Source organism: Erpetoichthys calabaricus, chromosome 11 (assembly GCF_900747795.2).
Source record: "Erpetoichthys calabaricus chromosome 11, fErpCal1.3, whole genome shotgun sequence".
Classification (NCBI taxonomy): domain Eukaryota; kingdom Metazoa; phylum Chordata; class Cladistia; order Polypteriformes; family Polypteridae; genus Erpetoichthys; species Erpetoichthys calabaricus.
Genome location: NC_041404.2, coordinates 85641777 through 85711494, shown reverse-complemented (window position 1 = coordinate 85711494; position 69718 = coordinate 85641777). Strand labels below are relative to the sequence as shown.

General features: G+C 39.0%; 2 protein-coding genes across 4 annotated transcripts; one reads left to right on the top strand and one right to left on the bottom strand.

The window, feature by feature from the left end:
* The first annotated feature begins 10387 nt into the window (after positions 1–10387).
* On the top strand, positions 10388–25691 carry rcn3 (reticulocalbin 3, EF-hand calcium binding domain). Of its 3 annotated transcripts, XM_028813506.2 has the most exons (9): positions 10388–10521; positions 12311–12537; positions 13289–13482; positions 13622–13794; positions 13877–13937; positions 14480–14571; positions 18340–18447; positions 21954–22014; positions 25538–25691. In XM_028813506.2, the coding sequence occupies exons 1-9, from the start codon at positions 10519–10521 to the stop codon at positions 25558–25560; spliced, it is 942 nt and encodes a 313-aa protein (XP_028669339.1). In that variant the 5' UTR covers positions 10388–10518; the 3' UTR covers positions 25561–25691. The 3 variants fall into 3 exon arrangements, with proteins under 3 accessions (XP_028669339.1, XP_028669338.1, XP_028669337.1); XM_028813505.2 differs by lacking the exon at positions 21954–22014; XM_028813504.2 differs by lacking the exons at positions 21954–22014; positions 25538–25691 and adding an exon at positions 18553–19971.
* A 1753-nt stretch (positions 25692–27444) lies between these two features.
* Positions 27445–56207, bottom strand: nosip (nitric oxide synthase interacting protein). The gene is made up of 9 exons (XM_028813508.2): positions 56138–56207; positions 48843–48918; positions 46108–46213; positions 39169–39250; positions 38961–39093; positions 35014–35138; positions 34609–34796; positions 28640–28748; positions 27445–27948 (listed from the first exon to the last, which is right to left on the bottom strand). Exons 2-9 carry the CDS (start codon positions 48910–48912, stop codon positions 27877–27879), a joined length of 885 nt encoding a protein of 294 aa, XP_028669341.1. The 5' UTR covers positions 48913–48918; positions 56138–56207; the 3' UTR covers positions 27445–27876.
* Between the last annotated feature and the right edge of the window lie 13511 nt (positions 56208–69718).

Here is a 69718-nt window from a genome sequence, read left to right as displayed (position 1 = left end):
GACTGAACCAGCAAATGAATGGTGAAATTTCTAATTACTTGACCACTATGCCACAGTGCTAAGATAAAGAGCTAAACAGTAAAAAATGGCAGAAGAGAAAAGGCACAGAAATGCAGACAGACAGGCTTAAAAGTCACAAAGACAGGGATGAGTAGAAAGGTAGCTGGAATGAATGCACACGATAGCCAAACTAACTTGATGGTAGGGAAATGTACATAGGAGTGACAGGCAATAAGACAGAAAGTCATATCAACATCTGACCAGATGTTATAATGGAAACAAAGAGTGAGACGCAGCTATTTTAAAATGCGGAAAGACTAGTAGATGCTGAAAGGCACTAGGATGGAGAGGGCTTAGTGGTATAGAGGCAAATCATTTGGAAGAGAGACAAAAGACACGTGAACCAGACTCCTACAAACACACAGAAAGCTTCTTAGACAGATGAAGGAGCTAATAGTGTACTCCATGATAATCTCTCCATATGTGAGTGTGCAAAAGTGTAAAGAAAGGAGTATACTAGAAAGTAGGGGAATATTGAAGGGGAGTTAACAAAAATCATGGAAAGATAAAGGAGTGAATGAACAGAGGACTGTAAGGGGGAAAGTGAGTGTCCATGAGGACTGGGAATTGATGGAGGTGTCAAGACTGGTTTCTTCCAGCTGGGAAGTTCACAGAGTCGCTCTCTAGCTATGCTGTCATTTCCTTAACAGGAACGCTTGAAATAACAAGTGTGCCAGTTTGTGACAGGGAGCAGGGTGAGCAGGGAGCGTGTGTGTATGTGCATGGGTGGGGGGGCAGTTTGCAAACTAACTCTTATCCTGTGGGGCACTTGTTTTTTCCTAATATTTCTGTTTGATGCTGCACAAAGTCAAGGTGTAGAGAGAAGATGGAAGAGAAGAGAAAATATATGTGAGTGACATGGCAGAAAGTAAGAAGCAAGAGATGAGAGGATGATGAGATGGGAGCTTTGGTAAAATGGAGGGAATGAAGGAGAAAGGGGGGGGGGGGGGTAGGCAATGCAGGACTGGCTATCTCTCAGCCTCCAGGCACTGATTTTCTCAGACTCTTTCTCCGGTCAGATTGTCATGCTCTCTCTGTTTTCTCAGTGCTGTAAGGGATCGAGGTGACACTGCGGGGGGGTTGCAGCTGGCATCTCCATGGCAACGCTGCCGAGACACATTTTTGTCACCGAGTTCAAGTTCGGTAAAAAATAGAACCAAGACAAAAGCAGAGACTGCAGTGGTGCTCTGACCGCAGGGCATAATCCTTGGATATGCTGGAGGAGAGGGAGAAGGATAGTTGGAAGTTTCAGAGATGGACACATACAGTGCATCCGGAAAGTATTCACAACGCATCACTTTTTCCACATTTTGTTATCTTACAGCCTTATTCCAAAATTGGATTAAATTAATTTTTTTCCTCAGAATTCTACACACAACACCCCATAATGACAACGTGAAAAAAGTTTACGTGAGATTTTTGCAAATTTATTAAAAATAAAAAAACTGAGAAATCACATGTACATAAGTATTCACAGCCTTTGCCATGAAGCTCAAAATTGAGCTCAGGTGCATCCTGTTTCCCCTGATCATCCTTGAGATGTTTCTGCAGCTTAATTGGAGTCCACCTGTGGTAAATTCAGTTGATTGGACATGATTTGGAAAGGCACACACCGGTCTATATAAGGTCCCACAGTTGACAGTTCATGTCAGAGCACAAACCAAGCATGAAGTCAAAGGAATTGTCTGTAGACCTCCAAGACAGGATTGTCTCGAGGCACAAATCTGGGGAAGGTTACAGAAAAATTTCTGCTGCTTTGAAGGTCCCAATGAGCACAGTGGCCTCCATCATCCATAAGTGGAAGAAGTTCGAAACCACCAGGACTCTTCCTAGAGCTGGCCGGCCATCTAAACTGAGCGATCGGGGGAGAAGGGCCTTAGTCAGGGAGGTGACCAAGAACCCGATGGTCACTCTGTCAGAGCTCCAGAGGTCCTCTGTGGAGAGAGGAGAACCTTCCAGAAGGACAACCATCTCTGCAGCAATCCACCAATCAGGCCTGTATGGTAGAGTGGCCAGACGGAAGCCACTCCTTAGTAAAAGGCACATGGCAGCATGCCTGGAGTTTGCCAAAAGGCACCTGAAAGACTCTCAGACCATGAGAAAGAAAATTCTCTGGTCTGATGAGACAAAGATTGAACTCTTTGGTGTGAATGCCAGGCGTCACGTTTGGAGGAAACCAGGCACCGCTCATCACCAGGCCAATACCATCCCTACAGTGAAGCATGGTGGTGGCAGCATCATGCTGTGGGGATGTTTTTCAGCGGCAGGGACTGGGAGACTAGTCAGGATAAAGGGAAAGATGACTGCAGCAATGTGCAGAGACATCCTGGATGAAAACCTGCTCCAGAGCGCTCTTGACCTCAGACTGGGGCGACGGTTCATCTTTCAGCAGGACAACGATCCTAAGCACACAGCCAAGATATCAAAGGAGTGGCTTCAGAACAACTCTGTGAATGTCCTTGAGTGGCCCAGCCAGAGCCCAACTTGAATCCAATTAAACATCTCTGGAGAGATCTTAAAATGGCTGTGCACCGACGCTTCCCATCCAACCTGATGGAGCTTGAGAGGTGCTGCAAAGAGGAATGGGCAAAACTGGCCAAAGATAGGTGTGCCAAGCTTGAGGCATCATATTCAAAAAGACTTGAGGCTGGAATTGCTGCCAAAGGTGCATCGACAAAGTATTGAGCAAAGGCTGTGAATACTTATGTACATGTGATTTCTCAGTTTTTTTATTTTTAATAAATTTGCAGAAATCTCACATAAACTTTTTCATATTGTCATTATGGGGTGTTGTGTGTAGAATTCTGAGGAAAAAAATGAATTTAATCCATTTTGGAATAAGGCTGTAACATAACAAAATGTGGAAATAGTGATGCGATGTGAATACTTTCCGGACGCACTGTAGCCATGGTGACTAGTGCATTTGCCTCTACAGAAAATGTGCAGTTAGGTGCATATAAATGATACATCTCTATAAACTACCTCTCAGACTCACACTTTCCAAATAATGTTTTTAATGCCCCCCATCCATTTTCTAACATCATATATTTTTGTCCTTGGAACTTTTACCCATCCATCCATTTTGAGGTTTTTGGTTTGGGACTTATCCTGTCAGCACTAAGTTCAGAGAAAAAATGAATGCTACAGTACATGGGAAGCAAGTTCATCATTGGGCAGGCACACACATACACACACGCAATCACATAGCAACCCTTACCTATACTGGAACAATTTGAAATGTCAGCATTCAACATGTGTTTGGGATGTGAGGTGGAGCCAGATTACTTGTAGAAAAGTGAACACTTTTCATAGAAACTGACCAGCCCAGGAATCAAACACATGACCCTGGAGTTGACGGCAGCAGTGCTAACCACTATGCCACACTGCTTGAAATGTTACCCTTGCTTTTTCCTGCTGTCCTTTCCATTCTCCCTCTGCTACTGTTTCACAGGCCCTTCTCTGTCATTCATGCGTGCTGCTCACAGAAGCTCCCAGACATATCCTGAGGGCACAAATGCTGAATAAATTATACATTCCCAATGAGAGGATACAAGGAGAGACAGTCGAGCAGTACAAGAGAAGAGGAGGTACAGTTGGCTATGTTACACAGCATCCATACAGCTGTTTTACAGCTGCCCTGATTCTGTGGGATTTTCAGTACTGCCCTTTGCCATAGCAATGGCGGCAGCATTTCAGAAGTGCCTGTGCGATGTAAAAAGAAAATATTTTATTTAGCCAGAAGACAGGAATGTTAAAGACCCCAAACTATAAAAGACAGAGATTTTAGAGGATGTCTTTGACTACAGAAGAATCTGTCTTAGGCCCTTTGTCTCTTTAAAATAGATATATCCTGCCAGGATTCTCATTCAATGTAAGCTATGTCAGGGCAGAGACCTGCCACCTGGTGAGGTGTGGAACGGCCATCACTCAGTAAGGCACTGCGGTACTGTTTCATTGGTGTAAAGGAAGACAACTAAAAGGTGTTACCTAATTTGATGTATCTCATGACTGTTAAAGTTGCAAAGCTGCTGCCATTGTCATATGTTTTTGAAGGCAAAGAAGCTGGATCTGGAACAATCTGAAGACACAAAGAAAAAGGTTCAGATTTCACTAGAACCTGTCTATGTGATTCTGAACTTCACCTGTAAAATCCGTGTACCATTGCACTGTACAAGTGATGGGTTTTTGGAGGAATTCATGGAAATTAATTATTAGGAACAGGGCAAGAATCGGCCCTGGAATGGTTGGAAGTCCATAACAAAGCTAGTTTAGAATAACCAGTTTTATGGGATGAGAAAAAAAGCAGAGCCCTTGGAGGGAACCCGCATGTACAATGGGAGCACATGCACACTCAACAGAGATACGCTGGGTACTAAACCCAGAACCCTGGTAGGCAGTGTCACTAACCAATGCTCAATGGTACAACCAACTAGGGGAGATCCATCCACTCTCCAAAATAATTTAACTATTACAAAGTCCCAGGTGGCCAAAGTCTACTCTGGAAGCATTGGGTGCAAGACAGAAACAAGCCCTAGACTGGACAGCAATCCATCACAAGGGGCGATCCACATCCACCTTTGCTCACACTAGGCCAAATTAGAATCACTAATTTAATTTAATTTAATTAATTTAATTTAATTAATTTAATTTAAGTACATGTACTTCTCTGCACAATGGAGTAAACTTACGCAGAGCACATTAGCGCGTTTAGTGAATGGCCCAGGTATTGAACACGCGTATCTGTAAGCCAACCTGAGTGTAACTCATCATTAAGGAGGCTACATAACATTTTTCCTCCCAGCATACAGAATTTGCAACAATTTTGTGCAATGATTTTATGTCACGTTTTTTGTCATGCTTTAAATCAGGCTTATTTTAAAACCTTCATATATACAGTATGTTCAGTATCATTCATTTCAGAATTTATCGAACTTTAATGTGATGTTGTTAGATTTTTAGATTCTTATTCCGTTTTTAAATTATAAAGTAAAAAATATCAAGAACTCACATCCCGTGAGACGAGACTTTGTGCCAAGAGATTTCACCATGCCCGGGCCAGAAATAAAAGAGTAGGACAGCTGCTGTACAGGCTTTTAAATGTTTGAAGTGCTGCGCGAAATGCAGATCATGTGGCATGGCAGCAGCAGCAGCAAGCTAGCAGCTGATCGAGCAAAAAGGATGGAGCGACTGCATCTCCTTGGGTCCTTGGGATGTGTTCAGGCCCCCTCTTCACAACAAGAACGGCAGAGACGCGAAGTGGCTGGTGCGTAGCGCAGGCCAGGGGGTTGGCCAGCGAAGCGAGCAGGGGGTGACCCCCTAGTATATATATATATATGATAACAGTATCTGCCAAATAACCACAAGTGTTACCTGTTAGGTAACCACCAAAATGATCAGATTGCAACTCAGACCTAAAAATGTAATACTCTGAACTTCACCCTGTCAAATAAGTGAACTAGCTGCCATGGCACAACGTCAGAGGCTTCATCTCAGGTGCTGACGTCCAAGGGATGCAAAAGTGTGTACAACTGATGAACTCCAATAAAGGTGAAACACGTGTCGTGTGCTCTTTGGCAAATGCTGTATCACATATCTATGATCGGTTTGTCGCAATTGAGAGGACTGGCCAACCAACCAATCACAAGTATTACCACCCAAATAATCAGATTGCTACTCAGATCTAAGAAATATATATATAGATAGATAGATAGATAGATAGATAGATAGATAGATAGATAGATAGATAGATAGATAGATAGATAGATAGATAGATAGATAGATACTTTATTAATCCCGAGGGGAAATTCACATATTCCAGCAACAGCATACTGATAAACAACAATATTAAATTAAAGAGTGATAAAAATGCAGGTAAAAACAGACAATAACTTTGTATAATGTTAATGTTTACCCCCCCCCCCCCCCCCCGGGGTGGAATTGAAGAGTCACATAGTGTGGGGAAGGAACGATTTTCTCAGTCTGTCAGTGGAGCAGGACATTGACAGCAGTCTGTCGCTAAAGCTGCTCCTCTGTCTGGACATGACACTGTTAAGTAGATGCAGTGGATTCTCCATGATTGACAGGAGTCTGCTCAGTGCCCGTCGCTCTGCCACAGATGTCAAGCTGTCTAGCTCCATGCCTACAATAGAGCCTGCCTTCCTCACCAGTTTGTCCAGGCGTGAGGCGTCCTTCTTCTTTATGCTGCCTCCTCAGCACACCACTGCATAGAAAAGGCCACTCGCCACAACCGTCTTATAGAACATCTGCAGCATCTTACTGCAGATGTTGAAGGACGCCAGCCTTCTAAGGAAATATAGTTGGCTCTGTCCTCTTTTGCACAGAGCATCAGTATTGGCAGTCCAGTCCAATTTATCATCCAGCTGCACTCCCAGGTATTTATAGGTCTGCACCCTCTGCACATAATCACCTCTGATGATCACAGGGTCCATGAGGGGCCTGGGTCTCCTAAAATCCACCACCAGCTCCTTGGTTTTGCTGGTGTTCTGGTGTAGGTAGTTTGAATCACACCATTTGACAAAGTCCTTGATTAGGTCCCTATACTCCTCCTCCTGCCCACTCCTGATGCAGTCCATGATAGCAGTGTCGTCAGCGAACTTTTGCATGTGGCAGGACTCCGAGTTATATTGGAAGTCTGATGTATATAGGCTGAACAAGACCGGAGAAAGTACAGTCCCCTGCGGCGCTCCTGTGTTGCTGACCACAATGTCAGATGTGCAGTTCCCGAGATGCACATACTGAGGTCTGTCTGTAAGATAGTCCACGATCCATGCCACCAGGTATGAATCTATTCCCATCTCTGTCACCTTGTCCCTAAGGAGCAGAGGTTGGATGGTGTTGAAGGCACTAGAGAAGTCCAGAAACACAATTCTTACTGCACCACTGCCTCTGTCCAAGTGGGAGAGGGATCGGTGTAGCATGTAGATGATGGCATCTTCCGCTCCCACCTTCTCCTGGTATGCGAACTACAGAAGGTCGAGGGCGTGGCGGACCTGTGGCCTCAGGTTGTGAAGCAGCAGCCGCTCCATGGTTCTTATCACATGTGACGTCAGAGCGACAGGCCGGAAGTCATTCAGCTCACTAGGACGTGATACCTTTGGGACTGGGGTGATGCAAGATGTTTTCCAAAGCCTCGGGACTCTACCCTGTTCCAGGCTCAGGTTGAAGATGCGCTGTAGAGGACTCCTCAGCTCCAACGTACAGGCCTTCAGCAGTCGTGGCGATACTCCATCTGGACCCACTACTTTGCTGGCACGAAGTCTCCTCAGCTCTCTGCTTACCTGGGCTGCTGTAATTATAGATGGGGGGAAAACTCTCTCCTATGCTGGTATCAGCAGAAGGATGGATGGAGGGTGCAGTACTCTGAGGTGAGAGTGGGTTAGGGTGGTCAAACCTGTTAAAGAGGCAGAAGTGTTCAATTTTGACTTGATGGTACTTCCCAGATCCAAAAAACAACAAGCCAAACATCTAACCATACAACTCATTGTTGTTTTCTTGGTAGGTACAAGGCAAGAGCCAGCCCTGAATGTGGTGCTGGCCCATTAAGAGATTCTCAGTCATATTGGACAAGTACAATGTTAAACATTACCCTGAGACACACATCTTTGGGATGCGAGGGGAGAACACATGCAGACTCATGAGAACATACTGTATGCACATAGTGACTTAGAGAAAACTCTAATCCAGGTCTCTGGATGTGTGAGATGGCCGTACTAACCAATTGTGGCACTCGAAACTGAAATTAACTGTGAAATAATAAAATCTATATTTTTGGTCAAGTCAGTACTCAGGAGCAAGAAAAATGCTCAGGCAATTATCATGATTGCTACTACAGTTTTCAGAATAACTTCTTCCATCCATCCATTTTCCAACCCGCTGAATCTGAACACAGGGTCACGGGGGTCTGCTGGAGCCAATCCCAGCCAACATAGGGCATAAGGCAGGAACCAATCCCGGGCAGGGTGCCAACCCACCACAGGACACACACAAACACCCACACACCAAGCATACACCAGGGCCAATTTAGAATCGCCAATCCAGAATAACTTCTTGCTATGACCAAATATAGGAACAGAATTGATTTTTTTTTCATTGCCTTACATCATATTGCTTCCAGTTTATCTCATCCATTTTAATTATGTCAGCAGGTGACTAGCACACCTTTCAGCCTGTCTGAGCTTAATCATTTTGAGTATCCCTAGGTCAAAGAATCCAGCATCCTTCAGCAGACAGAATGGAGGGGAATGCATTCTAGCTGTACTTGCCTCAGATCGGACACCTACAGCAATCCAACTTGTGCTTTGCAAACAGCACGGTGAGGTCCAGGGTCCATTTAATCTGCCTGACTTTGTGGCACCACTGTCTTTTTTGTAAAAGAGGTGATGCAGACATAGAGCTACAAGGCACACATCACATCATTTGTCCTTATATTACATGGCAAAGTTGTTCTTCCAATATAGATACAAGTAAGATCTTGTTTACATAGCATGTTCTCCCTGAATAATAATAAAACAAAAATGTAATACAACACAAAACATGACTTTTTTTTTTTTTTATAAAGGAACAATGGAGTGAGGCACTATGGAACATCAGGGAATGATGGCAGGCAACAAGATGATCCGGCAAAATGAAAAATGTACCTAATTCATAACTCACCTGTTTTTTGTTTTTTTTTTGCTGACAGCTTTCTATAATCCATCCATATAATACAAAGGAAGACATAAAGGTATGGCCTCAATTGATATTTTCATTAACATTTCTGCAGCTTTTTGCTGCCTTTCTGATATCTTTCCCCATTTCTTAATCCACACTTTTATTTCACGTCTCCGACTGAATTTGCAGTTAAACAAACAAGCAAGTCTGATTTCTTTGTTTTTTAACCGGACTTATAATTTAACTGACATTTTTTTTATTGTTTTATTGTTAAATAAATAGAATAATTTTAAAAATCTACCAGACATTTTTTGTTCATCTCTTTGTGCGTTTGTGAAACCAAATCAGCATTTCATACAGCTTGTATCCGTTCTTCAATTTTTCTTATATGCCTAACAGCTCATTGTTGCCATCTACAGACCAAGTTAAAGCACTGTGCGCGTTTAGTGAATTTCACAATGTCCCTTCTTTTCTTGGAAGTTATTCTGAATGTTAGTTTTCTCTTTATACAAAGTTTATAATATCAGTTTATAATAATGATACATATAAATTCTAATGAAAAAATATAATAATCAATGAAGGTCACTTAAAATATTAATGGGCGTTACGTTATAATCCGACTTCAAATAAAGATGAGATTATAGGGTACTCTCCAAAGTCGAACAATTCGAAGATATTTTGTTACGCGATTTCGTCAGTGCCACTCTAAACTACTGGCTCCTACCGCAGAATTTGAACAAGTTCAATAACAGTTTATAGCTGAGCCGTACTACATTACCCATATTGCATTGGGGCTCGACCTGCCTTCCGTAATGTCATTACATTACGGACAGACGTTTGAGTCAATCTTGTCTCCGCACAGGCGGGTATTTATTTACACTAGCTATTGCGTTAAAATATGCGTTTCACATGTACAGGGTGGTCCAGATCTAACTATGCAATTTTTAATGCAATGCAATAACTGCATAGTTAGATCTGGACCACACTATACATGTAAGTGCTATATGTATGGTGTTATCGACTGATGAAACTTCATGCACCAGTTTTGTCAAATCACATTACCATATAAGGCATGCCGACTGACTTAAGCTTTGATACATATATTTATCTATATATTCCACGCAATTTTATTTCTATTATTGTATTACAACGGTATTGTACACGTGTGAAATTATTTTAAACTGAAAACTGCAAATACATGAGACTATATACAATTTTTGCATAAAAAGAATTCAAAGCAAATGTAATAAAAAAAATTACTGTAAGCTTGTGTTCAGCACCTTCGAAACTATGATTCGTCATTGTTTATTAATTTTGCTTCTACAGATTGTCTGAATCGCGTGCCTAACGACGTAACATGTAGTGTCAGATATTTTCGCATGTCCACGACACATTTACAATCCCAACAGCACATCGCATCTCATGTCCCCTCAAACCATATCACGGGGTGGTGTTTGAATAAAAAGTGACTTAAATTGCATTCCCATTCCCAAGTACATTCAACACGTGTAAGCGTGGCGCGTGAACGCGTAACCAAGGACTCCCTGCGCGCGCCCGTGTCAACGTGGCGCTTCCCGACCAACCAAAGTCTAGCTGACGTGGATGACGAATCGGAGCCGAGTAATTTCGAACTTGTCCGTGCCCTGTAACATAAGTCATCATTTGATTGGTCGTTGTAACCTTTAGCCAGCCCCTGTATTATCCGTGATTTAAATCGTGCTCTCCGTTTTCTCAAATCTCTGCCTTCTCATTCCTTTTTTTGGGAGAGCTAACCATAAAGCCTGCAAAATGGTGAGTTTGTACTAGAATGTTACAAACTGTATTTAATTGAATAAATATATATATATATATATATATATATATATATATATATATATATATATATATATATATATATATATATACAACGGAAAGCGCTCAACTTTTACGGAGTGGAATGGAGAAAATATTATATACTGTATATATATATATATATATATATATATATATATATATATATATATATATATATATATATATATATATATACTGTATATATATATACACAGTATATAATATTTTCTCCATTCCACTCCGTAAAAGTTGAGCGTTTTCCGTTGTGTTCATTATTGGTTAACATTTAGTTTAACGTTTCAACCGGTAACGGAGATGGAATTTGTAAGACGTCATGTAATAGAAGTTGAACTCTGACTAGAGTGGCATTGACTCGACGCAGCTCTGCTCATTATAGTGACTTAACGGTACAGGCATTCCGTTAGTGATAACACTTAAAAGTTTGAAGTCGTTATTTCATTAAACCTGGTACAAGGATATAGAAATATCTAGCTATTTTGCAGTTTACATTAGGTATATTTTGCCTTTAACTCGCTGAGCGGGTTCAGTAGGTTCCTAATAGATATTTTGTGGGAGAATCTAGTGAACAGGTAGGATTCAGTCAAATCACCTTTTGTAATATCGTTTTCTGGTGGTTCAACAACTTTAATCGGTGGCATCGAAGCGACTAACGGTGTGTGCTCTCTTTTGCAGGAGTTGTCTGTATTTGAAGATGAGAGGTAGAGCACTTGATATGAAAACGAACTGGAAATAATTGTCATGTTCCATTTTAGTATGTCGAAAGTTGGGAGATTTTTAGAGGGTGGTGGCACAGACAGTGAATTTTCTGTACTTCTGGTCCTCACAGCTACCGTATATGTTTTCACAATTGGTCTTTATGTTCAATTCCTAAACATTCCCCAGGGTCTTTGGAGGAACTTTGTATAAACTAATCACCATCCAAAAGCCCACAGAATTATTTTTCCTAAATTGTAACGTGTTTGTTCAAAAACGTTTTACTTTTCTAACAGTTTATTGAGTTACATTTCACTTTCATTAGCCTTAAAGTAAAACAGCATATGGCACACACTGTATCATTCACTCATCCATTCAACCATTTTCCAGACCTGTTTGTTCCAATACTGGCACAAAGGGTGTGAAGTCCAGCCCAGGAGGGCTGCAGATAAAATGTACCATTCTCTGACAGGATAGTACATCTCAAGGCACAGTCATGCACATAACCACACTCACCCATACAGTGCCAGGGCCAATCTAGATTTGCAAAAGTTTGTTTTGTAAAGTGAGCTTCACAGGGGTGGTGCAGTAATTAGTTCTGTTGCCCAAGGACCCCAGAACCTAGGATTCAGTTCTCAGTTATTTAAAAAGTTTTTTTAAAACCTTTCCTTGTGTTTATGCGATTCATCCCCCTAGGGTTTTAGGTTATGAATGTGTATGGTTTTGCTAGTTTGGCCCAGTATGGGATGTGGGATGAGATGTTCCTCTTCCAGCACTATTGCCTATCTTGTACCAGGTACTGTCTGGATCGAATCAAGCACTCTGGGATCCTGTAAAGGAAAAAGCTGGCCCAGAAAATAAACTAATGGAAGGATTCATCACAGTGTGTGTCATCTAAATGGTCTTAATAAAGCAAATGAGATACTGCTAGCTAGACTAATAGTCACCAATGCAGAACTCAATGAAAGAATACTTTAGTGGATATGCTACAGAGCATGCTGTTCTCATTCTCATCTTTTTCTCTTCTCTGCAGAAAATGTGGACTCTTTCTTGTTTGCTGTGTATGACAGCGGTCCTGCAGGCTACTTTCGCAAAGCCAACTCAGGAGAAGCGTGACCGTGTGCATCATGGCCGAGATCTTAGTGACCATGTTCATAATGATGCTGAAGATTTTCAGTATGACCATGAAGCATTCCTTGGGAAAGAAGAAGCTAAAACGTTTGACCAGCTTACTCCTGAAGAGAGCAAGGAAAGACTTGGGTGAGCCACTCTGTCCACTGGATGTAAATCAACACACTGAACATCATTCATTTCTATAAAGTATAATCATTGGGGGTGGCTCTTCTCTCGTTATTATGTGGTGGGTGAGTGGCTAGCACATAGTCGTATCTTTCAAAAGACTCTAACTCTCTAGCAGTGAGCTCAGGTGACAACACACTTTAAAGGACACACTGTGTCATTTAGCAAAAAGGGATGTGACAGGATAAGCTTCTCTTTGGCACCATAAAAAGTGTGTTTGCTCAAAGCCAGCATGTTTCAAAAGACTAATGCATGCAACTGATGTGTTGATTTGGCATAAATAATTCAAAAAATGACACCCTTGAGTGATTTTCTTTTTAAGTAAGAAATTTGAGTTATTCTCTATTAGAAAGTTTAATTATGTGAAGTGAACTCTTCAATGCAATAATGCAGCAGTGACTGAAAACTGGCCTGGAGTGCGGTGGCTGTGCTAACTGCTGGATCTTGTAACTCGGTTTGGCTGGGGGTGGGCTGTGGGAATCCGTTTTAGAGCCCAGATTGATGTAGTATTTGTATTTCCTTGCATCATATTTTCTATTTTTTTGCTGTTTGTCTGTTTTTAGTGATAATCTAACAAAAGCAAATGAAATGAGTATATTTGTTCTTACATCTGTAAAATCAAGTTGAAAATATGATGGCAGCGTCTAGGAGAATGTGATTGTGCTTCTGTACATTCTATTTTAACTTAAGTGAACATTGATTGCATCTCCAGAAAAATTGTGGACAGAATTGATAAAGACAAGGATGGCTTCGTCACTCACTCAGAGCTGCATTCCTGGATCAAGTACACCCAGAAGAGGTACATAGAGGAAGATGTGATGAAACACTGGCGTGAATATGACGTGAACAAGGATGACAAGGTCTCCTGGGAGGAGTACAAGAATACTACTTATGGATTTTACACGGGTGAGTTTTACTCTTAATCTTATTTGTTACCCCATTTGAAATCTGTTGGTTTCATAAGTCTGACCAGCTACCGCAGAAAAAAAAATACATATAGTCTATTTACTTGTGCACTGAGATAGATATATATTTTTTAAACTAGATGAAGAGTTTGAGGGAGTGGAAGACAAAAACAGTTACAAGGCCATGCTGGCTCGAGACAAGCGCAGATTTCAAATGGCTGACCAGGATGGAGACCAGATTGCAACCAAGAAAGAATTCACAGCCTTTTTGCACCCGGAGGAGTATGAACATATGAAAAATGTGGTGGTGCAGGTAGGCGAAATATCTATGTAGAGCACCAGACAAAATACATCAAGTAAATTTTATTCACACTTACTCTTTTTCTGTCTTACAGGAAACAATTGAGGACATTGACCAAAATGGCGATGGTTTTATAGATGCGAATGAATACATAGGTAAGGCAATGTGGTAAAGGTTTTTTATTAAGGCCTTAGAATGAAGTGCTGCAGCTCTGATCTGATCTGTCTCTGTGAAAGCGATGGTTGACTTTGCACTTTTTCTAATCTATTTCATTGAACTGTAACAGAGTGAATCCAGATGGCTGCTCCCTCTTCTGAACAAGAATTCAAAGTATTTTCAGAATAACATGTAATTCACTTGTGATGCATATGCTAGAAAAAGGGGGAAACTAAGTGCAACAGGACCTCTTAACATGAATCTCAAAGTGTAAAACTGTTATTGCATACAAATCTAAAAACCTCTTAATCCGCTTCAGTAACTCAGAGCCTGGTTGAATAAAAGCCCTTAGATTGCTTCCTGGTATAAGTGTTTGCCCCTGAAATGATTGTCTTTCCAATTTGGGGTGTAGCACTTGTTAACAACAAGTGTATTTTTGATAACACTTAAGTCCTTTGTAATTACAAAAAAAAAATTAAATACTGAATTTTTGACATACAACTATTGCTTCTATTGTATTTACTTTGATTTTCCTTCTCAGGCGACATGTATGGCAGTGAGACTGAAGAAGAAGAGCCTGACTGGGTGAAGTCTGAACGACAACAGTTTATTGATTTCCGAGATTTAAACAAGGTATGGTTTTTGTCAAAGTTTTTCTTTTCTCTGCATACCCCGAGTAGTGTTAGGAGCACTAGACGTTATCATAACGGGTGAGTTTCCATCTGCTTCCTTAAAGTTCAGCTTGCATTACGGGGAGCTATGATCTGTTCTTTCAATATCAGATGCTAGGCCACACTGTGCACTCATGATTTGCCAATTTAGTCTTCTTCTTTTACGTGCAACTACTTCCCAGCTGTTGGGGGTCAACCACCTGGATACTCGGTTTCCATTTATTTTTGCCTGTTGCGTCCTCTGCTCTCAGACCCAGCACCTTCAAATCTATTGCCACCAAGTCTCTCTACCTAAACCTCTGCATTCTTCTCAATCTTTCTCACTTTACAGACAGCTACCTATTCTTTTCCTATTGGGTCATTCATCCTACTGTGTACAACATCCCCAAACCACCTCATCCTACTTTCTACAACTTTGTCAATAATGTATTTGACCCATTATTTTATGGTCTTACATGTTTTTCCTGTTTCCGGATGTGTTATCTGCAGTACCTCTAGCACGTTTATCATGCTACTGGGGCGGTTCCTGACACACATTGCCTGCAGGAGGTGCCCTGGCATTGATATTTGATTTGTTTTTGTACATCATTTCATAATTTGGCACAATTGTATATTGGTATCAAACCACCTACACCTGAACACCAGCAAAACCAAGGAGCTGGTGGTGGATTTTAGGAGGCCCAGACCCCTCATGGACCCAGTGATCATCAGAGGTGACTGTGTGCAGATGGTGCAGACCTATAAATACCTGGGAGTGCAGCTGGATGATAAATTAGACCGGACTGCCAATACTGATGCTCTGTGTAAGAAAGGACAGAGCCGGTTATACTTCCTTAGAAGACTGGCATCCTTCAACATCTGCAATAAGATGCTGCAGATGTTCTATCAGACGGTTGTGGCGAGCGCCCTCTTCTACACGGTGGTGTGCTGGGGAGGCACCATTAAGAAGAAAGACGCCGCACACCTGGACAAACTGGTGAGGAAGGCAGGCTCTATTGTTGGCATGGAGCTGGACAGTTTGACATCTGTGGCAGAGCAACGGGCGCTCAGCAGGCTCCTATCAATTATGGAAAATCCACTGCATCCACTAAACAGTGTCATCTCTAGACAGAGGAGCAGCTTCAGCGACAGACAGCTGTCACTGTCCTGCTCCACTGACAGACTGAGAAGATCATTCCTCCCCCAAACTATGCGATTCTTCAATTCCATCCGGGGGGTAAACGTTAACATTATATAAAGTTATTGTCTGTTTTTTTACCTGCATTATTATCAATCTTTAATTTAATATTGTTTTTTGTATCAGTAAGGTGCTGCTGGAGTATGTGAATTTCCCCTTGGGATTAACAAAGTATCTATCTATCTATCTATCTATCTATCTATCTATCTATCTATCTATCTATCTATCTATCTATCTATCTATCTATCTATCTATCTATCTATCTATCTATCTATCTATCTATTCCCATGGCGGATGTCATTAATTGGTATCACTAGTAATAATAATTCTTTACATTTATATAGTGCTTTTCTTAATACTCAAATTGCTTTTTTCATATTAAATGGGGAGCTACTTCAGTCAGTTAGTCATTGTCCAACCTGCTATATCTTAACACAGGGTCATGGGGGGTCTGCTGGAGCCAATCCAACACAGGGTGCAAGGCAGGAACAAATCCCGGGCAGGGTGCCAGCCCACCAGGACACACACACACACACAGACCAAGCACACACTAGGGACAATTTAGTATCGCCAATGCACCTGTGGGAGGAAACCCACACAGACACGGGGAGAACATGCAGACTCCCAGGTCTCCTTACACCGAGGCAGCAGCGCTACGACTGCGCCACCATGCCGCCTGGGAGCCACTTCAACCACCACTAATATGTAGCATCCACCTGGATGATGGGACTGCAGCCATTTTGCGCTAGAATGTTCACTACACATTAGCCATTATGTGGTGAAGTGTTGAGAGAGATGTACACAATTAGAGACGGGGGATTATTAGGGGGCCAGATTGACTTGGCCATGAAGGACAGTTTAGCCTGCACACTGGGATACACTCTGCTCTTTACAAAGGATGCCCAGGGATCTCTTGTGACCACAGAGCTAGTCAGGACCTCGGTTTTACATCTCATCCACAGGATGGTGCCTGTCACTACACTGGGGCATTGGGGTCCACATTTAGACCATAGGGTAGGTGCCCCCTGCTGACCTCACCAACACCTCTTCCAGCAACAATCCAAGCTTTTCCTAGGTGGTCTCCCATCAAATTACTGTCCAGGCTCGAACATGCTTAGCTTAAGGTGGATGACCTCTTCTGAAGTGCATGTGGCATTGCTGCTGGTCTGGGGTTTGCCTCTAAGGAGGCATAACCTACAGCATATATGGATGCCCATAGCCTCTAACTGAGCTTCTTTTCCATTTGGCAAGTCGTATTTTTTTTAATTTGGCAGGGTGTCTTCTCACTCTGCTCACCCAGAAGAACAAGGGCTGTTTTAGTCAACAGTCACTTCACCACGTGTCAGGTAGTACTGGGTTACATAATACCACTAACACACTGACCTTCCTCACAATGGGGCAGCTTAGTGTTGCAAATTGACCTTAAGCAAGCATCTTTGGTTTGTGGGAGAGAAACTGTGGTCCTTGGAAGAAATGTACAAAGTCAGATAGCCAGAGAAACTTGCCACCTCACAGGGCTTAATCATTATCTATTTGGTGAGGAGGATTGAGTGCTGAGCCATGGCACTCTTCCTTCTCTTGTTCATGGCCAGTAAGCATTCACCCCAAACTGTTCTCCCGATTTCAGACTTATTGAGCCACTTGCTTAGAGTGGTTTAAAGCCCCATCATGGGGTCACTTCCTTGGCTGGAATAATTTATGCAGTTAAGAATGAACTGCTTTCGCTGCAGAGACACACAGCTAGAATCCCTGGAGTGGCCTTGGGTAGTCATGCCCCCTTAAACCTATATGACCCTAAAGGGGCTGCCTCTCTTGAATAGCTTCTTCAACTGTCTGCCTTAAACGAGGGACTTTATGTTACCACCTAATGGGCTGGGGTGCTGTGATTGGCTTCCTGACAGACTTTTTGGCTCTGCCCCAATAAAAGTTGTAATACAAACCCTGCTTTCTTAATGTTGGACCCTGAGCTGTTGCCTGGTAGTTTACTTGCCTCTTGCTAAACCATCCACGACCACACACACTCTAGTGCCGCCAGGTAAATTACTTCCAGCAAACCCATTACCTCAACCATGCTTACTGACCCTTTTTGTTTTTTCTTTAAGCCCCCTTCTTCCCACACGTGTTTGTAGACTTGTAATCCTATTGCCATTCCATTAATTTTTTTTTTGGGCTGCATTGATCTGTATCCCCCTTCTCCAGTACTATCTTGGTCTCGTTTGCACCCCTGACAACCCTTCACATAACTTTTATAAAATGAAGAGTAGTGCTTGACCCAGACATTCCACTGCTTTGATCAGTTGACTTGACCATCTTGGCACATCAGTTCTGACTTTCATTGACACCTACCCTCGATCTCGAAATGTACTGGTAGATTCTTGGCACAGATTGCATGTGTGAAAAGTACGCGAGGAGACCATATGGTGTCAACAAGTGGTGACGATTTGTTCACCTGTTTTTGTGTGGCAGCCCAGATTTATACCCTTACCCTGAGATACTGGATGCTAAATAGCATCTCTACATTTGCTTAGATTTTTACTTGATCATCTTTTGTAGGATGGGAAGCTAGACCCGGATGAAGTCGCCCACTGGATTTTGCCTGGGCAAGTGGATCACATGGATATTGAGGCTAAGCACCTTATTTATGAGAGTGATAAGGACAAGGTAAGAAAAAAAACTGCCTCTTCGCTCTCCAATGCCCTTTTAATCCTCCAATCATGGTGGTGGTGTTTTTTTTTAATTGTATGCTGTGCTTTGATTGGCTGGCAGGATGAGAAGCTGACCAAAGAGGAGGTTTTGGGCAACTGGAACATGTTTGTGGGCAGCCAGGCAACTAATTATGGAGAGGACCTTACAAAGAAGCACGATGAGCTCTGAAAAGGAGCTACATTGATTGAGAGGCACAAGCCAAAACACAAGGATCAGCTAGTCATCAAAACATTGCCGCTGTTACTTTTGACCACAGTGGGATGGGGGGTGGGGGCTTCCTAAGGTCTCTTCAGTGTAACCTGTTTTCCTTTTGCCACTCCACTTCATGCAGAGTTGAACACTTCAGAATGTCAGAGCACAACAGATGGCCATATATACCACACTGCCAACTACTGCTCCAGCCTTGCTGTTTGACAAACAAAGCCTTCTGCACAACTGTGGCTGTTCTAAGCTAGTCGAAACTGTGCCAACTCTTTACCCTGGACATCTAAATCAGTTTACTCTACCTGCATAGCTTTGATAATCCTATCATACACACGTGCACCCTGATGTGATGGTCACAGAGCTGAAAGATGACATTCCAGTCTGAAAATGATGGCCATATTTATGGCAGTCAGTATCTCACAGAAGAAGAGCTTTCTGGATCTATGCAGTGCAAATAAGGACATAGCACAGCAGAAGGCGGTATATATTTTTTACTGTAAATATCTATATTTTCCACAACTGCTTATTTTTCTGAGTGCTTGAGTCTGCATCAGTTTACTTTTAATTCAGGTGTTTTTTTTTTTATACAGTGAACTTAATTGTCCATGGTTTTGGATTAATTGTGTATCTCTGGAATGGTGTGCCTACCCTGCCCTTGGCTGTGTGATAGCAGGACGCACAAGGGCCTGTCCAGGTTTAGGCCTTTAGAAAAGTGGCAGCTCCCACCTCCCGACTTGACTGGTTGAATCATTTGCTTAACTTAGTTTTCACAGCTTTGTTCAGTTAACAGATTAAAAACTCAGTGCCACTGAAAAAGAACTTAGATTTTAAAATGTTAACTTGTCTTGAAAAGCATAGCACAATTCTTTTACCTTCGTATAAAGTATGGGGAAGGTCAGCTGTTGATGAAATACCAGAATTTAATTCATGCAAGAGTGCTAGGGCAAACATGTTAAGATGCAAAGGCCCTTCAGTTTGGGCATACAGACGGCTTTTGTTCCATCGTTTGACTTGATAGAAATCAGACGCTGCTCTTGTGCTGGAGCTGCAATTGTTGAGGGAAGCCAAAGCAAGACTTGAATGTGAATCTGGGGCCCGAGGTCTTATTTACTTTTATTGTCTCCAATTTTGTTGTGATTCAATTTACTCGACATTCAATGTTGTCACACTACCATTTAGCTCAACTGAAAAAAACTGTAACAGAATGATTTTGGCTCTCCAGAAATATTTTTTAATGATACAATTTGACAGAGGAATAAAAATAAGACTACATAATGCTGGTCATTTTTTAATATACTAGAGTTTGAGGTGCTGGAAAATATAAGCTGGTTAAAAAGAAGAGCAAACAAATCGTTCACAAGAACATAAGAAATCTGACAAATGAAGAGGAGATCATTCAGTCCATTAAGCGTGTTTGTTAAGCTAATGGCTAAGCTATCCCACTATCTCCTCCAGATGCTTCTTAAAAGGTTGTCAGGGTTTCCACTTCCAATACATGACTTGGTCATTTGTTTCAGATTCCCTTAACCCTTTGCGCAAAGAAGTGCTTTCTGGCTTCAGTACTAAATGAACTGCCCCTTAATTTCCACTGGTGTCCTTCAGTACATGACACATTTAGAAGAAGACAGTGTAGATGTGTCATAGGATCTAAAGCAGAAGACCTATGAACAGGAGAGAATACCAGAGGAGTGGAGGAACACTGAGAGTGCCATTTATAAGGAGAATGGTAGCATTCAGGATTATGGAAACTTATAGAGGGATAAAGCTGATGTCTCACACACAATGGAAATTTGGGAAAGGGTTATAGAGAGAAGGCTTAGGTAAGAGATCACCATAGGGGTGGAGCAGTTTGGTTTTTTATTTTGCCAGGGAGGAATAACTGATGCAGTCTTTGCATTGAGACGGCTAATAGAGAAACATCAGGAAAAACCAAAAGATTTGCATATGGTGTTTATTGATTTGGAGAAGGCATTCCATGTGAAGACATCTGGAGGTGCATGAGAGAGAAAGGAGTGCGAGGGAAGTATATGAGGATTGTCCAAGATATGCATAAGGGAGTGAGGACTCGGGTTACAAGGGCAGTGTTGGAGTAACAGACAAGATCCCAGTTAGAGTAGGTCTGCACCAGAGATCCTCTTTAAGTCATTCTCTTTCATCTCGTGGTGGATGTGTTGAGTCATGGGATAAAAGGCCAATCCCCTGGTGAATGTATTTTGTTGATGACATTCTGTTGTGTAGCACCAGAATAGAGAAAGTGGAGAAATTGGAAGAACGGAGAAAAGGCTTTGCAATATAGCAGATAAAAGATAAATAGGAAGAAGACAGAATATATGAGATGTAATGATGGTCAGGATTAAGATGTTAGCCTGCTGGGAGAGCTATTGAAAAGAGTGGATAAATATAAATAGTGGTAGCCAAAGATGGAAAACTAGATGTAGAGATAACCCATAGAGTGCAGTGTGGATGGAACACTTGGAAGAAGGTATCAGGAGTGTTGTGATCGAAGGCGAAGGTTAAAGGTAAGGCTTGTAAGACCAGCAATGATGCAAGGAGCTGAGACATGGGCAGTAAATGGAGTGTAGGAGAAGTTAGATGTGGCAGAAATGAGAATATTGAGATGGATGTGGGGAGTTACAAAAAGGAGAGAATAAGAAATAAGATAATCTGAGGTACAACAAAAGTAGGTTAAAGTGGTATGGACATGAGCTAAGTAGAGACAATGAATATGTGGGCAAAAGAGTGATGGAATTTGAAGTACATGTGAAGAGAAAGCGAGGGAGGCCAAGGAGGAGGATGCACAAAAAAAACTAAAAGAGGATTGGAAGAAAAAGGGTTTGACTAGCGAGGAGGTGCAAAACTGAACTGTTTGGAGAAGGTTGATTGACCCCACATAGAAATGGGAGAAGATGAAAATGAAGAAGTCGTCGTCATCCTTGAGTACATGATTCACTGTTCAACTGAAAGAATTCTGCTGGGTCTAAACATTTTGCAGGATTTAAATATTTGGCCTATGGCTTAACTCTACAAGTTTCTCATGAATCCCATGGCAGGCACTAAATACGTGCAGCTGGTTCAAGGTGGCGGCATAGTGTATGGTGTTCTGAAAGACTCAGGAGGTAAGTCCTTTGAGCAGCGATTTCACCTGCATGATGACCAATACGGTACTCGATAATCCTCTGTCTAGCCCGACTATAAAATATGTCATCGGAATATCCGGTCCAACCAAAGTGCTGCTTCTTTTCTTCTCTCTCACATAGTCAACAAAAAGAATGGTCACTTGTGACACCTCAGTCGGTGAAAGCCTTCGCACCACTTCAGGTCAGCCTCCTGTCTTGTTCTGCTGTTGCTTTTCTCCATGTTTGTTTTCTCAGATGCACTAAGGGAGCAGAGTCAATTCACACTGAAGGTTTGTGCAAGACTATTATGTTAATCAACTGGGATAATTTTCAATTTTTTAAGCTTGCAAATTAATTTTCTTTGTTAAAATGTATATGTTAATGACAAGTTCAAGTGGTTCATTTGTTTAAAAAAACAACACACACATTTTTGCCTTTTGTAAAGCATAACATTAATTTGTTTTAGTACCTGCTTCATTATAGATATGAGCACATACAGCCAATGTCTATCCTGGCATGAGGCAGGAAGGAGTGGTGGTGGTGATGGTGGTGTCATCATGTGTACAGAGAACAGTAAAAGTCTTAATTATATGTTACACCCAACACTCATGTCTCCAGCACCTTGGAATCATGTTCACTATGAAAAGGCGCCACTATATATGGTGCCATAAGTTTGCTAGTTCAAAGCTCCTGTATCTCAACTTATGTTTTTTTTATACTTTTGTCCTGGAATTGGCAGCGAACACACACACACACACACAACTGGAAACTTAACTGATAGGCATCACGATTCACTATCTAAACCATAAGGCCACCATGTAAACTTGAGCAACTCTCTTAACCTACAAATGAGGTTGAGGCACTGTGCAATAGTCTTTACTGTAGTGCATTCAAGTGTTTCAAGATGAATGAATACACCAAAATATATTAAAAGAGATTAAAACAACACAAAAATTAAAAATGTCTAATCCCTTTGTGCATTTTACAGGTCTTAAACACAACTCTCTTTCTGGGCCTGCTTTATTCAGTACAAGTGACATGGATTAAATTCTATCCCAGCAGGAATATGCAGAAGGCAGGAGCCCACCCATGAATGCTAAGACAGTTTATAATTTTACTACATTATTAGATAACATTAATGAATGATCACAAGCAGCAGAATATATGACCATTCATGAATACAAACAATGTCATATATCCGAATTTGTGTGGCTTTGTGCAGCTGTCAAATAATTACATTAATCTTTTTCATCCATTTTTTATGTCTTTTTTCCCCTAACAGTAAAAGAGTGAACAAGAAAAGGCCCCTAAACGATCACTAACAAATCCTATAAGCAGTAGCTAACACTTCATTGCTACGTTGAGCAGACAGACATAGAAACCACAGAAAAATAAATTGCATCAATGTAAAATGACTAATGATGCTGAAAAGACAAAGAGATCTTATGTGCGTTTGGAAAACGATGTGCTGGATGTGTGTGTCTGTGGCCCCATGATGCACTAAATTGTCTTATACTTCATTAATGGCTCCTCAACATCTACACGCTTTCTCGAGCCGCTTCATTATCCACGTGCACACGAGGACCCTCTGCTCTACTGGGGTCACTCCTGTGGACGTTGGTCTCAGACAAGCTCGGTTTGCATTCCCGATAATCAGTGCTTTGATGAAAGCAAACCTGTCTTCAAATAAATGCTAACTCGCACCAGTGGGACTTCTAGTACAAGATCCCAACAGCCATTGTGGGGAGATACAGTGGCAGTGCTATTGTCATACGGCTCCAGAAGGAATCCGAAACACATGAAGGTCATATTGACTGGTGTCACTAATCTGCCCCCAATGTGCACAGTGACGGTGCCCACTGCTGGTTCCTACAGCAGACAGAATAGGCGTTGCGCTATTCTCCCACCTCATGCCCTTGAAGTAGGATTTGGTAGCTTTAGTAAATGGATAGATTGACAGAAGCCTGAACTTTACTTCATACATCACTGCCGTAGTTTTTTAAATCACTTATGCAATGTCACCAGAGTCTATCGCTGTATCTCCATGCTGAAGCCTATTGTCACTACGTAGTCATCTGTAAAACTGTAATTCCTCCTTCAGCAGTATTCCTTCACAAGAACATACCCAAGACCACCAGGATTATCTCGCTGTCCAAATGTCATGCCATACAAAACACATTTAACACTTTTGTAGCGCCTACTTTCTAGAACTCTGCGTCTGCCCTTTCCCCAAAGCTACATTCTGGCACCCCCTGGTAAGTACAGAGGACGTGCAGATTAGGGATGTAACAAAACCAGGATTTCTGTATTCAATACCAATACCTGTGAAATTTCACCACACACGACGCTTACTCAATACCACAGCAAAAACAGAAATCCCATTCAAAGGCTTTTTATTAAAAGTACCTCCATTATTCAAGTGAACAATACTGTGCCTTCTGTAATAGAATATAAAAATACTAACAACAATAAAAGCTTTAAAATAGTTGGCATATCCTTTAAGTAGTTACCCAACTATCATTTAAGTAAACTAAAACTGGTGTTCAAAAATATCAAAAAACAATGCAGGGCCTGAACTTTAATATGGAACAGACTTGCAGAGCCCCCTAATATAACAACAAATGGGGGAATGTTACAATCGTGGTGGGATTTCAGGATACTGTAGGGCTTATAAAGGATGATCTCATGGATTACCCAATTTTTTTTTTTTTTTTACTGTGTAAACATTCCAAATTTATTCCAGTAATTGAAAAATACAGCTTAAAATCTATACTAAAATTCAAAGTTAAATATATCTGTACTGATTGAATTGCCCCACGCTAAGGCCTTGAAAATATGGAGTTTACAGGCTCTCCCAGTGTTTGTGTGGCTTTTCCTCACACAGGTTAAGTAGTGAGTCCCAGCTGATACAGTCCAAGTGTGTGTCTGTTTGTGTGGGGTGGTTCTCTGCCAGATCAGGAGGCGATCCCACCTTGTACCGAGTGCTATGACAACAGGCTCCAACTTTGGACGATAGACCCTATGATTGCTAGAATTGTGTCTTAAATCACCTGAGTAGTTCTAGGAAGCTGAAATCCCACCATTGTTTAAAAAAGGTGGTGGGAACCCAACATGGACTGTCAGCTGAATGAACTAATCTTAAGTAAACTTAAGTTCACACTGATCACACAGTAACATATCAGAACAACAGGTAAAATTAAGTTATATAATTTAATACATTCATGGCATTAGAGAGTGGAGACAAGTTACATGTTGGCTGGACATGCAACTACAAATTTTACTGTACTCTGTCCACATGACACTACTACTAGAAACCTAACTGCACACAAATATGCTTTAAAATATGTTGTTCCTTGCATTGCAAAAACATTTCAAACTCTGCCAGGACACTGGAGTGCTGAAGTTTCAAATGCTCAGCACACTACTGAGGTAGAATTCCACAGCACAGGCTGTCCATCTTACTGACAGAACTCTGATGCTACTTCTGCTACTCTAAGTAATGTCAAGTCTGTTTGAGTGTCATTAACTATCATCAAACCAGGTCACAATCAAGTGGCCCTAGCATCTATTCCAGCATCTTCAAACACAAATCAGTAGACAGTCCTGAATAGGCCACCATTGTATCACACAACACTGCCATTTGCACCCAATGGTTCTCCTTGAAAAAAAATGTTTTACTGCTAAGCTGTAACTATAATTTGCCCCCACCCCACTCTCTTTATCAGGATGGACGACTTTCTTTGCATGAGGTCCTGGACAACTTCAAGCTTTTAGCAGGCAGTGCCTTCACGGACTACGGGGGATACATGACTGGCTCCCATGATGAGTTATAAAGTGTCTGCCGGACATGTAATAAATCAGAATGACAAACTCTTAAAAGTCCTCTTTTGATTTTATGTTAATTCACTTCTCTCACACTTTTATTGGCAACTAAAGAGGTCTCAGACCAGCTGTAGAAATTTGATTAAGTAGCTGCTTCAGGACTAATGGTTGGGTCTGAATACAACAAGCAGCCGTTGCCCTTTCAGTGTCAGATTGCTAAACACAACATTCTTCACGCTTCTGTCGCCGCAGAGTCACCTAAACGCATTATAAACATGCGATACAGGTAAGGCAGTCAATCAGAAAATGAAGTGTTTGGCTACAATGTTATTAAATGCATCTGACTGGGGAGCTAAACACAAACCAAGATGTGCGAGAGGCTAAATGTTAAGATCCTAAGCTAACCTATGAACTCAGTTTTTAGGTGTCATGTTTTTATTTTTCAGGCAATATACGTACAAAAGCAGAACCAATTTTTAAAAAATAAAGTTCACATTAATTAATGCAATCAGTGTCTGCTATTTAAAACATTACATAGACAGATAAAGTATTTTAAAGAGATACAAGCAAGTGGACAAACTGAACTCTTGGGGTCCACTCTGGTGACTGAAAAACTAAATGGCATCTGTAAAATGAAACATATGCGCACTGCAGTTGGGACTCTTGGCTTAGTTCCTTTTGTTTTTTTATTCTTTTAAAAATAATCACAGATTTTATGTTGAGATCAGTGGTCTGTCCAATCAGTTTTAATCAAACATCAAGCTCACATTGGGATTTAGCAAACTGTCCCAAACAATAAGGGGGCAAAGCAGGGCGCTGTAAACCCAATCCAGCAATGCCAATAAGTGTAGCGGTCTGTGTTAACTTTTTTAATGGAGGCCAGGCATCTTTTAAATGCAAGAACAAGAAAACAAAGCGCACAGTGTAGCAAAAGAGTCTATCACAGGGACCATGTTACTGATTAGCGCATGCACGTAAGCTATACTGTAATATATAAGAATTTGTACATGTGACACCCCACGACCTATACGAAGTACTGTGTGGAATTCTGGGTGACACATATGAAAGAAGGGAGAGATGAAGAAGAGCCCATGCTGAGGATAGCAAGCCAATGCCACTCTGTCCTACTATGACAAGCTAAGGGACAACACACTCTTCAGGTCTGATGACAGATCACTTTGTGGACAAGTAATGATCAAAGGCACAGACGAAATGAGCGCCACAGATAGTTTTCAGACATGAAACAAAAAACAGGAAATGCATTCAGCATTAAAACAAGGAAGTATTTTTTCTGTGTGCCCAGAGTTAACTGTACAGCTACAGTGCTGTGAAAAAGTATTTGCCTCTTCCTGATTTCTTCTATTTTGACTTACTCATTATACTTAATTGTTTCTGGGGCAATTATTTGTTCAAAGGTGTTGGTGAACGTTTTCCTTCAATAAATGACATGATCATTTAAGAACAGTATCCTGTGTTTTCCCAGGTTGCCCTTTGTATTATACTAAATTTGTTTGTAGATCAGAAACAATTAAATGTTCTGAACAAGCAAAAATAGAGGAAATCAGGAAGGGGAAACCATACATCATATATACTCAGGTGTAAACACCACCACATTGAAATTTCCCTTAGAATGATGATGATAGGAATTAATTTGAAGAAGCAAAATTCATCAAATCCCAAAGACAGCTACATAGAAAAGCTGAAACCCACAAAAAGAAGGAATAGAAAAGCACAAATACTAAGTGTGTGTAGAACATAATTGCTCTGCTAAAGATTGGGAAGCACAACTGACCAGCCTTTATGAAATAAATCAGAGCTTTTTGATTCATTTATTCAGCTGCATTTAAAAAGCATTCAATTACCAACATAACGACAAAAAAAAGTAAGAGTTTAATTACAGGTCAAACAAATTCTAAATGGCTTTATAGTTTATTGACAATAATCCAATGCTTCCCTTATGTTTTTAACTTAAGCAGGGTATTCCAACTAAAGTGTCAGTGACCCAACATTCTACTCCAAAAAACACAAACACCTAATAGGCTTAATTTTCTATTATATACACAAATGGTTTCAATATTAACAACAAAATTCAAATAATGAGATAAGTACTGGTAGCAAGAACTAGGATACAAAAAGAAGGTTATGGAGTAAATCAAAGGGTACAACACCAGAGAGTCTGGAGAAGAGTTAATCTTGGCAGGGGACTTTGTGGAGACGGCAGATTGGACACCTGAACTTTCTCTTATACTTGCATTACAGGTCGTGACTGTGTCGCTTTTAAGTCTATTCCAGAACCAGAGAATCCTGTTCCACCCTGAAAATCAAAAGAACTTTAATTATTATTATTTTTGGATCTTTTGGAACTGCGCTAGTCAACAGCAAAATAAAAATACATGATTCAAATTACCCAATCCTATGTGTAAAGGTCTCATGATTATGATAGCTGGCCGATCTGTTCAACTTAAGGTAGGAAATTATGAATGCAAAAATCATCAAGCAGAAACAACTGCTATATTTCAGATAACTAAGTAGAAACAGAAAACGTAAAATAGGTGCACAATCTTTTTTAAATCCGACAATTGGAAGGTGTGGAAGTACGTATATGCTGGTGATAATTTTAACTTCAATGATAATCATTATTAAAGCAGCCATCTGCACAGGACAAATGTAAGCTTGTACAGTATGCCCCTCTGTATGTCTCAAAAGAGTCTCTTATTTTATTCAGTAATGAAAATGTGTTATTGCCCACTTACGATACAGCAACTTTATTTTTTACTCTATCAAGAAGAAGTCTTCTCAGAAAAGAGATCCTTATATAGAACTAGCTGCAATACTCAGTCAGAATAGTAAAATGCACTAGTATACTGATGTGAGCAATGCACCGATATCCAGCATTTATTTGTGTTATATTTAAATATGTTTTGAGGTGTTAGGCTTGTGACCTACAAAAACACTTGAGAAATCTGTAAGTGGCATACAAAGGTTTGAGCACCCTTGACACTTACCCTCTGTAAAATGATAATATCTTTCTCTGACAGTCTATCCCCGGTGATAGGATCCACCATATCCTTGCGAATAAGTTTCTCAACACACTCCAAAGTCACCACAGCACCACTAGAAGAGTACAGGAAAGAAAGACGGGTACTGCATTTTTCAGTTATTACTAATGCTGCATTGCCAGAACTTAGCTTGGAAAGACGCCAGCATGATACATGAAAATGCTTAAAAAACTTTACACATATATACACACACGAAAAGCAATACAGTTTACTCTTTAGGTAATAAAACTGGTGTCATTTCGTATTTAGTCTAATCAATTACTAGTCTAATCAACAAAAATTTCTAAAGCAAAAACATTTACTAATATTTTTTCCTAAAACAATTGGTACCTCAGACAATGAAGCATTTGAAAGCAATCAAGTCGAGTTGTTCAATATAACCCTAATTCTTTCCCAGAGATTAAAACAAAACAAAAATTTTGGAGGTACCACAAAGGTGGAAACTGACTAAATCTGTTATTCACTTCTGTGTCTCACACTACAGATGTAACAAGTTCAGACAAAACCAAAAAAAGCTGAAGAAACCTCAGAATTTGTTATGCAAGAGGATTTTTTCATTCCTGTGTAGACATATTCATTTCCTTTATCTACTAATTATGACACTAGGCAGTGGCTGCTTTTGAAACATTACTGTTTCATTCTTACCATCTTTATTATTTTCATCAGTAGTGATTTATTTGAATTCTTAGTATGAAGTATAAACATGGGACTCAACCTGAATATGATTGTTTTCAGTATATTCCCTAAGCACTGTTTCTGCCTCATAGAGAAGCCTATGCAAAACACTTTCTAAATACATATTTATTCCCACAATCTTCTTTTTATTTATTAATTTTTTAAATCTACTGTATCCAATTTAAGACCTCAGGGAAGACGTATATTGTCACAGAAACAATGAGTGTAAGTAGCTTCTGGCTCCAAGGAGTAAATCTGTTTATCTCAGGACTTAACATAATTTTCTCAAACCTGCTTACAACAATTCAAGGTTGTGAAGGGCCATGGCCTATCCCAGCAGCACTGAGTACAAACAAGGAACCATCACAGGGCCAACTCATGCACAGACACACAGGAGGAACAATTTAGCATTGTCAATAACCCTAATCTGCATGTTTTTGGGGATTTGTGAAAGAAAACCTAACAAAGACAGTCATAAGGTTGGGATCCAAATTGATTAAAACAGCAACAGTAACCAAAGTGCCACCATGCTGCCCAATATCTAAAGTTTTCTTATATAACACTATAATTAATAATATTATAGCACTCACTTACTTTTCAAAGCCCTCATCTTGGTGAGAGTGGAGCTGGCAACATACAAAACTTAAAAGATCAGGCCAACACGACCCCAGCACAACCCCAGTAATGGTCTTCAATACCTTGAGGGGAATTAAGTACCCCAAGGCCAACAACATTCGATTTTGTCCGTGGGTCTTTTCCATGTCTGGTAAAGCCTGCTAACACCCAGCAGCATCCAAACTCTTTGAGAAGGAGGTTCTAAAACTGACTAAAAAAATTGCTGTTTTAAACAAACCAATTTTAATTTTTCAGATGTGCTATAAATACACTTTAAGTGTGCTTATAGTTTTGAAACAGAAATGAAAAACTGAATTTGTGTATTTGGGCCAAGCCAATGATGTTGCCCATTGGCTGGGCACATTGTTGATGTTGTTAAAAAAAAAAAATTGTCAATTGGCTCCAGGCAGAAGCCTTAAAAAATTAAGGCTTCTGCCTGGAGCCAATTGACAATTTTTGTTTTTTTTTTTTTTTAAAATCACACACACCTCACAAGAAAGCTGTCATTCATCAATGTTCACAACAGGAGAGATTCTTGAGTTTTGCAGTAGTGTGCTGCAGCCGAGGAAAGAGTGCATGTATGTGCCTCTGGGGTGTTTGCAGACGTCGAGTGCACATGATTTTTTGCTCTTTTAGGTAGCACACTGTCCTTGAAGTGACCACTCACTGTGGCCACAAATGATGGAATTGTTTTGAGGCTTTGGCTGGTTTGCCTGTTCTAAAGAATTCCCTGAAGCCGCTCAATTGTGCAATGGAATGTCAGCTCACAAAGTGGGTGACTGATCCCCAGGCTAATGCAACTTGTCAGCAAAGTTACAATATCACTCATTCACCATCCGTTTCCTAACCTGCTTATCCTGGGCAGGGTCATGGGGTGACTGGAGCCTATCCTTGTGGCTTTATACTGTATTTTACATTAGCTATGCAGTGAGATCCAAGTGTCAGACAAGTGGTGGCGTGGTGGTGCTTGTTTGGTTTTGTGTGTAGTGCCTGAAGTGGGTCAGTACTAGTGGCATGCAATGCTTCATGGAGATCCCCCTTCCCTCAATACTATACAGTATACTAATATATACAGTCAAAGTAAAAAGTATGTGAACCCTTTGGAATTATCTGGTTTACTGCATGAATTGGTCATAAAAAGTGATCTGATCTTCATCTAAGTCACAGGTACTGATATACACAATGAGCTTAAGGCCAATGACAAACAAAAAATTCTACTCTTTCATTTTTATACATTTTATTTATTCATCTTTATTTTACAAACGCATTCAACGTTCACAGTGGTAGTGGAAAAAGTAAGTGAACCTTGGGATTTAATAACTGGTTGACCCTCCTTTGACAGCAATGACCTCAACCAGGCACTTCCTGTAACTGCAGATCAGACCTGCACATCATGCGGGGGGAATTTTAGCCCATTCTTCCCTGCAGAACTGCCTTAACTCTTCCATATTCTTTGGTTGTCTTCTGTGTATGGCTCTCTTCAAGTCATTCCTCAGCATCTCAATAGGATTGAGATTTGGGCTCTGGCTGGGCCACTCCAAAAGGCGGAGTTTGTTCTTCTGAAGCCATTGTGCTGTGGATTTGCTGCGATGTTTGGGGTCATTGTCCTGTTGCATCACCCAGCCTCTTCTGAGCTTAAGTTGACGGACAGACACCCTCACATTATCCTGGAGAGTTTGTTGATAAACTTGTGAATTCATTTTCCCCTCAATGATGGCAAGCTGTCCAGGCCCTGATGCAGCAAAGCAGGTTCAAATCATGATGTTCCCTCCACCATACTTTACTGTAGGGATGATGATTTGAGGTTGATATGCAGTACCCTTTTTATGCCAAATGAAGTTCTGCTTTTTCCTCCCAAATAGTTCAATTTTGGTTTCATCACTCCACAAAACATTTTCCCAGTACCGTTGTGGAGTGTCCAAGTGCTCTTTCGCAAACTTCAGGTGCTCAGCAATGTTCTTTTTTGATAGCAGTGGCTTCCTTCTTGGTGTCCTGCCATGGACTCCTTTCTTGTTCAATGTTTTGCGTATAGTTGACTCATGAACAGAGATGTTAGCCAGTTCTAATGACTTCTTCAAGTCCTTCGCTGTCACTCTAGGGTTCTTCTTTACCTCATTGCTGACTTAGCATTGTGCTCTTGGGGTCATCTTGGCAGGGCGCCCACTTCTAGGCAGAGTAGCCACAATACCAAAATGTCTCCATTTATAGACAACTTGCCTAACAGTAGACTGATGGATATCTCAAATCTTTGACATGACTTTGTAACCCTTTCCAGCCATATGTAGATTAACAATTCTCGATCTTAGCTCTTCAGACAGCTCTTTTGTGCGAGGCATGATCCTCATCTGGATATGCTTCTTGTCAAAAGTTCAGACTCAAACTTTATAGTGCTTTTTTATCAATCAAAGTAATTCTAGGCCACACCTCTGAGCTCGTTTCATTAAATGGACTCCAGGTGTGCTAAATTCTGACTGCAATGAGCTTTTTATAAAGTTATTATCTTAGGGTTCACTTACTTTTTCCAACCTTCAGTTTCAGAGTTTGAATGATTTATTCAATATGGTCAAAAATTCTCTGAAAATCTGTGTATCTTTACTTATAGGAGACTGTGTTTGTTTATGATTGTGACTGACATGAATATACGACCATGTTTTATATGGGAATTAAGACATAAATATAGATAATTCTTAGGGGTTCACATACTTTTTTCTTTGACTGTACACTCTCTGACCTCCAAAGGGAAAGCCTCACCTCACTCCATTGTGTAAAAGAAAATAATGAATTTATTAAAATAAAGTAATGAATGAAAATAATGAATGAATAAGGAAAAAAACACTAACTTTCAGTACTGCCAGTCAACATTCTGCACTATATGCTTTTTGCGGCGCGTAGTTTGCAAATATAACAAGAATAAGCAAAACCAAGCCTCGATGAAACAGTGAGGTATGATTTTTTTTATAACACATGCCAAGTCGCTTTTTTTTGTTTATAAGATAGTAGAATAACAACAATTGAGGATGCCATGTTTGAGTGAGTAAAAGTAATCAGTAAATTCTAGTTTCCTGTTGACAGCCATTTATTCACTACATATTATGAAGCAGATGTAATTTGAGTTTTGTGCCAATACAGAATTGTGATTTGTAGTAATGTTAAATGAACTTGGAACGAATCACCTTTGAATCATCATAAAATTACCAAATACTGATATGTGTGGTGAGTTACAGCAATCAGTGAGATAACGAAACTAATTCCTGCATCCTGCCTGTGCACCATTAAATTTAAATTTAACAAATTATACAGACTCAATCAGACAAAAATGAAATTATTTGCTACATTTCTTATCTACATTCTGACTTTACAGATTGTGAACAAATACACCATTTGATTAAACAAAATAGTAGCAGCGTTACTTAAATTGCCTACCACTCCCAGCAGCCCCAGCAATGTTACGCCACTGGGCAAATCCAGAAGGTTTAGGGGTTGCAAGGAAGAAGGATAATTAAGCAGTCTCTTTAACAAGGAGCCAAAAACACAGAGAGAGGACCAAGATTATCTGTCTGTACTTGTTTTTACGCTTCACACGCTGTTGGATTACAACTACAACCACCATTGAATAAAGTTTACATTTGGATTTATGAGCTGTTCTTTGCCTGCTTGTCTGAGGAGTGCTTCTAATGGTGCCACATCTTTTCAGTACATCTGGAACTTCGTAGGATAAAAGTATACATTTCATTCAGAGGGCTATTTACAGGGATCTTCATTCCACACACCATATTAATCGGCACCTGCTGTACTGGTCTGGACTGTGTTTGGACTTTATCATTAGAGTTGTTTACTGAGTAGTGTCTATTGTTTTGTTCAGTTTCATACATGTAAATAATTATCGTCGGCAGGGAATCAGGGAGAGCTTTTGTGTACATGTTGTTTGATGAATAATTTTTTTTTTGCCTTCTTTAATTTCTTGAATATATACTTTATTATTTATTGCATCATTGAGATGCTTACCAGTATCTGTGTATGTGAATGTAGGTGTGCATCAGATTAAGGCTGAGTGTGTTTCTGGGGTACCCGTAATAAAATAAACAAATTACTGTCATAAGACAGTGTGAATCTTAGCATCCTTTTGACTGCTAGAAAATATTTTAATTCAAAAGGGGAATTGGCCTTCAAAAAAACTGCCTGAAATTACATGCAATAGTCATGCCTTCAATTTCTTAGATAAATCTGAAGATTTTAAATGTCTGTAAAATGATGTATACAGTAGCATTAATATACTAAAATACTGTACTCCTCTGAACATATGGCAATGGAAAATTGTAAAAGGATGATGGGGTGTGTGGCTTAGACCAATAAAGTATAAATAAAAATGGATTTTTTTAAAGTAACAGCAATTTACTGCAAAAGTACTACTTTCATTAGAAAGCAAATCCACAACACAAATGTGCACAGACAGTAATTATTATTACTACACAATTAAAACAGTTACTTCCTAAGTAAATACATAAAAAAATATAAAGGTAATGGCCAAGTACAGCACCAGATTTAGACATTTAAAGGTAGGCCAGATGTGGTGTACAAAGATTTTCTCTTTAGTTTCAAAACATTAATTAAATATTTTAACTCACGAAGGACGAAGGACTGCACAAGGTACAGAGTTCCCCAGGACATCTTTTGTGACTGCGCACACATAGCGTTCTTGCTTGGTGATAAGGCTAACTCTGTCAAGGGAGCTGTTGATCAGTGAGAACTTGACAGGAATCAAATCTGAGACTTTTATAGGCTTTCCAGACATTGGACAATAAACAGTCTTGTCCTGAAAACAGGAAAGAGAGAGATGGGGGGACAAAAAATTAATTCCACATAAATCATTGACGCAAACTGACCCTTTACAGTAGTAGATCATTCTGCTGTCATGACTGTTACTTTTTTGAGAATGATCCAGATGAGCCAGGGGCAGTTAATGAGCAGCAGACAAGACCTACAACAGCACAATATGCTAAAAAGACAACATAACAAGAAGATCAACTCACTGGCTTCTTCAAAGCTGACTGTTTAGCCTCAGGTGTTAAGGAGGGAATCCAGAAACTGGGCAGCTTGGAGTCCTTCTGTTCAAGTTCAGCTTCACTAGAGGAAGAAATGGATTTTGACTGCTCACCTATTAAACAGAAGATTGTAATATCTTAAAAAAAAAAACACTGAAACAAAAAAAAGAAAAAATTCCAATGTGATATTAGATGCTGTGTGAAAATTATACGCACTGTCTATACTATTCATGGCATGCTCACTGAAGATAAACAGAGAAGTTGGCAAAAGAGGGAGATCAAGAAAATATTTAAAAGAAAGCAAATACTAAATATAGTTTCATAATTGTTTAGAGGACTTCAAAATAGTTTAATACTTGGAAATAAATCTGATTCTCACCATCTGAAAATGATCAAAATTAACAGTCTGTGCAAATCATTGAACATATTACACATATTGTTTAAGGATGAAAAAGTTCATGCAAGGACAGCAATAACAGGTTCAATATTTTGTAAGAGTCAATCTATACATTTCTATTTCATGGATGCAAATAAATTCCCATCCTAACTAATAAGCCCCTTTTTTTAGTTTCTGCCTTCACAAATTTTGTCAATAAGGGTGCCATTTTTCAAAGTTTACCTAATGAAAAGTATATTGCACTTATGCTTATGATTCCTCCAAAATTGTAAGTACACAACCATAGCCCTAATTACTTAAACTTAGCTCAGCAGATGTAGCCTTCTGATTAATTTTTTTTAAAGTAAACCATCTTTTGAAATGTCGGGATCAAAACTGCTTTTCATAATATTACTTAAATATTTTTTGTCCCTTGATTTTTTTCATAAAAAGCTGCATTTACTATATTTTTCTAGTATAAAAAGTTAACTTTAAAAGAAATTAATATATCCCTTTGATTTCATATGAAATGAAAATATGTAATAATGTTTTTGAAAAACCTACCACAACCAGTGTCTTCTACATAGTGGTGTGTTGGGGAGGCAGCATAAAGAAGAGGGACGCCTCACACCTGGACAAACTGGTGAGGAAGGCAGGCTCTATTGTAGGCACAGAGCTGGACAGTTTGACATCTGTGGCGGAGCGATGGGCGCTGAGCAGGCTCCTGTCAATCATGGAGAATCCACTGCATCCACTGAACAGTATCATCTCCAGACAAAGGAGCAGCTTCAGCAACAGACTGCTGTCACTGTCCTGCTCCACTGACAGACTGTGGAGATCGTTCCTCCCCCACACTACGCGACTCTTCAATTCCACCCGGGGGAGTAAACGTTAACATTATACAAAGTTACTGTCTGTTATACCTGCATTTTTATCACTCTTTAATTTAATATTGTTTTTTATCAGTATGCTGCTACTGGAGTATGTGAATTTCCCCTTGGGGAATAATAAAGTATCTATCTATCTATCTATCTATCTAATCTATCTATCTAAAATGCAGGCAATTGAAAGCAAAGCTCAAACTAACAATGGATTCTGCAAAAGAGAATTATCAAAACTACATTCAATATTTTGACTCATCCCATCACATGCTATTTTGCATGCTAAATGCATCTAACCTGTTCCTTAAGATGTTTATATGACAGACCAAATGTACCCATATAGCATCCAGGGAGTGTTTAAACGTTGCTAAGAAAAGTGTAGTGGTATACAGTCTAACGTCTATGCTTATTTCCTAAATACTGTGGAAAAGAGTCTTTGTTCTTTGATTGATTCATTATACAGTATGTTGGGGTGTGAGGTTGCTTGAGTGCTGTTCAATGCTCAAAACAGTGAGGACAGGAAGTTAACCAATAACAAAACAGAAACACAATTTGAGAATAAAAGTGTTTCAGCACTATTGCCAAACTGAACAGGTTTTTATTTTCAAGAATCAATTTAAAAAGCTATTAAAATACAGAAGTTGCAATGCCTTTAACACACTCTCTAATAGCACCCTTATATGCATCTTTTGCACACTTGACATCCATTCCCTTTAGGCAGTGATGTTGGTGTAGAAAATAGTTTTGATCCGTGTCTTCAATGAACATTGTGGCCCTAAGGTATTTTCTTCTGCAATACTGCTTTTCACCTTTGTGTTGAGGTCAACTTTGAGGAATGAAACTGTAAGAAAGTAATCTGTTCTAATTAATTGTGTGGGTCCGCACAGCACTGGTATTTTACTAGTAGAAAACAGTCAATCAGGAGGCGAGTGTTAAGTAGGAATAGACTTTCCTAATAATGTATACTCAGCTGACACATTTGTTTATTATTAAGATTTTTATTTGGTCAAACATTGCCACAAACTCTCTGTCAGCAGTATGTCTTTACAACAATTACAGTATCAGACTGATTCTTTTTGAAGCAAATAGGTATTTAGGACAGTTATCCTCCATCTGTACACATTTTGTACAATTCAGGTTTTCTGTGACAGGAGCCTGCAAGTATCAGGCACAAAGCAGGAAACAACCTTGCCCAAGGTGTCAATCCACTGCAGATTAAAGTGCCACTGACAGCAACTGACAGATTCATCTGTGTGTAGCTAATGACCATTCAAAATGCTAACACTGTTGTGCAAATAATTGTACTGTACACGGTAACTATAAAACTGGCATATATAACTACAATAAGTGTCTTTGAAAATTGGGGTGAACATATATCATCCAGCTAATGATATGGAGAAAATATGCCTGAAAGAATAAGCCCAAATCACTCTGAACGGTGTGCATATCTAGAACATATTACAGTAATCCCTCCTCCATTGCGGGGGTTGCGTTCCAGAGCCACCCGCAAAATAAGAAAATCCGCAAAGTAGAAACCATATGTTTATATGGTTATTTTTATATTGTCATGCTTGGGTCACAGATTTGCGCAGAAACACAGGAGGTTGTAGAGAGACAGGAACGTTATTCAAACACTGCAAACAAACATTTGTCTCTTTTTCAAAAGTTTAAACTGTGCTCCATGACAAGACAGAGATGACAGTTCCGTCTCACAATTAAAAGAATGCAAACATATCTTCCTCTTCAAAGGAGTGCGTGTCAGGAGCACAGAATGTCACATAGATAGAGAAAACAATCTCTAGCAAACAAATCAATAGGGCTGTTTGGCTTTTAAGTATGCGAAGCACCGCGGCACAAAGCTGTTGAAGGCGGCAGCTCACACCCCCTCCGTCAGGAGCAGGGAGAGAGAGAGAGAAAGAGTTTGTTTTTCAGTCAAAAATCAATACGTGCCCTTCAAGCTTTTATGTATGCGAAGCACCGTGCAGCATGTCGTTTCAGGAAGCAGCTGCACAAAAGATAGCAACGTGAAGATAATCTTTCAGCATTTTTAGACGAGCGTCCGTATCGTCTAGGTGTGTGAACAGCCCCCCTGCTCAATCCCCATACGTCAGGATCAGAGAAAGTCAGCGCAAGAGAAAGAGAAAAGTAAGCAATCTAGCTTCTCAGCCATCTGCCAATAGCGTCCCTTGTATGAAATCAACTGGGCAAACCAACTGAGGAAGCATGTACCAGAAATTAAAAGACCCATTGTCCGCAGAAATCCGCGAACCAGCAAAAAATCCGCGATATATATTTAAATATGCTTACATATAAAATCCGCGATGGAGTGAAGCCGCGAAAGGCGAAGCGCGATATAGCGAGGGATCACTGTACACTAAAAGACTTAAAGCTGTTACAGTATGTGGTTTGCATAAATATTTAAACCCCATAGTTCCCTATTTTTCTTTAGAATTTTTTTAAACATAAAACAGTATCAAGTTAAAAAAACACAGGTTCATAGGATCAATATTGTTAGTACTTTGAAAGAAAAATATTATAGAAGAAATTTTCAGTGCCGAATTTGATAGTGAGTAAAATGAGAGAAATGGTCAAGGGTCGGATAACTTTTACAAGGCCCTGTATACGTGTTTAACTTTGTGCCCATAGAGAACTGTTATTAATTACATATATGCACATACCAGAAAAAGGATTCAGTGGTTTTGAGATAATACTGCTCTCTTTTTTCAAGAAGTTCTTAACTTTTGACTCTTCTGCTGCTTGCTGCAAGACCTTCTGCTCAGCATTCTGTTCCTTCTTCTGTTTTTCATATGCCTAAAAAAAGACATACAAATACATAAACAACACTATTATAATAAAATGAAAAAACCCATGAGAAAAATAGCATACCTTCATCTTTCTTGATATTTCAAGTTTCTGATGAAGAACATATTCCAGGATTGCTTCCCTTTCAAAAAGAAAGCCATCTGGACTGCAGGAAAACAAAGGCATGTGATGAAAAGGAAAAAAAACACCATTCAACAGATCCCCTTATAAAGTATGCACACTGAGCAAACCTGTAGGTCTAGTATCAGAGGCAGTATTATTTCTTGATGTTCTACAGAATCAAATAGGGAGGGAGATAACAGTTTTTCTTTTAATGATAAAAATTATATCAAAATTACACTCATGATAAATTTCTGCTTTGGTATTAACATGTCTGAGTATTATTGTCTAAACTTTTATCAAAATATAATTTCACACCACATAGTTTAATTTTAGAAGATTACAGATAATAAGTGTAAATGCAAGTGTTAAGTGGTGAAAATTATGTTTGGCAGTACTGTAATATGATCTATTATAAAAAGAAAGCTGACAATAAAACAGATGAACATCTTCCAATTAACCAAAGGTTCAGTTGATGACTGTAGCTTAATCTGGAAGAGAGTTAAAGGAATTATTTACAGTTTCACTACTGTATTCTCTTCTCGTCAAGTTCATTAAACTAGAAGTGAATTAGCATCTCAGTTGTTCCTCTTGACAAAATTTCCCACATTAGTGAATAAAGAACATAAGCTACAAATTGGTAATGCCAGAACTGAGCATGACACTACTGATTCAGGGGTCAGAATTTCAAATTCACTATGATAGGGCCCATACTAATGTACTAATGTACCAGTAGCTAAATGCAGCAAATTACTTCCATCAAGACTCTGGAAATGACTGTTATGCCTCAATTCCTGTCATTAGAACCAAATCAGGCCTAACATCTAATGCCCACCCTCCAAACAATTAACAGATAATTCCATGATTCTACCACAAAATTATTTTCTGGAAATTGGTATAGAACATTTCTTGTGGGTCTGCTCCTTTCACCCCTTTGGTTGATGAGACATTCCCTTAGTTGGCCCCATCACCTTCTTAAACTTAATTTTTGAGAGAAATGATCCATGTTTAGGCAGACTGCTATCTGAGATTGCATTGGCAGCAATTACCTATACCTCTCTTTAACATGGCTAAGTAAGCCACTTCTTCTAGTCATCTAAATCCAAGAGTTCATATGGTAGTCACTATGCAGAAAAAATGTCTAAGTATTAAATTTCCAAGTATTAAATCTAAAACTATGTCAATGTTTTATGCCTCTCTTAATCACAAGCACAGATAAAAAACTTTTGTCCTTTGCTTGCTGGTGACAGAAACCAGTTTATAAATTAATTCATCATGACCAAACTGGCTTTATTTGCTACTCACTAACTTTCTTCAGACCAGTGTTTTCCTAGTTTTAAATATTTTAATTTCAGTTTATATTTAGTTTTTGATTTTATTTTTTTAGTTTTTATTCACTTTTAGTTTTTCACCATTTTATAATTTTAGCATTTATTTATCATTCTTTTTCCCCCCCAATTATTTAGTTTTAGTTCTTCAGCAATGAACTTTGTTTTTGTTATATTTTATTAGTTTTTTATTACACACCTAAAATGTCCACTTCGACACAGTTTTCTTTATAGTTGTCAAACTGTATATCATTCATGTTGCACCTGTCAACTTAATACATAACATTTTAATGTCTGTGACAGAACTTAATTTTCTCATGATAATGTGACAGTTCAAGGCTTCCTGTATTATCAAATAATGTAAGAATTAAATAAGTATATTTGATGTCATTTGTTACCTTAATCTGCAACAAGTTTAAGCAAAGGGTTATTTAATTTCTTTCCCCCTGTGTCACTCCACTTTATTACATAAATACACTTTATTTATGGCCTTTAATATTGTGAATTCTTGATATTAGTAGATTTCTTGAGTTAATACCAATGTCTGGTGAGAATTTCATGTAAATAGCCTTATTGGAAATATATTTACTGAAAAAAATGTTGACGTGTTAAATACTTGTTTCCCCCACTGTACATGTGACATCAGCTTGGATGATAACACTGACTGCAAGCTAAGCATCTGCTTAATTGGCCACTGCAAAACATTAAATGGCTGAAATTCCTATCTTTTTTGGCATATAAAAATAAAAGTTTTCAGTCTAAATACTGACTGAATTTGAAATATGGAGTGGCTACTGAAACTTACAGTTCTAATTTTAAAACTATTTAGCAGTATTTTCCAAAGTAAAGTGTGGCATGTTTTAATTTAAGCTTCTTTCATTGAAAGTTGCCTGTCATTCACTGTCAACACTGCTTCTGTGACTGATGATTAGTTGTGGCCAGTGAAATCTACAGAATAAGTCATTGACAATATAAAATATATAATGATATTAAATAATATATAATAAATATACCAGCAACTGCACGGTCAAATGTACACTATGCACAAAAGCTAGTGTGGTGAAAATCAAAATGAAAATTACAAAAACTTGTTTTGTTTTCATTAATATTTTCTAATTTTGTTTAAAGTTGTTTGACAGTTTTTCATTTTTATTTTAGTATTAGTTAATAAAATTATTATTTTTTCACTAATGACATATTTAGTTTTCATTAACGGAAATAACATTGCTTTAGACAACATTCAGAAACTTCTCCATTATATTAATTCTATTTCAGCCCTCTCTTCCCTTGATCAAATAAAACTTTCTAATTGTATGAACTGGAGTCTCACGTGGACGGTAATAGAAAGAATAGGAATCAACACAGGATATAGAAACTTAGTTAAAATATTATACTCATCCTTTTATGTAATTGTTCTGATAAACTTCTGTATCAGTTATCCTTTTACCTTCAAACAGCAAGTAAACAAAACTGTTTACTTAGCCCACCTTGTCAGTCTACACCTTGAATCACTGGCTACAGTATCCTGCAACTGGAAAGCTCCTAAGCTAGTTATGCCTGATAACTACCGGTAGTTATCTTAATTTTACAATACTGTACGCTACCATGGAGCTATCTGCATCTTAGGCTGCCACAGTTTCCACCAAGGCCAAATGTGACTAGTCTAACTCAGTTAGGTGATTTAAAACATAAATGTGTGCAACCCTTTCTGCTTCTTGTACTCCGCTTTATCCCCTGAAGATTTCTCATTTCCTGGCAGAGGTGGCACAATCAGGACACTGTTTTCTCTCTTTGGTAAATACTTAGTCACTCGGTGCTTTGTTCTCCTACTCAGGATGGAATGCATAGATGCTAGTCATGTGTCTGGAAATTGTTAATATACTGGACTGTTCTGTTCATGTTTAATTTTCAGTAAGCAATTGGTCACAAAACAAAAAAAATGATAAGATGCTAGGGTATTTTCCTTCTCTACAACAAATATGCAATAAGCTTCAGTGCAATTATTCCAAATTTTGGGAAAGCACTTAAGCAAGCATTATAAAACAACAAACACCAAATGTGTACTACATGACACATTTAACATGACTACCCATTATAGGCCGAATAACTGCATAATCATTCTAAAGTTTAAATGAAAACAATTCACTATTTCTGTAAGCAACAGCTTTAATCAACTTTTCTTCTTAGCGTGTCAATAGGTTACACATTTCGCAATTCACCCTGGGCTCCAGCCTATGTAAATGGTTTATTTCTTAATAAGATAAATGATAAATTATAATAAAATCTGCAGTTTTATTCAGACTACTGACCAAAGACTCTCTCACCAAGATTGGACAAAAGACTGAAAACAGGCCTCTAATCCATAATAAAGTCTACTCTCACTCATACACACACACACCATATTACACACAGTGACAATTTGGAATTTCCAATTAAAATAAACGTAATTTATTATTATTATCATTATTTTTAAATCGATAACTTTCATATTTAATTCTCTCGCGGCTTGAGAATGTCTGGCCGTAGTAATTTTCATGAAATTGGACTTGCAAAGCTATTCAGTTATGACAAATGTTAAGAGAATAACAGAAGTGAAAGGCAAACTTTATTACAGCAACTGACTATTATCGATATCAGATGAATGTGGCACTCTGATGGTAAATTATAAAGTGACCAGATCTCCTCCCAGATCTGGACCAGGGTATCACTGAGGTCCTGGACAGTCTGAAATGCAACCTGGTGGCGTCAGATGGACCAAAACAGAATGTCCCAGAGGTGTTCTACTGGATTTAGGTCAGGCAAGCATGAGGGCCAGTCAATGGTATCAATTCCTTCATCCTCCAGTAACTGCCTGCATACTCTTGCCACATGAGGCCGGGCATTGTCATGCACCAGGAGGAACCCAGGACCCACTGCACCAGCATAGGGTCTGACAATGGGTCCAAGGATTTCATCCCGATACCCAATGGCAGTCAAGATGCTGTTGTCTAACCTGTAGAGGTCTGTGCGTCCCTCCATGGATATGCCTCCCTAGACCATCACTGACCCACCACCAAACTGGTCATGCTGAAAGATGTTACAGACAGCATAACGTTCTCCATGGCTTCTCCCTTTCACGTCTGTCACATGTGCTCAGGGTAAACCTGCTCTCATCTGTGAAAAACACAGGATGCTAGTGGTGGACCTGCCAATTCTGATAGTCAATGGCAAATGCCATTCGAGCTCCACAATGTTGGGCAGAGAGCACAGGGCCCACTAGAGGACATCAGGCCCCCTCATGAAGTCTGTTTCTGATTGTTTTGTCAGAGACATTCACACCAGTGGCCTGCTGGAGGTCATTTTGTAGGGCCCTGGCAGTGCTCATCCTGTTCCTTCTTGCCTAAAGGAGCAGAGACCGGTCCTGCTGATGGGTTAAGGACCTTCTACAGCCCTGTCCCTCTCTCCTAGAGTAACTGCCTGTCTTCTGCAATCTCCTCCATGCCCTCGAGACTGTGCTGGGAGATACAGCAAACCTTCTGGCAATGGCCATCCTGGAGAAGATCGACTACCTTTGCAACCTCTGTATCATCCATAGCCAAATGCAAAACTAGTGCAAAAACAGTCAGAAATGATGAGGAGGGAAAAATGTCAGTGGCCTCCATCTGTTAAACCATTCCTGTTTTGGTGGTCGTCTCATTGTTGCCCCTCTAGTGCACCTGTTGTTAATTTCATTAACACCAAAGCAGTGGAAACCGATTAACAACCCCCTCTGCTACTTAACTGACCAGATCAATATCCCAGAGGTTTTACTAAACTTGATACTATACTCTGATTAAAAAGTGTCCCTTTAATTTTTTTGAGCAGTATATATTCTAAGGATGTTCCTTTCCTGATTTTTTATTAGATGGGCAACCTTTTTAAAACCAGGACATTTTCATGTCCTTCAGCTATTTATCAGGATACATGGCCTGAAATCGGCACACTTTCTGTCACTTGGACCTCTTGCCACACTATTAAACTATAGTGACCATGAAATAGTAAATAATCATTCTGACCCTCTCTATTATAACATGCAGATAATGGAGCTATGAGCTTGATTTGCTGCAAGGTAAATACTACAGTATTAACTAAATGCTTATTTGCTCTGTATGCAGCAATGGCTTACATGCCACAGGGTACTTCATTCATATCTAGATAACTCTTTGTTCTCCTCGTTTGCATGTTATACTTCTACAGTTACCGGTAATAAGATCATTTAATTTACATGTAATGACTTTAAAGCATCGGGAGGAGACAGGCATGCAGAGGTTTCTCCACACACTCAGTTGGAGTCACCAATAGAGGGCTGCCATTCTTGCACGCGCAATCAACCAGTGACAGTGACTTCATACCCCACAGACAGAGTCTGCTGGTTTTCCATTAACTTGAATTGGGGATCTGCTTTATTGTGAGTAGCGTCTATCACGAGTTGAAAAAGAGGAAAATCTACAAAATATACAAGTTGGTATATCTGCCATTAAGGTAAAATTGAAACAGTAAACTAATTTTTAGTTGAAGTCAAACCAAAAGTTTCTCTATTTAAAAATAGACGAGTTTTAAAATTACTGAGTCCACAAATTCACCAATGCTTTTCAACAGGAGATTTTGGAATTTTAAAACTACATACACTATGATCTGTTCAAAATATCTCTATGAAAACTGAACCGTCTTGTCAAATTTCTCTGAATAATAATTCTTCTTTCGGCAGCTCCCGTTAGGTGTTGCCACAGTGGATCATCTTTTTTCATATCTTCCTGTCCTCTGCATCTTGCTCTGTTACACCTATTACCTGCATGTCCTCTCTTACCACATCCATAAACCTTCTCTTAAACCTTCCTCTTACCTGGCAGCTCAATCCTTAGTATCCTTTTCTGAATATATCCAGCATTCCTCATCTGCGCATGTTCAAACTAACATAATCTCGCCTCCCTGAGTTTGTCTCCAAACTGTCCAACCTGAGCTGACCCTCTAATGTACTCATTTCTGATCCTGTCCATCCTCATCACACCCAAAGCAAATCTTAACATCTTTAACTCTACCACCTCCAGCTCTGTCTCCTGTTTTTTCCTCTGTTGGTAAAAAAAATAGCTGTTTCACATAGATAAACAGACAGATACAGCTATCACAATAGGTGCTTCACACATTATATGCGAATGCACCTAAAAAATGACACCTTACAGAATCTTCCTTATATTATTCAGTTTCCACACAAGAAATCAGCCTCTAATCTGTAATGTCTGAGGCCTGACATCCTAATCCTAAATACAATGACAATTGTAATTATTCATTCCATGCTGTTAACATATAGTCAAATATTAAACAAATGTCTTCAAATTTTTATACCAGGTATGTCAGCAACACTTGACTGTTTAATACACCGTTTTATAAATTGTGTTACATTTAATAATGAGGACATATTTATTTAGCAAAAATGATTTAAGTAAGCTTGTTTCCTATGGATTAATGTAAGTGTAATTTCAATGAAGCTGCATTTATGGGCCTATGATTTGTAAGATGCTTTTGTTAAAATCATTTGATAAAGGTACATCATACTCACGTGACAACAGGATCTCGACAAGGCTGCAGAGACAAGGAACAGCAGTCAAAGTCTTTAATGGCATCTTTCCCTAGACGGACACTTTGAGTTCCATAGCCAGAGGAAGCTGGTAAACAGACAAGTCAGGAATTTACAATTACAAAATGAAAAGCTGCTACTGCTTAAGTTAAACTTCATTTCAGTGAATTTCAAAGCGAAGCATGAACTTTGGGAAACAAAACACAGGCTTTAACAATTAAATCTCAAATTGTACAGTTTTTTTCTGCCAAGTTAGTATTTTCTGCATTTACTCCTCACAAATATTTCAAGCATTACCTTTTTGCATAAGCATAACTATTTTTTTTAAAAAGGTATACAGTATAAAAAAAAAATCACACAGTAATCTCATAACCAAAAAAAGCTGCTAGCTAAAAAGATTTTTAAAACTTCACCAAAAGACAAATGCTCCATGAATTTTGTTAGAATTTATTGAAGAAAATAGCTGTCTCGTTCTTACTAATAGCAAACACACAGCAAGACATGCCATTACAATAAATGCTCTTCATCAACTAAATGAGTCTTGAATTTTACATTTGTGGGTATGTATCATGTAAAATACTGAAAAATAAAACTGACAGTTATGACAGAAAAATTCAAAACCACTATATTGCTAAGCAAAATGAGTTTGTGTTAACAGAAATGGAGTATAATTAACAGCAAGTTTATTTAAAACAAACAAAAAAAACAAAACTATCAGTATTCACTGATGCCGGAAATTGGCAAAGATGCAAACACCTCAATAGCCAACATCTGGGAGGCTCTCAAGATACATAATGTCCAGGTGTCTGACATGGGAGAGGTGTTCAAGCAACTGACAACTGCAAGAACAATTTAAACTGTGTTTGTTCAACGCTTGCACTCTCCTCAAAGCAGATCAATTTAGGTTTATCATGTATGATATGGACTACCTCCAGGAGAGGAAGAGCGAATTAAAGACACATAAAAGTGGAAGACCAGAAACTTGACGTTCTGGTGAATTGAAAGACTGACAGGGTCACCAGAAGAGTTGACTTTGTTCTATCCAGGAAAGTCACTGCATTTGTCCACATCATTAAGATTCTTTCTATTCAATATGTCACTCTCACACTCATATTGACAAAAGGTGAACAGATCCTCATCACTGTTATTGACAAGCAGCAAGGCAGCAGGACTAGACATAATGGGATATGAATCACATAAGCACACTGTATGTGACCAGTTATTTTGTATACTTAAAGGATAAATTACATTTTCATGCCCACTTAAAGGCAAGTTTGACTGGCAAAATTTCAATAGCAATAGAAGAGAGCTCCAGAACACATGCAGTATTTTCAAGCTGAGTATTAAAAAAAAATAGGTTTAGCTTTACCCAACAATGTCAAAAAATATTGCACAAAATGCAGTGCAAGAAATTATTTTGTATTGGTTATGCCAGTTAGGAGCTCATTTAATAAGAAGAAATAACATTACAACCATACTTAGAACAAATACTTAAAAAGCAAACAAAAAGTAAAAACTATTGATGACACCTTTCAAGCGTTTGAAATAACCCATGTCTGGCTTGTTATAGTGAAATCCTGCAGTGCTGCTTTGTGCAGGATGAAATTTTGCTATAATCTGTTCCCTATATGATCACACGGAGACTTGTTGTGAATCTATAATAATATGGGCTTTATACAGTCATATGAAAAGGTTTGGGAACCCCTCAGTTCTTTGAATTTTTGTTTATCATTGGCTGAGCTTTCAAAGTAGCAGCTTCCTTTTAATATATGACATGCCTTATGGAAACAGTAGTATTTCAGCAGTGACATTAAGTTTATTGGATTAACAGAAAATATGCAATATGCATCATAACAAGACAGGTGCATACATTTCGGCACCATAATAGAGCTATTACATCAATACTTAATTGAGCCTCCTTTTGCAAATATAACAGCCTCTAGACGCCTCCTATAGCCTTTGGTGAGTGTCTGGATCCTGGATGGAGGTATTTTTGACCATTCTTCCATACCAAATCTTTCCAGTTCAGTTATATTTGATGGCTGCCGAGCATGGACAGCCTGCTTCAAATCATCCCATAGATTTTCAATGATATTCAAGTCAGGGGACTGTGACAGACATTCCAGAACATTGTACTTCTTCCTCTGCCTGAATGCCTTTGTAGATTTCGAACTGTGTTTTGGGTTATTGTCTTGTTGGACTATCCAACCCCTGCATAACTTCAACTTTGTGACTGATGCTTGAACATTATCCTGAAGAATTTGTTGATATTGGGTTGAATTCATCCGACCCTTCGACTTTAACAAGGGCCCCAGTCCCTGAACTAGCCACACAGCCCCACTCATGATAGAACCTCCACCAAATTTGACAGTAGGTAGCAGGTGTTTTTCTTGGAATGCGGTGTTCTTCTTCCGCCATGCAAAGCACTTTTTGTTATGACCAAATAACTCCATTTTTGTCTCATCCGTCCAAAGCACTTTGTTCCAGAATGAATCTGGCTTGTCTAAATGAGCATTTGCATACAACAAGTGACTCTGTTTGTGGCGTGAGTGCAGAAAGAAAAAGGACTGTTGACAATATCACTAAGCAATATAAAGCAGAGGGAACAGGACATTATGGCTTGCTTGACAAGAGAGTCATGAAAGCCAGGGAGATATTTTACTGTTAGAAATGCACAACAGCAAACCACCTGTCAATAACTGCTTGGCCACACTCACCTGTGTCTTTCTTCTTTTCATGGTAGGTGTAAACAGCTCCTGCTGTGCAGTTTTTTCCATGCCGTGTCATTGCTTACTATTGTAGAAGAGAAATATAATAATCTAAATTTATTTAAAATTTCTGTACAAGTTTAAACACATTTTGTAAATGAAGGTCTCCAGGCAATGATATTACTTTCATTTATGTTCGCTATAACAAAGTTACGTTGCCCTACTACACTGTATATGATGAGAAGGTGACTATGAATCAATAGCATCTTTAAATTTTAATAGTAGCATCTACTGCTGCTTTTAAATTATATTTACAGCTGCCTCATCGTGCTCCATGTACAAACAAACAAGATCTTATTACTATTCTCCAACATAAAAACATTTCTTTACAGAAATCACTTCTCATAAATGGGTCTAGAGTTCAATAATAATTTCAAGATAAAGGAAAAAAAGTGCTGTTTATTTATTCATGCATTGTCCTTGTTGTCTACACTCAAATATTAATTTATTTGTACATCACAACTGAATTTCCCACTATAGTAACATGCTTTCATTTACGAAATATCCATTCCATAATTTTGCCCACAATAGACTCAAAGCAACACGTGCTGACAAGAACTCGGACAACAAATTTACTCATAAACAAATGACCATGGTTTGCTGGTAAAATTGTTAATCTCTGACTTTTAAGCATTTTGGTTTTATTGTAATGGTAAGGCAACAGTTTTCTTAAATAACAAAAAAGCATATTATTTATAACAAATTTGAGATGTTAGCCAGCATTTAGATTTAGAAAAAAAAATCAAACAATACTGAGCGTTATGGAGGAAGGTAGTTAAGGAATTACAGTTTTATTAAAAAATGATGAGCAGTTCACAGGATTGTGAATGGTAAACTATTTCCACAGATATAGCACATACAGATTTTAAATGTAACCATTTAGTTTAACCACTTTATGCAAAATCAGATCAAGAAATGAAAATGGACCTAGCATATACTCTTTATTTCATATGAATAACATTAGAAAATTGACTAGAACAGGCAATTCATCCCAAAAAAGCCTTCCCAATTCTATCAACCTATCCATCCATTATCCAACCCACTATATCCTAACTACAGGGTCACGGGGGTCTGCTGGAGCCAATCCCAGCCAACCGCAGGGCGCGCACACACACACTAGGGACAATTTAGAATCGCCAATGCCCCTAACCTGCATGTCTTTGGACTGTGGAAGGAGAGTTTTGGACTCTTTGGACTCAGACACGGGGAGAACATGCAAATTCCACGCAGGGAGGACCCAGGAAGCGAACCTGGGTCTCCTAACTGCGAGGCAGCAGCACTACCACTGCGCCACCGTGCCGCCCTTCTATCAACCTAATTTTTCCAAAATATTATCAAATCAAGTTTTGAAGGGCCTTCAAGGCTTGCTCTCTCTTGCACTACTTAGTAATATGTTCCATGTACCTATGGTTGTCTATGCACTCAGGAGTCTCAGGCCGTCTTCTATTTAAATACTGGCTGAGCCCAGGTGTGTATAGCTTCTGAAAGCAGAAGAGATTGGGCACTTCCAAGATGGTATGGCCAGAGGTTACACCAGTATATTTAAAATTCATTAGCATTTAACAGGTATTATTTTGGACAGGCATAATGACACGGTCGAGATCACTATAGTTTTTCAGCTCAACAGTCCAGTATTTTAAACCCTGCCACATGACTGACAGTGAGGAAATTCCCTCTATATAACTGCTTTCTATCCGCATCTCAAAAACATATATGTTAATTTAACTGGCAACACTAAATGGGCTGAGTAGTTAGCCTACTACTGAGCAGGTGCCAATTCTGGGTTGGATCCTGGATCTTTGTCTCATGATGCCGGGCTGGGCTTAGATCTCTCCTCTGCAACCTTAACGGGCTTAAACCTTTTCACATTGGATGAAGACATGCTGAAGAACACCATCCAGTCAGAAAACAGACAAATTATTGTATAATTAATGCCCTCCGAAGTAAAAGTTCTAGCTGCAGCCTTTTAAAAGAAAATTTAGTTTTGACTATTGGCCACCATTCTAATTAATAATATAATACTACGACAAATATATTCTTATATTTTTCAGGTAAGGAAGACAGGACTTTCCAGGTTAAGGTAGTTATACTTACTAATCAAGGTGCCACAGTGTGGTAATGTGTTGAATGTTGATTAGCACATGTAAATAAAAATTTCACTCTACACAGTTCATGTAACACTAATGAGCAAAGAAAAACTTTAAGTGGGTGCCAAAGAAGGCTGTGTGTGTTATTTTCTAATGATAAATCTGACCACTAAGTTTTGTCTTTTTCTGTATCATTGCTCTTCATACAAAGAAGTTATTGCAGGTTTGGAAAATAGAAGAAGATGAAGCCTTTTTCCAGCCATCCAAGTACACTAACAAGTAAGTTTTGAGCCAACTAGGTGGTCACTTATTTACAAATAAAACGATTTTCAAATAATTTTTCTTGTTTCAAATATATTACAACCATTGAATGTACTTAACCCATTTTTTCCATTAAAATATTAAAATTCATAATCCTGCCTCTGTGTATGCCCTAGACCAGGGGTGGGCAGATTCAGTCCTGGAGGGCCGCAGTGGCTGCAGGTTTTTGCTCCAACCCAATTGCTTAATAAGAAGCCCTTATTGCTCAAGTAACACTTCAGCTTCACTTTAGTTGTTTCGCTCGTTAAGATTTTGAACCCTTATTGCTTATTTTAGTCTTAAACAGCTGTATTCTTGGTTTTTAATTGCTCCTAATTAGCAATACCACGCAAATGACAAAAGAGACCAGCATTTCTCCATTTAGCTTGTTTTCATTTACACCTGTGTGTATTTATCATGCACTATTTGGTTTAATTAAATACTTGGAAGGAAAGTGAAGAGAAAAAAGTGAAGCACTGAGAATTACTCATCTGTTTTAGACTTCAAATCATTTGGATGATATCCTTAGAAAGGAAAATAAATCTAGGATATGAGAATGACATGGCAGAGGTAAAGCACTAGCAAGCCATGCAATTAAATAATTGACAAGGATTGTTTTTTAATTAAGCAACTGGGTTGGAACAAAAACCTGCAACCACTGCGGCCCTCCAGGACTGAATCTGCCCACCCCTGCCCTAGACCAGGGGTCTCCAATCACAGTCCTGAAGGGCCGCAGTGGCTGCAGGTTTTTGTTCTAACCCGGTTGCTTAATTAGAAAGCAATTCTGCCAATAATTTAATTTCATGGCTTGTTAGTGCTTTAACTCTGCTATGTCAAGTCATTCGCATATCCTAGACTTTCTTCCCCTATCAAAGGATATCATCCAAATGATTTGAAGGCTAAAATGGACGAGCAATTCTCAATCATTCACTTTTTTCTCTTTACTTTCCTTCCAAGTATTTAATTAAACCAAATAATGCAAGATAAATACACACTGGTGTAAATGGTAACAAGCCAAATGGAGAAATGCTGGTCTCTTTTGTCATTCGCATGTTATTGCTAATTAGGATCCATTAAAAACTGAATGAATACAGCTGTTTAAGATGAAAATAAGCAATAAGCATTCAAAATCTTAATGAGCGAGACAACTAAAGTGAAGCAGAAGTGTTACTTGAGCAATTAGTGCTTCTTATTAAGCAATTGGGTTGGAGCAAAAACCTGCAGCCACTGCGGCCCTCCAGGACTGAATCTGCCCACCCCTGGTCTAGGCCACCTCCTCAAATGCGTAATACAGCTCCTTTTAAAAGTGTCAGAAATGAGGAAACCATTTGTAGCCCCCAACTATGTCATTTATCCATTTATTTACTGACTAGGCAGATAATAAAACTAACACAACACAGTTTGCTTTAACTTATTACAAACAGCAATGATGATTAAAGGCTGCACATTTAGACTGCTCAACTAATGAACTGAATGTTTTATTTTTGGGGTTGTTTTCTCTAGTGCTTGAACTGGTAGAAAATAACTGCTGGCGCTATGTTTTGGAAGCTCCTTAAATGGTTTTGGGGTCATATTTAAAGTCCGCAGATGTGAATGTACTGTATATGTATGGACATCCCCATTCAAAGTAAGTGTCTGCTAATCATTGAGCTTCACTGAACTTTCTCACTTCCATTTTAAAACTGACTGTATACGGTAAATGCAATTACATCTGTTTTTCCCTGTCCAGAGCAATGCCTCTTTTTAGTCGTATGTCCACCCTACTGGCTACTGTTGCTGTCAATCGTTTCTGCTGTGTCCTTCATTTACATAAAACCCCCTGTCAGCACTTTAAGTTAACATAATATTAATAAATATCAACAATTAAATTTACCAACAGATAAAAAAAAGGTTTCAGATCATTTTATTTTTTCTGTAATGTCACCAAATTTCAATCAAATCAGTCAAAACATTTCTGAAATTTTGGGATTTTTTTTTTCCTATTGTAGGTTATATTTTACCCCTAAATATTGACATGTCTGTTCATTTTCTGACCCGCTTATACAACTCTTAATTGTGGGTAACAGTAGGTACAAGTTAGAAACTACCTTTGGATATGGCACTCATCTGTCACAAAATATATTCACTCACAAATCCACCAAGCAGACAGGGCCGCTTCAGTGTCATAATTTAACCTAAAATAGATGTATTTGGTATACAGGTTTTCATGGGCGATTTGAGAACAATTTGTTTTTTCGAACTACAGTGATCCCTTGCTATATCGCGCTTCGCCTTTCGCGGCTTCACTCCATCGCGGATTTTATATGTAAGCATATTTAAATATATATCGCGGATTTTTTGCTGGTTCGCGGATTTCTGCGGACAATGGGTCTTTTAATTTCTGGTACATGCTTCCTCAGTTGGTTTGCCCAGTTGATTTCATACAAGGGACGCTATTGGCAGATGGCTGAGAAGCTACCCAACTTACTTTTCTCTCTCTCTTGCGCTGACTATCTGTGATCCTGACATAGGGGGTGTGAGCAGGGGGGCTGTTCGCACACCTAGACGATACGGACGCTCGTCTAAAAATGCTGAAAGATTATCTTCACGTTGCTACCTTTTGTGCAGCTGCTTCCTGAAACGACATGCTGCAAGGTGCTTCGCATACTTAAAAGCTCGAAGGGCACGTATTGATTTTTGATTGAAAAACAAACTCTGTCTCTCTCTCTCTTTGTCTGCTCCTGATGGAGGGGGTGTGAGCTGCCGCCTTCAACAGCTTTGTGCCGTGGTGCTCATACTTAAAAGCAAACAGCCCTATTGATCTGTTTGCTTTTCTCTATCTATGTGACATTCTGTGCTTCTGACAAGCACTCCTTTGAAGAGGAAGATTTGTTTGCATTCTTTTAATTGTGAGATGGAACTGTCATCTCTGTCTTGTCATGGAGCACAGTTTAAACTTTTGAAAAAGAGACAAATGTTTGTTTGCAGTGTTTGAATAACGTTCCTGTCTCTCTACAACCTCCTGTGTTTCTGCGCAAATCTGTGACCCAAGCATGACAATATAAAAATAACCATATAAACATATGGTTTCTACTTCGCGGATGGCTCTGGAACGCAACCCCCGCGATGGAGGAGGGATTACTGTACTCTTTTTAGGGAATCATGGGAATGGACTTGCAAGCATGAACAATTTGATTCAGTAGAAACTGACAGGAGTGCTACATGCACATGCATGATGCTGTCAGCCTCTTTTGTTGAGATGTTTAAAGTGCTTGTGAAAGTCCTGCCTGTCTGATTGATGATGCTTTCTGGTTGCAATTAAATTATAATCGGAGTAGATAAACTGCAAATTTTCATTCTCTCTTTTATTATACAAGTACAACACAGTAATAACATTTACATTAGGATGTTATTTTGCACAATGTTATTAGAAATGTTTTCAAAAAAAACTATATAAACATAAAACTAACCTAACATGTTTATGTCCCTTTCTACATTCAAAAATTAGTTACACAGAATTGAACCTTATAAAAACATTATTCTACCAATTATTTGCATTCAACTTCACTTTTGCACACACGTTTTACAGCTCATTCAATGCACAGGGCATAAATCATTCACTGATTCTTTAGAGTTCCAAATAAATAATTACCCGAGGATGAGTAACAAGGTTCTCAATCATGTATTAACTAAATCATTACCGAAGAACGAGCTGCACAATTCTCATTTACTTGTGATATCTAAGGTCCTCATGGAAAATCCTCCTCAAAGACATGTTGGAAATGCCTAAGGCAGAAGCATGTTTGCGGGATGAACGTTAGAGACTGCAAAATTGATGCCATTATAACTTGGATGTTTACAGGCATTCGTACAGTCCGAGGACGGCATGGGGATTTCCTGTTCAATGTTGTACCTGTGTGTCTAAATGTAGCCACCCACTGTAAAATTGTTTCCGATTTAGAACGTCACCGTTTGGATGAATGCTGAAGTGCGTATGGAAGGCGCGTTGCGTAGTGACTATGTGTTCGATGTTTTGAAGAATGCTTCGACAGCGTAAGCGTGGTGCGCACCATACCAAGGCATGTTGCCAACTGAAAACTACAAGTGATCGCCTATCAAAGGACCCCCCATCCCAACTCACTCCTCGCACAATGTCCTTAAGAAATGTGGTACTTAATTTTGGCTCACCCTGTATAAATATTTCATACTGGTAAATACACACAAAATGTATATATTATTAAATTATATATGTGTGATGTGGTCACAGGAGACCTCAAATATGCACCAGCCTCTAATCCCATAAATGAATCATACGAATCGATTCACTTTAAACGGGTAGTTCGAAAGAGTCGAAAAGCCCATCACTAGAAGAAAAAAACACAAAGCAAGGAGAGAACATGCAAACTTCAGACGTCAGCAAATAAGCCTGGGGTCGAACCCTAAATATTTTAATAATTTCTCCAGATACAAAAATACTATTTGTAAAACATGTTGATGTTTACATATATACACAACGATGCGGTATCAATATATAAATGTTGCAAGAAAAAGCATAACATAACACATTTTTGAAAGAACTGAGAGAGATAACTTTTAACGATTTCTAAAAAAAAAAAAAAAAAAAAAAGCGTGATTTAAATGCGTTACAGTCTGAATAAGGATTTTTAAGTCAAGATTCGAAAGATTTAATGTTGGTTTAAAAGTACGACGAAAACGTTTACGACTTTGAAATCTAAAATTAAGGCTACATTTTAAAAAAGAAAGAAATCCTTAATGAGCAATTAAAGGGAACAGGATTTGAAGTCAATAAATATTTGTCTCGATTTCTTACAGAGTAATTTACAGACGCCTTTCCGAAATAATTTGTTAGCTTCCTACCTGTCCTGCTCTTCCGCCGCGCGATCACTATAAACACGGGAATGCACTGCAGAAAACAGCTCCGCATGGGAAACAACTGCTCTCGTTCTAGGGTTCCGTGGTCGTCTTTTCCGCTCTGGATTTTACCACGAACTCGCAAAACACGCACTTCCATCCACCCTAGAATTCGCAACTTCACCACGATCGAGTGATAACCAAAGATCCGCTTTTGCACGAAACAAGAACACTCAAAAGGCAAATCCTCAACAGTCGCCACTGACTGTCGACATGTTTGAGATTTTGCACTTACAAAAATGTTCACGAGCTTTATAATAAACAATGGGACTGATGAACTTCGATAAACATATATATACTGTATAAAGTCAGTGGGGGTACAATTCCACACACTTGGTCCACTCTCAACAGACACACATATTCCACTTTATTAAGGAAAGACAGTTGACCGCTTTGGAACCCAAAATTTTGACCTTGGGGGTAACTTTGGGGGGGGGGGGGGGGGGGGGGTTCTTTTCTTTTTACTACAATGTGTTTTAAGAAGTGCCACCTGGTGCCTTACCAGAAGAGACTGAATGCTGACGAGCAGACAAGACCTTACAAAGGGTGCTGAGGCATGTGCTTCATATGTTCCTAAAATTATTCGATAAAAAGAAAAATAACGAATAGCACATAAAATAATAGTATTTATGACGCATTAAACAACCGAGTTAATTAACTATAAACTTCCATAAAACATTTTTGTAGTGGTATGCTTACTAAGTGCCTATTTGATTACATTTGTTACTGTGTGGGGTTTTATTTACATTTACCTTTCCTTATTTGGCTGATGCCTTTATCCAAGGCGACTTACAACATTTATGATACAATTGGTTAAATTTCTTTTGTTTTTCCAATTGGAGCACAGGCAGGACAAGTGACTTGCTCGTAGTCACACATTGTCAGTAGCAGGGTTTGAACCCACAACCTCAGGGTTTGAAGTCCAAAGCCTTAATGTATTCATTTTCTTAACTGACAGATTTAAAAATACAAATAGTATTTTGTCATATTCTGTGTAAAACACATTTTACTTCTATTTACAGAAAAAGTACTTTCTCTGTGAAGAAGGTGCATTCTCTGGATGACCGCAGGGCTGTCTTAATAACATCATAGACCCCCAGGCAAAGAAGGGTGCTGGGGCCCCTGTTTTGACAGCAAAACAGAAACATGCATAGACATCAGAAACATCGTGGGCCTCTATGCTCCTGGGGCCCCCAGCTAGTGCCCCTTGTGACTATACATTAAGACGGCCGTGGGGCTTGTGGGTTTACCAATTCAAATGACAGCCCTTAGATGTGTAAGAAACAAGGTGATATGTGGAGACATGAGGAGACTCCATAGTAATTTGGTATGAATGAGAGAAAGTGAGTAGGTGAGTTTGTGATGAACTAGTGTCCGTCCAGGGTTAAGCTCAGTTTAGTGCCCCAATACTGCTTGCATTAGCTCTGGTTTCCTATGACCCTATTAAGGTAAAAAAGGACAGAAAATGGAAGGATAAATTAAATATTATTTTTAATATCTACAAAATGAAAATGTGACTATCAACACTTGCTCACAATACATGTGAAAAGGAAACAAGCTTGAAAGGAAATCTACAAAAGTAATGTTTCCACTTCCTTATTGCTTAATGATTTATAAATAGTCCACTCATCTTTTTTTTTTCCTCCTCCTTCGCCTCTGCCTCATATTTTGTAACATACGACTTTTTTAGAGACTGAACACGCAGCAATGAGCTTCATGTGCTGGATGCTCCTAATATGTAAGTGATGCTTTTACAAAATTGTTTAAAAATGAAGGTTATACAAATACAATGTTCTTATTGAAAATATGTGAATATATATCTTTACAAGTATTTGTATGCATATAGTACATATATGTATACTGTATGTACCTATGCAGCACAAGGTTATGAGGGCAAAGGCACCGCTGGGATGGAACAAGAACAGACATCCAGGAGAGAGGGAATAGCACACAGGCAAGGAAGAATGTAGTTGAACTACCATAATGGCCCCTCACACGTATAATCTCTGGGGATATTATGAATGGGCAACAAACCTGGGCACCAGGATAGGAGACATGCACCTGATAGAAACGTCTAATATTCAGCAAGGACTATAGAGGGTAGGCAGTTGAACAGGTAATAGGAGAGCCTGACCCTCTACTTGAAAGAGTAAAGTCCATGTGGGCTGGCAACATTTTACAAGACCTCCTGGCTGTAAAAGGATAAACAAATCCAGGTGGGACGGTGTAAGGCTGTGCATTCCTATAATAACAATGGACATCGATGAGGTTGTGTTATAGACCTATCTGTTTAAGAGAAATTAAAAAGTCTGAGGTGTAGTTACATTAGAAGCCTAGTATCCCTGTGCTAAAATCAGGAGTACCAGAAAGTCCAGTACTTTGTCCAAGTGACCCAGGGAATGTTTAATGCCACCTAATTACAGAGTGCTGTTTGACTCTAGAGTTGGAAGGATGGAAAAAGATGTGGGGTGAAGGCAGAGTGCCAGAAGTAAGAGGCCAAAGTTGTAGGTGAGAGAAAGACAGAGAGACTCAGATGAGAAATGATGATACTTTGGTTTTAGGGAAGTGAACAAGCCATCTCACTGGGAAGATAGGTATTCCAGACCAAATAGGAAATCGTAGAAAGTCAACAGGACTTTGCTTTTTCTTTAAATGTAGTGTTCCTCCTTAGTGTGTATTATTTTTCATGTACTGTGGTTGTAAATGTATGTTTTTGTCAGTTTTTGTAAGTCATATTAGCATTATTGTGAGAGTTTGGGGGTGTTTATGTTATCTTCCCCTGCACATACTATTTATAGTAATATTTTGTTGTGTGGTTGATTCTGGTTAGTGTTTGTAAAGGAAAAATAAAAATGTTACATAGAATGACCTACTGAGGTGGGTAGAGTTTACCTGTAAAAAATAAAGGCCATTGCATTTAAAACAGGAATTCTAGAAGGTGGTAGCGCTATTTACTAGAACTTTAGGTCTAGAAGTCAAACCCTTAGAGTACACCTATAAAAGAAGATGAGGTCTGGAAGGAGTCTGTTACAACTTTTCTGTGCTTTAAACAGATAGGACATAGTCTTGGACTGATACAGAGAGGACTTTAAAGCCATTTAGAAAGGAGAGTGTGAGAATGAAAGAAGGAGAGGAAGAATATGAGTGCTTTGTGGGACTTGGTATCTGTCTAAAGAATGTAGGGTAGCCATATCAACTGACTGACAGAAGAAACAATCTCTACAAAAGGATCTGTGTTTTATCATTTTCTTGTTTACTTTGTGTTACCCTGTGATTATCCCTTCCTTTTATGTTTTACCTTTACAACAAATTTGCCCTTTCTAATTTATTGTGACGTCTCTTCATATTATTCCTGGGCAAAGTATCATTTTCTGTTTTATAGATATGATAGAGATATCCTCCTTACAGTTATAAATTGAATGAATTGCTGTAGGTAATCTATGTATATTGTAAATGGCAAGCAGGGTGGATGGGCATCCCGACCAAGAGAGAGGAAGTTTCCTTGCCTGGATGGGAAGCCGCAGATGGATGGACAGATGTTTTCTATACCATTCCTGGCTGGGATAAAATGGGAAGACAGGGAAGGACTGTCTCTGGGAACTGTTTATTCCCCTAGTATGCTGGGTGGCAGCTTTCCTCAGGCAGAGCTCCCATTAATACCCCCGCAGGGCACCTTGGGACATGTAGTCTTGGAAAAAAATCCTGTTGGGGTGTGCGAGTGCCTCCAGAAGGAGCTATAAGAAAGGTACACACCTTGAAGGACGTTCTGCCTGACCCATAAGTGCTGCCAGGCTGTAGTCATTTGAAACCAGAAGTACTCCTGGGTCTTGAGATAAAAGGAGGAGGTGGACAAAGCTTGCCTGGGGGAGAGACAGAGGATTTATCATGGAGAGAAGTCTGTTTATGGAGGATTAAAATCTGTATAAAGTACTGGATTTAATAAACCACTTTTCTTGAAGCCTTTTGACTGTGTGGCTGCATTTATATTCTAAGTTTGAGGATTTGCAGTGCCCTCAAGTGTCATATATATCTATGTTTGTGTGTGTGTGTTTGTATGTCTGTACCCGGAGAGGGGAACAGTAGAGTGTGTACGCCTGATGAGCCCAAATGAGGGCGAAACACGTGTTGCGTACTCTTTGCATTATTTGACAGTAAACTATGCAATATTCCATGATCTGCTTCTCGCAACTGAAGAGGGCACCGTGGCGGATGTTTGCCGAATGGCACACCAACCACAAGCGTTACCTGGTAGGTAACCACCCACACAATTCAGGTCGGGACTCAGACTATGAATGCAATGAATGTAATTACTCCGGACCTACAGACTTATATATGTAAATACACACATACACACACAGTATATATAGTATATACAACATATGTGTACACTGTAGATCGAAAAAAGAAGTGCAACACTCGTTGGACTGAAATTTCATTTTTTATTACCTAAATAATAATAAAGAAATGAGAATAATAAGAACACAAAACAGTTGCACAAAAAAACAACAGGATAATAATGATAATTGTGAACATTAATAACAGTCATCTTGCACATCTTGAGTATAAAGTGTGACTAGCTGTTGCAGAAATCACTTATTGAAACATCCAATGAGTTTCTGAATTTGTGGAGTACTGTATTACCATATTCCTGTATAAGGGTATGAAGAAGCTGCTAGCCATCGGCAGGCAGAAGACAAAAATCTCCAGACTTTGTGATCCAAAGGTGCTCTATGAAGTTGAGGTCAGGAGGGAAGATATGTAGTAGGAAATGGCAGGTCTGAAATGACCTCTCACATAGACCAGTTTGTGTTAAATGATGTGAGTAGAGGGCAACCAGAACTTGGACAGCCATCTTTCCTGCCAGTCAAGTGAAGTCTTACATGCACTCAGGATGTAATGGAGTAGCTTGTCTGTCTGTTTTCTTTTTCTTTTTACTAGTCTGCAAGTAGTTATTTCTATAAAATGCTTAACAACATTTGCGAAAGTTTCTTATTTTTGATCGTTATCGCCTTTGGAATCCAACGGAACACTAACGCACTACCTGCGCAGGAAATCCCAGGTGTGTGGCCGGCGCTGTTCATTTACAGCCGGGATGCGTTGCTATCTATGAGACCAGCTACCAGTTACTCCCCGTGTATTACTAATATACCGGACGAATTAAAATCTTTGAAACCCAGAAAGCGAGGAAAAAGAGGTGGATTACGAGTACGTCTGAGACGGAGAAGTTTTTAAACACCTTTGCCAACCATCATCATGAGCAACGCACAGTCCTTGCGAAATAAACTGGACGAGCTGAGAGCATCTGCGCGATACCTCCACGAGTACCGTGAAAGCTGTCTGATGTGCTTTACGGAGACCTGGTTTAAGAATACAGACTCGGATAGAAATCCAAGCATCTGGTAAGCAGACGGATGGTGGGGTCTGCCTTTACATTAACAAAAGGTGGTGCAGGAATATCACTGAAAAAGAGCGCATCTGCACGCCAAATATTGAATTACTCACCGTCGGACTTCGTCCATACTATCTACCACGGGAGTTTAATCAGTTATTTGTGACAGTCGTTTACATTCCGCCGCATGCTGATGTGGGAGCTGCAGCTGAATCAATTCTTGAAACTGCTCATAAACTAGAAACCAAATCACCTGGGGCCTCATGTATAAACGGTGCGTACGCACAGAAATGTTGCGTACGAACCTTTCCACGCTCAAATCGCGATGTATAAAACCTAAACTTGGCGTAAAGCCACGCACATTTCCACGGTAACTCATTCCTTGGCGTACGCAATTTATCCGCCCGGTTTTGCAGACTGGCGGCACCCAGCGTCAAAGCAGTGCTACTGTTCCTGTGTGATCACTCTTTCTTTCTTAAATCCACATTCCTGGCGTGGCTTTATAAATACACTGAAATTAACTGCATATTGTTTATTAGTGTAATGCATCTGATTGTAATTAACCTGTAGCAATATACTGGTCCAGGGAATAGCCATAGTGTTCCAAATACCATAACTGCTTTAGCGTTGTAACTCTCACTGCATCTTCTTTCAGCTGATCCCGTTAAGGGTTGCCACAGCAGATCATCTTTTTCCACATTACTCTCACTGCACCACTCGGAGTATTTATATTACTGTATCTGAGTGGGAAATCACAGCAGCAGCTGATTGGAAAGAGAATTATCGGTATACAGCATGAAGCAGATGCTGCCTGAGCCACAGCAAACGCTTTAGTCCCTGTACGGACTTCGCGGTTTAGAAACAGTTTCATCCCAAGAACTCTAAACACTAAATCAGTCCATCAACTGCTCCTTATATAATTGTTTACTTATAAGTACAATCACCTCACTGTAAACTTGCACTACAGTTATAATATTGCACAACCTGCGCCACTTTATAAAGCGCGTATTTACATGTGATGACGGTATTCATTTCTAAGACGAAATGCAGCAAAACATGTTGATTATATTATACAGATAAAACTTTAACTTCATTTAAATAATCTGTATTGTTAATAATTAAACATGTGAGGACACGGTGCCGCAGCGCTAGCTAGTCCAGTAATTGTTCCTGCCTTGCGCTGTATTATTGCTGGTGCTGACGCGACACTGGAAAGATAGACGGATATAATAATTAAACACGTACTACTAAGATATTTCAATGTTCCTTAAAAGTTTTGAAGAATCGAAGTTCTAAGCTTACAGATGGCTTCACGTCTATTACATAGCTTATTGTGTGGCGATTGAGTTTTTGGAGAAAGAAAAGTAAGGACAGGAATTGGAGGTTAGTACGTTTGAAAGAGACAGTACTGCTGTGATAAATTATTTAACTGAAGGTTGCGCATGGCGCAGCAAGCCTCTTGCGTGAGACATGAACAAGCACTGCGCCACCGTGTTCCCATGTTTAATAACATGCTTTCATTCCTATCATCATGAAAAAGATATCACGTATACATCTCAGTATTTTAATTATTCAGAGAGCTGTAATATCAAGAATGTAATGGAGTATGTGTCCTGTCGGAGAAAGAGAAAGCCCGTTTAAAAAGCAGGTAGTGATTCATACACATAGAGCACATAGAAGATCAAATACAGAACAAAGCATTTAACATGCCACTTTAGTTACAAAGGGATTTGAGAAACTAGTAAATTAAACGATTTTAAGATGAAGTTTAAGATGTTCTACTTTAATGGCAAAATAAACTACGTGATTAAAGTGGAAATTTCGAGATTAAAGTTGACATTTCGTGCTTTTTTCCCCACTGTGTGCCTTTTTTTTTGTCTGTACCCTAATAAGCTTTCATATGACACTCAGACGGTGGGCTACGACTCGCTTTTTCACGGCGACTTTGATATGTGACTTCTTTTTTATTTCGGGCACTGTGCGACTTTGTGAAGTTGAGCCTTCGAGTTTCTCTGACACACTGTCACTCGATCAGCTTTCTTTTGTTGATTATACCACTGTATAAACCAACAAATAGTACGTTTTTCCTTTGCCTCCACTTGGTATTCGCTGAAATTCTTATATTTTCTCCCGTGCTTTTCTCATTGTCTTTTCACAGAAGGCTATTTATATTGATTTGCATATTCAAAGAGGCGTAATTCTGGGAGGAGTTGGGGCGGGACAGAAGGCGCGTGCACGTGCGTTACTTTTCACGCAAATCGGGATTTATGTAGTGGAAGAACGTGAAAGTATGCGTGCGCACAGATTCCTGCATCTGGATTTTTCTGTGCGTACGCACAATCCCGCTTTTGTGCTTACGCCATGTTATAGTGTGAGTTCTACGCACGGCGTTATACATGAGGCCCCTGGTTCGTTTAAGCTTGTGATGGGTGATTTTAATTTATGCAGTCTGGAGTCAGTATTACCAAATTATCATCAATATGTGAATATTAACACTAGAGGGGACAAAACTCTGGACAAGTGCTATGGAAATGTCTCTAATGCCTACATATCGCATCACAGAGCAGCCCTAGGTGCGTCTGACCACGTCGTTGTTCATCTTCTCCCGAAGTACAAACAGAAACTGAAACAAGAAAAACCAGCCATACGAACAACACAAAACTGGTGCAAGGAAAGTGTAGAGGAACTGCAGGAATGCTTCTCCAGTACAAATTGGGATCTGCTGACATCCTCACAGTCACTGAATGAGGCCACCTATACTGTCAGCGAATACTGTATATTCAATTCTGTGAGTCTATGATCATTAAGAAAAAATCTGTCAAGGTGTACCCAAACAATAAGCCATGGATCACTAAAGAGGTTAAAGCATTACTATTGCAAAAGCAACATGCACATCAAGAAAATAAGTTAGAAGATAAGCGAATTTTACAGCAAAGAATTAACAGGTTAATTAAACAAAATAAAAAGATGTATGGGGAAAAAATCAAGAGATGGTTCAATGATAACAATCCAAAGCAGGTCTGGAAGGGACTAAAAACAATTACAGGACTGGGCCCTAAAAAGAATGTGGATTTTCCAGCTGACAAAGACCACAAGCTTTTAGCTGATGAACTGAATAACTTTTATGCCAGATTTGAAACAAGTGATTTCAGCACCCAAAATACAGAAATAAAGGAAACGCTTTATAAAAACACCAGGTATTCTGCTGTGATTGGGTTCAGTTTAACTGAAGTGATAAAAGGCTTAAGGAAGGCCAAAACAAACAGTGCAGTGGGACCAGACGGCATATCAGGTCGGCTCTTAAAGTCTTGCTCTAAGCAGCTCTCCCCAGTTTTTCATTTGCTTTTTAACTGGTCTCTGACCTGTGGTATTGTACCAAATCTATGGAAACAATCAATCATTACCCCTGTATCTAAGGTTTCTAGGCCAAGCTGTTTAAATGATTACAGACCAGTGAAATGCTTTGAACACTTCGTGAAAAACATTTTAATGACAGAGACAAAGTCTTTTCAAGACAACAATCAATTTGCTTATTGTGCAAACAGAAGTGTGGAAGATGCTCTGCTTGTTATCTTACACCAAATCTATACCTTTCTTGATCAGCCTGGTTCATATGTCAGAGCACTATTTTTGGATTTTTTCTTCAGCGTTCAATACTATACAGCCTCATATTCTGATTGGGAAATTAAACAGTATGAATGTAAACCCATTTATCATACTATGGATTCAGAACTTTCTCTTAAATCGTTCACAGACAGTTAAAGTTCAGGACACTTTTTCAAAAGCTCTTCATTCAAACACAGGAAGTCCACAGGGGTGTGTCTTATCACCATTACTGTTTACTCTGTACACAAGTGACCTGAGACAGAACAATGACCACTGCTCCATTATTAAGTATGCGGATGACACCATGATCATAGGACGCATATCTGGGGAGGATGAAAGCCACTATCTAAATCAAGTGGACTGTATGGTAAACTGGTGCAATAAAAACTCTCTCACTCTGAATGTAAAAAAGGCCAAAGAAATGATATTTGATTTTAAGAGACAGAAATCTGTATGTTCACCTATTGTAGTTCTGGGAGAGGAGGTAGAAATAGTGAATGAATATAAATACTTAGGAACTTACCTAGATAACAATCATAACTGGAATACAAATACAAAAAAATTTTCTAAATGCAACCAGCGCTTATTTCTCCTCCATAAACTCAAACTATTTAAAGTAGACAAGGACCTCATGTTGTCCTTCTATCATAGTATGATCCAGTCCGTGATCACTTTCAGTTTCATTGCCTGGTTTAATAGTCTGACAAACCAAAACTCAAAAAAGCTCCAGCAGATTACGAAGTATGCAGCTAAAGTTATTGGGGCTGATGTAGATGATTTGACTAGTGTGTGTCAGAGGGCAATGCTAAAGAAACTGGAAATCATCTCAACTGATGACAGACATCCATTACATGTAGAACTAAACTTCAGTAAATCAGGAAGGATAGTTGCTTTGAAAACCCACACAAATCGCTCCAGAAACTCCTTTCTTCCTAGTGCCATACGACTTTTCAATAAGAAATATCGGAGAGAATGTTTAAGGTTTTGATATACTGTATATCCTGTAACCTTTTTTTTTTTTTTTTTGTTGGTATAAATATGTTTTATCTAACTGCCTTACCTTAACCTTTCTTATTTCTATTTGTCTGTTTTATTTCATTCTGTCTGTTACCTGTTATTAGGTGCAACTGAGAAGGCAAATTTCATGTTTTCCTGTGTAAACATGACTAAATAAAGAAACCTAACCTTACCTAAACCTAACCTAACCTAACAACGGTATATAATATGCCTACCTGCAGCATGTCAGTGACTCTCTACCTTGCATCTGGTGACATTTAAGGCATTATGAGATACAAAGTAAACTGATAAGGTGTGGCTTTTGTCTTGCTGTGGCTTTAGTTTTCTAACTCTAGAAAATATAGCATTTATTTTTCTTTCAGTATATATAGAATAAATATAGAATAAATCATATTATTAACTCTAGGTAAATTATATTATTAACGCTGTATGTATTTTCTGTTGCAATGTTATAGTAACCATGTAAAGTGTTTGTATCACAAGAGTGTTTGCATATATACTCTTTAAATGTTAATTTATCACTGGCGGTTTTGCTGTAGACATATAAATGTATTTGTAAAGCATGTCTCCTTACTACCAGATCACTTATGTTCTAAAATAAAATACATTTTTAAAATTTAAAAACAGCAGCCTGGTGTACTAGGATAGTAAATGTGTCCAGGTATGGATATCTGTAATACTGCATTTTATATATATTCTTTTTCTCAGATGCTCTGATGGGACAAAAACTGACCTTCAATGAAGCAGGTAAATCTTTTTCCTTCTCTATAAATGTTTATCTTACATAAATGGTTACTCTTATCTAATAATATTTAGGCAATGATTTTGAAAAGTCTGAATAGTCAAGTTGCAAACGGTAGTAAACCTGTACATTGGTTGCCATTTCCTCCTTTATATATTTCCTCTTTTATATTTGTAAATGTAACAATTAAAAATGCTGAGCTCTTTTCCATTCTCTTTGCAATACTGCATCTGCATTTCAGCCAGCAAGTAACATAGTGGTTAGCTCTGTAGAGTCTGAATTTCAAATTGTAGCCTGGTTGTTGTATATGGATAGTTTGCATATTCACTCCATGTCTGTTTACCTCTTGGTGCTCCTGTTTTCCTCCCATATTCCAGAGAGAGTTAAGTTGATTGATATCCTTAGTTAGATAGATAACTTGATTAGGTATGAGTGAGTTGGTGTGTGTGTGTGCTAAATGGACACTTTAGCTGTTACCCCTCCTTGGGTCAGTACAACAGAGTACAGCTTGAAAACAGAAACAGAGTCAAGATGGCAGAGTCAGGAAGACATGTAGTGCAGGTGTTGGTGATGCTTCCTCAAAGTTTGGGAGTCCTGGATTTGAATTGTGGCCCGGATATTGTCTCTGTGGAGTTCGCATGATCTCTTCATACTAACATATTTTATTCCAGTTTTCCAGATTTCTTTTTCAAATTCCCATTCGTTAGAATAATTGTTTTCTCTAAATTGGCTCTGTTTATTGGATGGGAGTCGAAAAGGAAGCCCTGTGATGAGTTGCTGTCCTGTTCAGGGTTGGTTTCTGGCTTGCCATCAGTGCTGACAGGATAAGGTCAGAGCCCTTGCAATCCTAAACTAAACTAGGCAGGTTAAAAAATATATGGAGACACAGGAGAGTGATATAATGAGCTGCAGCAGTGCCACACTTTGATTAGTCTTGGCTTTCTCCCATAACATGAAGACATACTATTAGTTTGACTAATAATCTTATATTAACTTGGTGTGAGCAAATAATTCTTTGATCGAAAGCCAACCCATCCTTATTTGTTTCCTGCTTCATACCCATTTCTGTCAGTATAGGCTGTCCACCTCCACCAAAAAGAAATGTAAGAGAAAAACAGGTTCAGCCGTTGAATGTACTGAGGGATGAATCACAGAGTTAACCACATTGCCACATTGGTTAAAAAAATACTGCTGGTAAAATATACTCTTGCAGCTATCACTACTTAACACCTCTAGAGTGCAGAGCTAATTTGCCTATGAATTGACACATATTTAATGTTATAACCATCCTTAAAGAAAGGTCTGATGAAATTGCTGGTCATTGGTAGGCAAAAGGTCATGTGTCTGGATGCTGTGATACAGGACATCCCAAAGGTGCTGTACAAATTTAAAGTCTGGATAGAAGGCAGGTAAAGACATAATATGTACAGCAAGATTTATTACTCAGGACAGTTGTGACCACAGTAACTGAGTGTAACCTGGCATTGTCCTGTGGTGGGATCAGGTAATGTAGGAGGTGTGAGCAGAGGATCTCTGACAGATCACCTGTCACTCACTGTAATGTCACTAAGACAGTGTATCTGCCAGCAGTTTCAGAAGTAGAATGGGTGGTGGATCTAAAACAATCTCTCTCAGATAGACCAATCTGATGTGTCAATCCCAGTCTGGATTGACAACTGGATAGCTGTCAGATCTTAAATGGTCATTTGTTCTTCTGGTCTGCTGAAACCTTTCTTGTAATTTTGAAATGGTGGAGTAGCTTAGTCCATAGTATCTGGCAGTGCTAGCACATGATTTGCCTACCTGCAGCATGCTAATGGCTGTCTCCAGATTCTGGTGACATGTGAGGAATCATGGAATGCACAGCAAGCTGACTAAGTGTTGTCTTTGCCTTGCTGTGACTTAAACTTTGAATCAAGGTGTTTCTAAAAGTGATTGGATCAGATATTGCTCCACCTGGATATCATTGGGTAGAATTTCACCTAACAAGCTCAATATACACTGTATTGCAAATCAACAACTTATTGTACTCAAGTAGGAAGCTATGGCTATACATTTTTCATTCTGGAAGATGTTGTTTTCCTTTTTTCCATCAGTATCAATATGTGTGGAAGCGGTTGTGTAGATCCCAAAATTCCTGTTCTGACACAAACTCTTCTCTCACCATCTTTTATTTTAATAAGTGCAGTTTACATTTTATGATTGAAATTCAGCATAAGCATGGTGTACATCTTCTGAATGTTACGAACATGTCAGTAATGTTAATTTATCATCTAATAATGAAAGAACAGGTTCTGCAATTGCATACTCACCTGACTCATAACTCTCAATGTCCCTACAAATTGTCTAAATTTGACAGTTCTTCAAAAAGCTTCCACATTTAATTTTTATTTTTTTATATTAGAGACATTTCAAATTAATTAGTTCTCAATATAGTCTTACAGCTGCTTCTTGATATACCACCACAATACCACAAAAATCACAAAGCACTTCTTTTTTCTTTGATGTAAATTTATACAGCGACATTCACACTTTGGTAGCAACTCACGCTCTGGTAGTTAAAAACCATAGCAACAGAGCACAGAATGATCAGTTAAAAGGGTACAATATTAAAAAACTCTCAAAATGATTTCATAGCAAAAAAAGGGCAGAATCTGTTTTAAAGAGCCCTCAAACACGAATTTATGTTCTACAATCAATATTTTTAAAACCCTGCACAGTGTATTCCAGTGGCAGTGGATATATTTTGATTTTCTGTGGGAAGCACGTGTAG

Bases quoted from the DNA above. Each gene is read 5' to 3' on its own strand.
- rcn3 (XM_028813505.2), top strand. The intron at 13,483-13,621 runs GTGAGTTTTACT...TTTTTAAACTAG, and splicing joins TACTTATGGATTTTACACGG to ATGAAGAGTTTGAGGGAGTG. The intron at 14,572-18,339 runs GTATGGTTTTTG...CATCTTTTGTAG, and splicing joins ATTTCCGAGATTTAAACAAG to GATGGGAAGCTAGACCCGGA.
- nosip (XM_028813508.2), bottom strand. From the start codon at position 48,912: ATGACACGGCATGGAAAAAACTGCACAGCAGGAGCTGTTTACACCTAC. The intron at 34,797-35,013 runs GTGAGTTGATCT...TCCTGTTTTCAG, and splicing joins AGTCAGCTTTGAAGAAGCCA to GACAAGACTGTTTATTGTCC. The intron at 27,949-28,639 runs GTAAGTGTCAAG...TTTGATTTTCAG, and splicing joins ATATTATCATTTTACAGAGG to GGTGGAACAGGATTCTCTGG.